General features: G+C 41.8%; 1 protein-coding gene, 2 non-coding genes and 1 pseudogene across 3 annotated transcripts; all 4 read right to left on the bottom strand.

Annotated features, from left to right (window-relative positions):
- Positions 1 to 24,251: 24,251 nt before the first annotated feature.
- LOC122644878 lies at positions 24,252 to 25,229 on the bottom strand. Its single transcript, XM_043838249.1, has one exon. It carries the CDS (start codon positions 25,227 to 25,229, stop codon positions 24,252 to 24,254), a length of 978 nt encoding a protein of 325 aa, XP_043694184.1.
- Positions 25,230 to 33,074: 7,845 nt separating this feature from the next.
- LOC122644877 lies at positions 33,075 to 57,187 on the bottom strand (annotated as a pseudogene).
- Positions 46,724 to 46,856, bottom strand: LOC122646974. Its single transcript, XR_006330770.1, has one exon. It is a non-coding gene; the product is annotated as a small nucleolar RNA snoR74 (small nucleolar RNA).
- LOC122646963 lies at positions 55,145 to 55,281 on the bottom strand. Its single transcript, XR_006330762.1, has one exon. It is a non-coding gene; the product is annotated as a small nucleolar RNA snoR86 (small nucleolar RNA).
- Positions 57,188 to 72,089: the final 14,902 nt, after the last annotated feature.

Here is a 72,089-nt window from a genome sequence, read left to right as displayed (position 1 = left end):
ACTAAGGCCAAACAAGCCCTAAGACCTAACTAAAACCCATTTAAAGACCTAAGGGCCACTAAGTGTTTGGGGGTGCCTAAATCAAACATGGCCTAAGGCCCATTTGACCCTTAAAAATGATAAGAGAATCCTTATTCTCTTTTCTCTTCCCCTCCCAAGTAAACCGTGGGGGAGAAGAGACAAGAGAAGAAGGAGAAGGAGGAAGGAAGAAGAAGAAGTAGAAGTAGGAGAGGAATAGGAGGGGAAGGAAAGAAGATGGGAGCCATGCCAAAATGGCTAGCAGCCCTACACCTCCTCCCCAAGCTGATCGGACCCAAGGGAGAAGAGAAAGAGGAGGAGGAGAGATGGAGAGGATGGTTGGAAGGAGAATCTCACCAAGGTAAGACTCTAAGCTTGGAATCTCTCTCCATTTCCATTTTTTATTTTGATGAGTTCTTGAGCTTGGGCTAACCTAATGTTCCATTTGGGACTCAAGGTGATGCTTGGCCCTAATTAGGAGCTCTAATGGAGCTAGTCTAGACCTCTAAGTGTTGCATTTGCAACCATTGTGGTGAACCCCTCATCTTAAACCATGAAACCCAACCCTTGGACTAATTTGAGACCAAACCTTGTTGGATCTTGGATCCATGAGGTGAGTCTAGGATCTAGTGACCCTAGGAAGGCTTAGACACCCCTCCCTTGTCCCTGAGAGCTTGGGGCACTCCAAGCTTCAAGCTAGAGCAAAAGCCCTCTAAAATCTCAGAGGAGACTGTCGGCGGATAAACGACCAGATCCACCAATCGTGGTACCACCCGTCAGTCCGTCCAGTATAACCCATGTGTATTGGACTGCCCGGATGAAGGAAAGGACTCAAGCCTGTTGCATCCGCCCGAGGCTAGTTGCTCTCGGCTATGTCTCAGGGATTGAACAGATGCAGGGGCAGACCCAAGAAGCACATCTGCCCGTTAATCCGCTCCCTTTTAGGTGTTTCTCAGGTGTCGAACGGATGCACAATCGGATCCAAGTATGATGTTTTGTCCGTGGGTTTGCTTGCTCTGTTTGTACCTTTTGGCCTGAACAGAGTCAGGGACGGACTCACCTCTGCTGAAATCGTCCGTGAGTCCGCTCGTGCTGTCTTGGTTGAAACCTGATTTTAACCTTGAGGGCCTAGCATGGGACCCTTCTATACATGCTTTAATGATTGTTTTTATATTCTTAGGCTACCCAACTCGATGGATAGCAGGGAGCCCAAGTGAGATTTATGTCAGCCACACACGGAGACACCCGTGTTAGGTGAGTGGGTTTTGGGTGACTTTGTTGTTTGTTGGGTTTGAATATATATATATATATATATATTTATATATTAACAATCTTAAGCATGCTATTATATAATTCTAAGCATTGTGCGCATTGCATTATTATCCAAATGTGAACTATTATGAATGCGATAGTATGCTCACCATTGTATTCGGGCTACAGTGCCGGGTGTGCTGGTATCGGAATCCCAATTTATTTAATTATGAAAATTGTTATATGTCACTCTGATCTGTATGTGCCGTGCCATGCTGGTACCCGGGTACTAGATGGAATGGGACGCTGATCCACCCAGAATACCTCTCGGGACGATAGGATCTGCATATAGTATATCTGTGGCTAGGATGCTTGTTCCCTTATGCTACGTCCCTTGCAAACAAGGGTTTATGTGTTGGATAGTCTGAGCACCTATGGTCTGTGGAGGTGGGAGAAACTAGGACAGGGGTAGTGATGGCTATCAGGGTCTGCCATTTGGTGGTCATGATGGCTTCTACCAGCGTAGGTCCCCTCGTGATAACTGAGGTTTCACTGGGGCGATAAGATAAGTGACCCTCAGTGTCTCCCGAGTTATCACAGTAGCATATACTTGACCGATAGAATTGTGTGCTAGATGAAAAATGAATCTAACATTAGCATACGTCATTCTGTTTTATACTGATTGTATGATGTATGCGCATTCCCCTTTGCTCCCTCACTAGTTAGTGTAGTTAACTCGGTTGTGCAACCCCTTTTTAGTTAATATCCAGGAGGTACTACTCTTGATGAGCACCGTTGGATGCGAATCAAGTGGTGCTTGAGGCCGTGACTTGGATGTAGATGTACACGCAAGATTGGTGCCCTTGGGATAATTATTTATTATTTAATTTCTATCTTCAATCCACAATCATGTATAAACTATATGTTTATTTATAAGGAGAGTAATGAATGGTTACTTATATGGAAATTGTAATATATGCTATCATTAGAGAACCGATGCTCTATAATTTCACATGATTTAAGTTAATTTTGCTTCCGCTAACTCTGTAATTGGAACGATTTGTTCCATTTTGGTACTTTCCTTTCTGTCATCAATATGTGATGACAGGGTGGACTGTAGGTTGGGACACTTTATCTGTGATCCTGGTAGGTATTGGGATGACACGGGTTGTCCCAGTCACCCCCTATGTGGCAGTATACATATTACATCAGGATAGGGGCATGACAGAGTGGTATTAGAACAATGATGCTCTACACCGACCATAGTCTGGGCTTAACCTCTTGATTTACTCCCCACAATTAGGTGTAAATTAAAAATCTCAAGAACATAAATGATTGTGTGCAGACATAGGAAGAAGACTGATGGTGGTGAAATAAGAACCTAGATAATAATAGGTAACATGGAATTTAGAACTCGAAACATAGGCTGTTAAGCTACAACGAAGTGATTGCTTGGTTGAGTCCTAAGTAGAAAATAGATGGGTAGATGTATACTATAATCCCTAAACGATAATGAATTAAATATAACCAACCATAATAATCCACCATGATCTAAACAAGGTAGAATTAAGCAAACATATAGGTATATATATAGGATTAATTACAGATTCCCACTTGTTCTAGATCCTTCCATAAAGACAACTGAGTCTTTTACAAATTCAACACCCCTGATCTCATCTGTTCTAAATTCAAAATGCATACAGCCAACCACCATAATTGTTCCAAACTCTCTGTTTGGCATTAACGGTGTCCATTCCAACCTTAGGCATAAGGTTTCAAAAGATCCAACTCAAAACATCTGACTGTTCTACCCAAACCAAGGGTACATTCATCCACCACAATTATAATGTTCTAAAAAATTCACAAAACCAATGGACTAGAAGAAAGAAAAGAAAAGTGCATGAAAACTAAAAAGGAAAAGCCAAAAGAAAATAGTTCTAACATACCAATCCATCAAAAGACAAGAAACTAAAAAAACTAATCCATTATAGCTTTACAAAACTGCTGGAGAAGGACTGAGCTAGGCATCTACACCACCACTACCACCGTGACCCAGGAAGGCATTAATATCAACCACTCCTCGCTCTATACCCTCTAGACGCTGAGCCTGATCGGAGAACTGCTTCTTGACATCATCGAAGCTGTTCGCCATCCTCAGGTTCAGTCACCAAATAGCCATCAAGATGTCACTACCTCCCCCTGGTGCACTCGAAGTACCTGCTGCAGATGGTCTTAAGCCCATGAACTCTAGGTCATCATCACTGTCATCCTCAGCCTCCTCCCTAGCCCCTCTGCCATCCCCGTACTGAACTTGCTCCCCTGCACTGTCATAATCATAGTACAGATTCATCTTCTGCAGTACATTGAACCCAATAGGTCCCTCAGTGCATGTTCCCTTGGGTTCACGGTCAAGATCAATCCCAAGGAATAAGAAAATCTTGGTGAGCAGCTAACCATAGGGTAGAGTGTTGTTTCGGGCAGGATTCATCACCGCACGGGCCATGTGGTGCATGACCACATAAGGCAGACAGATAGGTTGGCCAGCATATAGAGAATGAGCTAGAACTGCATACATCAAAGGAGGAAGAGTGTTGTGTCCCTTAGAAGGAGCCAGATTGGTCTTGGCTATAAAGATCAGAACACGCTGAGAAGGAGGGAACTTGGAAAGATCTTCGTTCTCCTCGAACCTATCATTGGAGGGAACCTTAAACAATTTTTGCTTCTCATCTGAAGGGAGGCACTTGTCCGGATGACTGCCTGGAGGATAGTATACCCTCTCACCTTCTGAGGATACACTGAGAAGAACCCCCAGTTCCACGGCATTGAAGCTAATGACCACTCCCTTTACATAGGAAGTCAATCTGGAACCGTCGTCATCCTCCTGGACCATTACCAGATTTGTGTAGAATTCCCTGACCAATGTGGGGTAGTAGAATTCTGGCTGAATAAGCTTGTCGATCCATTTCAATCTATCAAACCTGGCCCCAACCTTATAGGCCAAAAGCTCTTCCATTATTACATCTCTCTCCACAAGAATCTTCCTATTAAAGAGATGCTCCCTGTAGATTCCTTCAGTCTTTTCTAAGGTAAACCGATTTACATTGTAGGCAGTGGGGATAGCTCGCATAAGGGATAGATCTCTCTTCCTTTTGGGACCCATGATTAATTACCTACATATAAGGCACAAACCAAAGAAAGACAATAAATGTAAGCCAAATTGTAATGATGGCATATGATTGGCAAATAAATTATAGGAGTAAAATGTTTAAATGATATGGGGATGATGAAAAAAGAAAATTATGCAAGAAGAGGAACATAGTATATATAAGGTAGGACAAGGATACCATTGGAGATGTGCTTGAAAACAAGATGTATGTATGTATAAAATTCATGTGAGATCCCTAGTGTGTGGGCATGGAGAAATGGGGTTGATGTGAGCAATATGTGTTTTGATTATCCTATATTCCAATCAACACCAAATAAGTAAACAATTGAGTAGATTACCCCAATAAGAGAAGGAGATTATTTATTGAGGAAAAGAGGTAGGTGACAAGAATTATGCAAATAATCCCATAATGTGAGGAATGTGTTTGAAAATACATTAAGAGGATGAGTTGTTTGAATGTAAATGAGAATGTACTTGAGGATTTATCAATGAAAAGATGGTCTATGAGGTTCTAAGGCATATAATAAATCTAACATGCTTTAGAGAAGTTTTCCCAAGATATTGAAGGATTGAGGTTTTACCCCAATGTAAAAACCTAGAATTATTCAAGTAAATCCAACTACACTTGGAAATCTTAGCAAATAATCTTCAAAATGCTTGCAAGGACCTTGAAATTTACAAGGAATGCAATGTTCATACAATGATCCAACCATATAGTGCCATTAATTGATTAGGGGTTGATTCTAACCTAAAATCCTTAGCCTAAATAGATTTTGGCATGGACTTGGTGTACATAACCATGAAAATGCAAACAAAATCAAATCCAATCACAACCTAGGATTATCCATCTCAAACCCAAGAAGAAAAGGGAAGGAATATGAAGAGACTCAAGCCACAACTTCACCAATGAAGAGCAGAAAGGATGGAAAGAGGAAGGGGAAGAGAAACCTTACCTTGAGAGTGTGAGAGATTGAACTTTGTGGGCTTGAGATTTGCAAGGGAACCACTCAAGGAGATGCAAGAAAGCCCAAACAAAAGTCCCTATAGATCCTTTCTCCCCCATGGTCGCGTCCCCTCCTTAGAGCCAAAATGAGTTTTTAAAACTTGCAGCTCTGTTTTATTAAAATTCGACGAACGGACGAACAAACAGATCCACTTATCATGACTCTGGTCGCAAATCCGCCACGCATAAAACTTGAAATTTTAGATTGTGAGCCTGAGCGGATCCACATACATGAGCCCGCTCGTAGATCCATTCGATTCATTTCCTCTTGGAAAATTAGTCTTCTGAGATCGGACAAACGAACGAATTCACGTTCCGTATCCGCCCGTTAGTCCGCTCTTCCTAATTTGAGGAGGAGCCACGAACAGACCCAGAGTATTGATACCGCTCATGAGTTCGCCCGATTTCTTTTAGGATTTTTATCCCAGATCTTTGAGACCTTTTGACCACACCCATATGTGTTGATTGTGTGCCTATACCCTAGATTGGTTGGGTCACATCAGGACGATCCTAATTAACTAGAGTTCACGATGACTCAACCCTACTGACCACGGTCACTTTTGGGTCATACATTCTCCATGATCCTAAAAATCACACCTTCCGTATGACCTTAGGTCATACACATGTCGTCCAAAGATCTAGCCACCGAGGACGATATGAAACCAAGATTATCATCCATAAATAGGTAAAGTTGGAGTACTGTTTAGCAGCTCAAAGGTATAAATAGCCATGCCAGGCTTAGGTATGGGGACTTGACATTGGGTTGCTTAAGCTCTCTAGTTTGAGATTTATCTATTGCAAGTTCTGAGTTAGGCATTAGAGTGTACTAACCGGCTCAGGCCGGCACTTCTTTATTTGTTTTTGTGGTTTTACCTGTGCAGGCCGACCCGATCAGGTGAACCGCAGCTCAAGTCAGAATTTGTCACAATAGATTGGCGCCGTCTGTGGGAACTATTCACAAAGAAGCCGTGTGACATGGATACTGGTAGGGGAAACGGATCCCCCCAAGGAAACAGTAGGGCAATGGGGAGTCCCCGCCATGGAGCAGTTCAGACGGAGAAAGGTCCGATCATCTGACAGGCTGCTAGGGCGATGCTTTTGCCTCCATGTCCATCCCAGGTGCGGCAGACGTCTGGGCTGGTGATAGAAGGGAACCTGCCACCACCTCCGCCATTGCCAATCCCGAGCATAGAGGGAGGGGAGCCAAGACCAATGCCAGCAATTCTGAGAGTGCAATACTTCGACTCGAATGCCCCCGCCACTAATGCACACGTACACAACCTGCGTCTCCAACTCATGGAAACGAATGTAATGTTGAGAAGATTCATGGAGGGGCCCTGATCTCTGGCAAACCCCGTGTCTGCCACTGCCACGGCAAGAGGAACAAGGCGCACGCCGAATCAAGAGCAGAGCCAGCTCCGTCAGAGCTAGGGGAAGGACCCCTCCTTTGCAAAGAAGCAGGAGACGAGAAGATCAAATGCAAGGACACTAGATGGGATCATTGACCTGATCCATCAGAAGTCCGAGGAGAGTGCGAGATAGGTCACCTATCATACTACCACGGAGGGAATTAGCACGGAGGAGTCCTCTCTGCGAAGGGAGCGTGCATGGATCTTACCGTCCAGAGGATGTAGAGATCGGGCACCACCTGAAAGACCTTGACGACTGGATACGAAGCTTTAGGAAGAATGCGACGGAGGAAATGCTGACAGTATCAAATCAACACCCTTTTGTTCAGGGTATCAAGGAAGCAGAGCTACCCAAAGGGTTTAAGGTCCCGGCCTTCGTGTTATATGATGGCTCGACTGACCCAATCGACCACATTAATTATTTCAACTCAGTCATGATGGTATATGGCGGGTTAGACACCGCATCCTATAGATTCTTCATGGCGTCGTTGAAGGTCGTAGCCACCTACTATTTTTTGCACCTCAGGCCAAGGTTGATCAATGGCTTTGCAGAGTTATCTAGAGCATTTGTTACTAGATTTCATAGCAGTATCCGATAAAAGAAGACAGTGGCTAACCTATTGGCCTTCAAGCAACGGAAAGATGAGTCGATTCGAGCCTTTGTCTCCAGGTTTAACAAGGAATCACTCGATATACTCGACCTGGATGACTCAGTAGCATTCAATGCACTACAGAGCGGGATAATTGACAATGGTGTTGATAAAGTCCCTTATATTGAACAAGGCACACAACATGACGGAGCTGATTAGTCGGTGTCACCAATTCGCCAATATGGCCGAGATAATTGCTGCATGAAATGAAGTAGGTGGGATTCAGGAGAAGATAGCAGCAAAAAAAGAAGAAAAAAAAGGGGAAAAGAAGGACGATAGGAAGCCCCGAACCGATAGGGTGCCCCATCCCGAGTATACCCCTCTCAATACAAGGAGATCTGAGTTATTGATGTAGATCGAGAGTAAAGGATTGTTGAATTGGCCTGAGCCCATGTTTTCAAAACCAGAGGACAGGAATCCTCATAAGTACTGCCGATTCCACAGAGATACGGGGCACAACACAGAGGATTGTAGGCAATTAAAAAGGGAGACTGAAAATCTTATTCGGGATGGGCATTTATCGAAGTATGTAGACAAAAGAAGAGAAAGCCGACCCGAACACAGGGAGGGAGGAAGACAAGGTGTGAGAGATGATCGGAGAGATCAACAGAGAGACGATATAAGACATGAGAAGGAAAAAGAGAGAACAACCGAGAAAAGGAGTGAACCGACTAGAGAAGCTGGACAATCAAGTAGACCACTGGCGGCCTCGATCCTCACGATCCTGGGAGGATAGGGACAAGAATCAATCCGAGAAGCTAAAGCACATGCAAGGTTTGTTGGAGTAGCCGAGATAACCAGTAAGGTCGCCAAGACCGACCCGATCATATCTTTTACTAGTGAAGACATGGAAGGGATCAGCTGGCCGCACGATGATGCTATCGTGTTACAAATGATAATTCAGGATCGAATGGTCCACAGGATTTTGATTGACATTGGAGCTTCGGTGGATTTACTGTCATACCAGGCCTTTAAGCAGTTCGATTTGGGAGACGAAAGTCTCACTCCGGATGAAACCAACTTGTATGGTTTCTCAGGTGTTGCGGCAAGGATAGAAGGAAGTATAAGGATGTCAGTCACAACCAGAGAGTACCCCAACGAAGTCACCATTGAAGTCAATTTCATGGTGGTAAAATTGGTGTAAGCTTTCAACGCTATTCTAGGAAGACCCGCCTTGAATGCCCTCGGGCCAATGGTGTCAACCAAGCACCTGAAGATCAAGTTCCCAACCCCAAATGGCGTACGAGAATGCCAAACTGACCAGAAGAAATCAAGGGAGTGCTATGCCAGCTTTGTCAAGCACAGGAACGACTGTGGCGGCATGGCCCTGACCGTTGAAGTACCCGACCACAGGGATGAGCTCATTGCCCAAAGAGGGGAACCAGTATAGGAAGTAATTGTAATCCCAATCTATGAGAAAAACCTTGACCGAACACTATAGGTCGGGAGCCAACTAAAGGGAGAACAGAAGGCTCAGATGGTAGCATTCTTAAAGACGAATGTTGATGTATTCGCATGGTCAGCAGCAGACATGCCTGGAATTCCCAAAAGCATCGCAGAGCATCGTCTCAACATTAACCGGAGGTGTAGACCAATGCAACAAAAAAGGAGAAACTTTACCTCAGAAAGGCTATTGGCCACAGAAGTAGAAGTACAGAAGCTAAAGGACTCGGGTTTTATACAAGAAATAGAATTCCCAACCTGGCTCTCCAATGTAGTAATGGTCCCGAAGTCTAATGGCAAATGGAGGATGTGTGTAGACTTCACAGACTTGAGCAAAGCATGTCCAAAGGATTGTTATCCCCTGCCCCGTATAGACCGGCTCATCCACGCAACTATTGGTCATGAGATGTTGAGTTTTATGGATGTGTACTCGGGGTACAATCAAATAATGATGAGCGAGGATGATTAAGAGCACACAGCTTTCAGAACTGAGCAGGGAAACTTCTACTATAAAGTAATGCCTTTCAGATTAAAGAATGCAGGTGCGACCTATCAGAGGACGGTTAATCATATATTTAGACCTCAAATCGGGAGAAATATGGAAGTTTATATCTATGATATGCTCGTGAAAAATGTCCGAGCTGACCAGCATTTTGCCGACCTAAATGAAACTTTTCAGTGCCTGCGAGTGAACAGGATGAAGCTTAACCCTACAAAGTGTGTGTTTGGGGTCAAATCTGGGAAATTCCTCGGGTTTATAGTATCTAAGAGAGGCATAGAGGCAAATCCTGATAAGATAAAAGCCATACAGGAAATGGGACCACCCCGAACTGTGAAAGAAGTACAGAAGTTAACAGGAAGAATCGCTGCCCTCAATTGATTTATGGCCCGAGCAGGAGATAAGTGCTTACCTTTCTTTACAACTTTGAAAAATCTCTGGAACCCCAAGGACTTTCGGTGGACTCCTGAATGTCAAAAAAGCCTTTGAAGAGTTGAAAGAGTATTTACAAAGAGCACCGTTGCTATCCCGACCCGTCCAGGGTGAGGAATTACAAATTTACCTGGCAGTGTTAGTAGTCAAGGTGAGCGCCGCTCTGATCAGGACAGATGAAAATACCCGATCACAGCAACCGATCTACTATGTGAGTCACGTACGACTAGGGGCCGAGGCTAGGTATCCTCAAGTTGAAAAGATAGCTTTTGCCCTAGAAATCACCGCACGAAGGCTCCGGCCTTACATCCAAAGCTACCCGATCGCTGTACTCACCAATCAGCCCCTGAAAAAGATTTTGCACAAGCCTGACCTTGCAAGCCGCTTGGTTTGGTGGGCGATTGAGCTTAGTGAACATTGTATTGATTACAGGCCCAAAACAGTGATAAAAGGGTAAAGTCTGGCGGACTTCATAGTAGAAAGCACTCGAGGAGAGCAAGTAGACGACAATGAAGAAGAGGGCGACCCGAGCTCTTGGTTGTTATATGTGGATGGGTCAAGCAACTCCACAGGCAGCGGAGCGGGTCTAATACTGACTAGTCCCGAAGGCTTCAGAATCCAATATGCACTAAGATTTCAATTTCCAGCCTCAAATAATGAAGCAGAATATGAAGAATTGCTAGCAGGATTAAGGGTGGCTCGTTCAGTACAGATCAGGCATCTAGTAGCATACAACGATTCTCAACTGGTGGTTAACCAGATCAGAGGAAGTTATGAAGCCAGAGAAGAGAGGATGGCCAGATATTTGGAGAACGCCCGAACGCTCAGCTTGCAGTTTGAATATTTTGAAATAAACAATATCCCGAGAAGTGAGAACGGGTTGGCAGATGCACTTTCAAAGTTCTCAACCGGGGGATGGGAGAGCCTTGACCACTCGGTGTATGTGGAAGCCTTGGAACAGCCATCACACAACGAAGAACCACAGGTGAATGTAATTGAAGAAGGTCCTTGCTGGATGGACCCTATAGTGGCCTACCTAGAAAATGATGTATTGTCGGATGACCGAGCCGAAGCTCAAAAGGTGGTAAGAAGAGCAACAAGAAACACCCTGATATAAGGGGTTTTGTACAAGAGATTGGTCAGTGCACCACTCCTCAGATGTCTCGGGCCAGCTGGAGCCCGATATGCCCTAGCAGAGGAAGAGGCCGTGAATCATGTCAAGACCAATGAGCAATGCCAGCTAATTGCACCTATCCCGCACTAACCAGCCCCATCCCGTTTACTATGTGGGGCATGGATCTGCTTGGGAACTTCACCCCTACCTCGGGAAATAGGAAGTATCTTTTCGTGGCCATTGATTACTTCACCAAGTGGGTCGAGGCTGAACCACTGGTGACAATAATCGAGAAGAACATGGAAATTTTTTTTTTAGACAAGGTCATTTATCGATTCGGCCTCCCGAAGGTGCTGATCACAGACAATGGAAAATAATTCAATAACCCAACCTTCAAAGCTTTTGTGAACACTACCATATTGACTTCAAGAGAGCGGCCATTGCCAATCCACAATGCAACGGACAGGTGGAAGTCACAAACAGAACACTTCTGGACGGAATCAAGAAACGATTACTCAATACAAAAGCAAAGTGGGTTGAGGAATTGCCAAGTGTTTTGTGGGCATATAGAACAACAGTCAGAACACCAACAGGGGAAACACCTTTCAGGTTGGCCTACGGGACGGAAACTTTAACACCTATCGAGGTGCTAGCCACGTCGCATCGGGTCACGAATTTTGATGAGTTGGTTAATGAGGATGGCCTACGTGCTAATCTAGATTTCTTGGATGAGGTGAGAGAGACTATCATAATCAGGAACGCAGCCTATCAGCAACGAGCAGCTCGGTACTACAATTCTTGAGTATGACCACGAATGTTTAGGATCGGAGATTTGGTGCTTCGTAAGGCCAGTGCATCTGACCCTCGCAACATCAATAAACTGTCCCCAAATTGGGAGGGCCTGTATATAATTTCCAAGGTAATCCAACTAGGAATGTATCACCTAAAAACTATTGGGGGCGAGGACATCCCAAGACCTTGGAATTCTATAAATCTAAGGAGATTCTATCAATAAAACATCAAGACCCAACCACGGGACTCTATTATAGATTACTTGTTGACTTTTGTATTATAGGCTAAGCAACATACAAGGAATATACAGTAAATTCTTCCAAATTTCATATCTCCATTGACACTTCTCAGAATAAAAATTCCCAACCTTAGGGTCAGGTACGACGCCTATAAGAGGAATCCAAGGCCTCACCCGTGAGACACAAAAGTCCTCACCCGAGAGGCACAAAAGTCCTCACCCACGAGGCACGAAAGTCCTCAATCATGAGGCACAAAAGTCCTCACCCGTGAGGCACAAAAGCAATTACCCACGAGAGTTCTCAGATAACAACCACAAAATGATAAGCATTATACAAAGTACACAACATAAAGGAAGGGCATTTCATTAACTTATCCATAAAAATTTACAAGATGAGGTCGGATGTGGCAAGATCGACCCAAACAAAAAGACTTAGAAATATTACAAAAAGAGAGAAGAAGAAAAACCGAAGCAGAAAGTTAAAAAACTGAAAAACTACAAATGGTTAAGAGGAGAAAAGGTGGACTACACCACCACTACATCAATCTAATCATTGCTAGAGGGGTCAACTGTCTCGTCTTCAGGCTTAGTGACGTTGGTCGGAGGTGCTCGGGTTGAATCACCGGCATCCTAAGTCTTCAAGTCATCCACCAACACCGTCGCCTCGGAGACTTCAGAAATGTTCTCTTCCAGAGTCGCTCTAAGCTCCTCCTCCTCGGCATCCGCCACCCTCTTCTCTATCTTCGGGTCATACTGTTCAAAGTTGGAAAAGTTATACCCCGGATCTGACTTATGAATATGGTGGCAGGTGGTATGGACCCCGAGCCCAAAAGCCTCACCGTTATATGCATAAAACAAATTTTCAAACTCCTTTGAAGCCTTAAAAACTTCTACGGCCTCTACCCTAGCCGTGGCAACTGCCACCTCCACCGTCTTCTTCAATTCTGCTTTGGAAAACCTGACCTCCTCAAGCTCCTGCTTCATCGTGGCTATGCTATCATTAAGGAGCATCTGTTCCTTTAAAAGATCGCTTTTCTGAATCTTGGAGGCAGACAGCTTGGCTTGGATTTTACTAAGATCATTCTCGGTATCTGCCTTACTCTTTGTCAGAGTCTCAACGAAGGACTGCTCATCCTTTAACTCTTGGGTGAGCTTGCAGTTGGCCTCCATCAGGTACTCGACCCGTTTCATGGCCTCAACAGAATAAAAGAGACCCTAAGAGCAAGATCAGAAAAGTTAGAACTTAGATCAAGAACAGCAGGATGGAAATGAAAGAAAGAAAGGAGTGGTACCTTAGCAATCTTCTTATAGGTCGTATCAACAAAATGACCATGTGAAAGAGCTTGCAATCGGGCCTTATGCCAAGGGAGACGACCCTTTAGTAGTAGCTCTCTAGCCACCGAATTGTCGTCGATAGCCAAATCACTGGCCGTTATGACCCAATAAGGTTAAAAAATGTTGGGCCGGTTGGCTGCCCCACGCTCAGACAAAGGAATGTGGTCCGAGCTGTTTGGAAGGGACTAGCTCCACTCCAAGGGCTTCTTAGTCTTCCCATGCTCATTGAGAAGACCAGTCTCATCGGTTTTTCTTTTGTTCTTATTTCCTTTGGGAGGAGTACGACCCGTCCTCCCAACGTTAATAGGGCTTTTGCCCTTATCCTTCTGCCTCTCATTTTCTTTCTCCTTCCCCTTTTGCTTTTGGATGCCTGAGGCGAAAGTCTGCTCGGGACGGTTCTTGACAATATCGCCTGCCGCCTTATCACTCTCCTTGGCGGCCCTCTGCTTCCTGGGGGTAGTAGCGAGATGGGCCGGGTCTAGCTCCACTGATATACAAAACAAAAAAAGAAGAAGAATGGTTAGAGAAGAATAGAATGTCTAAGAAAAAATGAAGATAGATGGGTTGGACTGACCCGAACTACGACCCCATTTGACGAGGAAGACCTCTGACTTTAGGTTTCAGACATCGAACTTGGGGCCCTAAAGAGTGGCTTTCACCGACTCTTGCTCTTCTTGGGTCAAACCAACCATACAATTCCCGACCCAGAGATTGATCTTCGGCCACCCCGATCTGAAAGGATTACTCGGGATGACCGCGAAGACGAATTTCCCCTTCCAAAACTTATTGGACGTCGGGACATCGTTATAAAATTTGAACTGCTTCCATGTCTCGCCCAGATCCTGACAGGTAAAGTAATACCAACCGTCATTATACTTCTTCAAAGAGTAGAAATTAGCAAAGAGGGGAATGGTCAGCTCGCGACCACGAATTGACAGATAAATATAAAAACTAAATATGGCCTTCCACGAATTAGGCATAACCTGACCTGGGGCTAGACCCAGTGGTCGAGAACATCAACGACAAAAGGGCGAACAGGAAATCTAAGGCCAGCCTGTAGGGCATCCATATGGATACAAACCTTCGGAGCACGAGGGGGGGGGGGCAGGCTCTCTCATGTCGGTTCGGCCGACGGGTGACCATGTTAGGAGGAATATAGTATTTCTTCCTAAGAGCGGCTATAGCAGCATCGGTGTAAGTACATGCATAATCTTCAACTTTCTATAAAACCCGCTTACGGGGTTCCACAAACATCGCTACTTCCTCCACCTCCGGATCATCAGGACTGGCAACACCATCGTCATCATGGTCTACCGATCCCTGCCCCTCTTCCTGGTCAAGACCACCAGAAGGGATGGCAGCACCTCTTTCATAGGCACAATCAAAAGTTTCTGCCCCGGTCACATCGGGACAAACAGACTATTGGCCGATTATAGCCTCCTTAACGGACCAGGATGTTACTTCCCCACTCTCACTTGAGTCATAAATAGACTCCGAGGATGGGCTTTCCGGATCGCTATCTTCGCTGAAGCCTTTGACATCTCCCTTGCCAGGAATGGGTTTGAAATTGCTATTGGAAGACATACTTACTTTTAAGAAGGACGAAAAAATAAACCGACCTGCGCAACGAAAAAGGAACTGAACACTAAAGGCTAGGAAAACTTGAAGACTCTAGCACCGAGAATAAAGTTGATGAGAAATGAGCAGTACAAGAAAAAGACGAAAGCCTATTTATAGGAAAAAAGGGCAGGAAATTCATGAGGATCCAACGGCCCGGATCAATTCAATCGAATGGTGGAGAGTACGCAATGATTCAAATACCTAAGACTAATGATGACGAACGCCACGCATCAGATCGAGAAGTGACACATCATCTGTCAGACAACTACCTTCTGACGCAGTACGAAAAACATTTAATGCACTAGCTCGACAACAGTAAGACCTCGGGTCGAGAGAACTCATGACATGGCCGACCCGACCTACTATTATCAAAAAAATATGCTTGATAAGAGTAGGGGGCCTATGATAGGTCATGATCTACCAGGGCCAATCCCCTTCTGACACATGGACAAAGAACCCAGTCTTGGTTTGGCCAGCAAGAGCTTGGGTTGGTTGTGTCACATCGGGACTATCCTAATTAACCAGAGTTAACGTTGACTCAACCCTACTAACCACGGTCACTTTTGGGTCATGCATTCCCATAATCCTAAAAATCACACCTTTTGCATGACCCTAGGTCATACACGTGTCATCCAAAGATCTAGCCACCGAGGAAGATATGAAACCAAGGTTATCATCCATAAACAGGTAAAGTTGGAGTACTGTTTAGCAGCTCAAAGCTAAAAATAGCCATGCCAGGCTTAGGTATGGGGACTTGACTTTAGCTTGCTTAAGCTCTCTAGTTTGAGATTTATCTGTTGTAAGTTCTAACTTAGGCATCGGAGTGTACTAACCGGCTCAGGCCGGCACTTCTTTATTTTCTCTTGTGGTTTTACCTGTATAGGCCGACCGGATCAGGTGAATCGCAGCGCGAGTTAGAATTTACCACAACAGTGGGGACCACCTAAGTCTATTTAATGCCCTAAAATTTAAAGGGATTAGAACTTGTACCCGACTGGGCCGACAATGGGAAAGGGCAGGCAATAGTATACGTAGTGACTCCCCTCCTATGTGAGAGAAGGAGAGATACCCTTGAGGATGAGAATCCTTAGACCCCCTTAGTGAGCGTACTGGGAGTGATCAATCGGGACCACGCATACTTGGAGATCATTCATGATACCTCAAGTTAGTAACAGCTCTATTTGTGCTTTATTTGGTTCACCCAAACCTTGTTTAGACTCATCGAGGGAGTCCTACACCGTGACTTGATTTTCGAAGAGACCTAGTATACCGTACCTAATAACTCCTTGTTTCTATGGATCAACCTAGGTTATAGATATGTCCATAGGAATACGAATGTAATTATTAAATTTATACCTATGATTGGTGTGAAAATGAATATGTAAGTATATCCTTTGAACCCTGATGTGAGACTTGATTAGTTCCTCTGAACCACAAGTGTGACCTTGGTTGACCTTATCATAGTAGCTAGTTTAAGCCCCAACCCTGGTCGACCAGACCTTAAGTTAATAGGAAAAATAATTTAATAACGACTGGGTAGATTAGTAATGGAACCTTCTTAAAGGAATTGACTCAGGCTAAAACTATTAGAAGGTTGTGTGGTTCTCGAAAGAGGACTGGTATGGACTTTTCCCTGTGGGATAACTGTGTAATAGGCTTAAAGGTTGTGAGAGCTGAAACTGAAGGATGTAACAAGACCTTTTCCAATGACAGATATAAAGGGAGTAATGGGTCACCAAATGCGTTCCCTCTGTACTGGGAGTAACACATATGGAGATTCCATCAATATTCCAAATCATTCTAAAGTTGGGTTAGGTAATGAGATAACCCGAAGTAAAAGCATCCAGAATGTGAACCCCATGTTGGGGACTGGACAGATTCAGTCTTGTAACCCAGGAATAACCAGAGTGGTGAAGGTCAGAGTGGTATCACCTAATCTGGAAGATCTAGGGGACTTTTTGTTGCTGGTGGCTTAGTTTAGTATTTAAAGCCCTGTGTTACCTCTGGAATGAGGTAACCATCGACCCTTAACCCAATGAAGCTTAAGGTTACTGTGAACCACACCCCTGTGGTAACACGACCCTAAAAGGAAAGAGAAGTGTAGTACTCGACTAGTTGTGTCAAGTAGGCACTATCTTATTTTGACCCGACCTCTGACTTAATCCAAGTAGTAGGCCAATGGAAATATTTTTATTCAACGAACCTTTACCCTTGAGACCCTAGCCACCTCAAATTTTGAGGATGAAATTTTTAATAAGGTTGGGGGGATGTTACACCCGCATCCCAAATATACCCCTACACCCCGGGGTAATTTAGACCTTTATCTAAGGGATAATGCCACGGTAGCACTGGCCAACACCTGTAATCTCAGACTTGAATATTGCTAAGAATATCCCCTCGAAGACCTAGAAGTGTGGGCCAAAGCCCCACAATTTTCCTTGAAGTTTGTGCCCTGACAGCAACACCGGAGTCACGAATGGACTCACTCGTACCGAATCCTCTCGAGGATCCGCCTGTGCTGTTACTTGCCCTTTTGGTAATTTTTCCTATGGGACCCATATACCCGTGTCCCAGACACTCTAATTGGACCTTTGGACCATATGGACCCCTACCCTTACCATTAGATGGTTAGTTGAACCATGATAGTGGGACAACAAAGCATAACTTAAGGGAAAAAATGGGTTTTATACCCTAACTAAAACCAAATAGACCTTAGTGGACAATTAAGTCCTATGGACTTAGGATACACCCCAAACATTACCTGATGGACCTAATGACTATAACTAAGGCCAAACAAGCCCTAAGACCTAACTAAAACCTATTTAAAGGCCTAAGGGCCACTAACTATTTAGGGGTGCCTAAACCAAACATGGCCTAAGGCCCATTTGACCCTTAAAAATGATAAGAGAATCCTTATTCTCTTATCTCTTCCCCTCCTAAGTAAACCATAAAGGAGAAGAGACAAGAGAAGAAGGAGAAGGAGGAAGGAAGAAGAAGAAGTAGAAGTAGGAGAGGAATAGGAGGGGAAGAGAAGAAGATGGGAGCTATGCCAAAATGGTTGGCTGCCCTATACCTCCTCCCCAAGCGGATCGGACCCAAGGGAGAAGAGAAAGAGGAGGAGGAGAGATGGAGAGGATGGTTGGAAGGAGAATCTCACCAAGGTAAGACTCTAAGCTTGGAATCTCTCTCCAGTTCCATTTTGTATTTTGATGAGTTCTTGAGCTTGGGCTAACCTAGGGTTCCATTTGGGACTCAAGGTGATGCTTGGCCCTAATTGGGAGCTCTAATGGAGCTAATCTAGACCTCTAAGTGCTACTGTTGCAGCCATTGTGGTGAACCCCTGGTCCTAAACCATGAAACCCAACCCTTGGACTAATTTGAGACCAGACCTTATTGGATCTTGGATCCATGAGGTGAGTCTAGGATCTAGTGACCCTAGGAAGGCTTAGACACCCCTCCCTTATCCCTGAGAGCTTGGGGCACTCCAAGCTTCAAGCTGGAGCAAAAGTCCTCTGAAATCCCAGAGGAGACTATCGGCGGACTAACGATCGGATCCACCAATCGTGGTACCATCTGTCAGTCTGTCCAATATAACCCCTGTGTATTGGACTGCCCGGATGAAGGAACGGACTCAAGTGTGTTGCATCCACCTGAGGCTAGTTGCTCTCGGTTATGTCTCAGGGATTGAACAGATGCAGGGGCAGACCCAAGAAGCACATCCGCCCGTTAATCCGCTCCCTTTTAGGTGTTTCTCAGGTGTCAAACGGGTGGACAATCGGATCCAAGTATGATGTTCTGTCTGTGGGTCCACTCGCTCTGGTTTTTACCTTTTGGCCTGAACGGAGTCAGGGATGGACTCACCTCTGCTAAAACCGTCTGTGAGTCCGCTCGTGCTGTCTTGGTTGAAATCTAATTTTAACCTTGAGGGCCTAGCATGGGACCCTTCTATGAATGCTTTAATGATTGTTTTTGTATTCCTAGGCTACCCCACTCAATGGATAGTAGGGAGCCCAGGTGAGATTCATGTCAACCACACACGGAGACACCCGTGTTAGGTGAGTGGGTTCTGGGTGACTTTGTTGGGTTTGAATATATATTGGCAATCTTAAGCATCTTATTATATAATTATAAGCACTATGTGCATTGCATTATTATCCAAATGTGAACTGTTATGAATACGATAGTATGCTCACCATTGTATTCGGGCTACGGTGCCAGGTGTGTTAGTATCGGAAGCCCAATTTATTTAATTATGAAAACTGTTATATGTCATCCTGATCTGTATGTGTCGTGCCATGCTGGTACACGGGTACTAGATGGAATGGGATGTTGATGCACCCAGAATACCTCTTGGGATGATAGGACCTGCATATAGTATATCTGTGGCTAGGATGCTTGTTCCCTTATGCTACGACCCTTGCCAACAGGGGTTTACGAGTTGGACAGTCTAAGCACCTGTGGTCTATGGAGGTGGGAGAGGCCAGGACAAGGGCAGTGATGGTTATTAGGGTCTGCCACTGGGTGGTCATGATGGCTTCTACCATCGTAGGTCACCTTATGATAACTGAGGTTTCACTAGGGCGATAGGATAAGTGACCGTCAGTGTCTCCCAAGTTATCACAGTAGAATATACTTGACCGATAGAATTGTGTGCTAGGTGAAAAATGAATCTAACATTAGCATGCATCATTCTGCTTTATATTGATTGTATGATGTATGTGCATTCTCCTTTGCTCCCTCACTAGCTGGTGTAGCTAACCCCATTGTGCAACCCCTTTTTAGTTGATATGTAGGAGGAGCTACTTTTGATGAGCACCGTTGGATGCGAATCAAGTGGTGTTGGAGGTCGTGACTTGGATGTAGATGTACACCTAAGATTGGTGCCCTTGGGGTAATTATATATTATTTAGTTTCTGTCTTCAATCTATAATCATGTATAAACTGTATGTTTATTTATAAGGAGAGTAAGAAATGGTTACTTATATGAAAATTGTAATATGTGTTATCATTAGAGAACCGATGCTCTATAATTTCACATGATTTAAGTTAATTTCACTTCCGCTAACTCTGTAATTGGAACGATTTATTCCATTTTGGTACGTTCCTTACTGTCATCAATATGTGATGACAGGGTGGACTATGGCTCGGGACACTGTATCTGTGATCCTGGTAGGTATTGGGATGACACGGGTTGTCCCAGTCACCCCCTATATGGCAATATACATATTACATCGGGATGGGGGCGTGACAGGTACTCCCCCGAAAGTCTCCAAATGGTAGGCTCCTGAAACAACCAATTTGGAGATTCTGTACTGTCCTTCCCAATTGGGTGCCAACTTTCCCATAGCTCTCGGGTCGGATGCCTCCATTTTCCTTAGCACAAAATCTCCAGGAAGATATATCCTCGATTTTACTCTGGTATTGAAATAGCGTGTTGTTCGCTGCTGGTGGGCTGCATTTCTCACTTATGCTATTTCCCTAACTTTCTCCAGCAGGTCTAAATTTTCCCTTAATTCTCCATCGTTGGTATCTAGATTATACAGTTGTACTCTGAGGGAAGTCTCCCCTATCTCCACCGGTATGACCGCCTCTGTCCCATATGCTAACATAAAGGGCGTTTCTCCCGTTGCCAACCTAGTGGTGGTCCGATAAGCCCAAAGTATATTTGGTAATTCATCTGCCCATAATCCTTTTGCTGCTTCCAACTTCTTTTTAATTCCATCCAGCAGGATCATGTTTATGGCTTCTGTGAGGCCATTGGATTATGGGTGTGCTACTGAGGTTTTACGCAATTAAATTTAAAACTGATCACTAAATTCTTTGAACTTGTGTTCAAATTGCTTCCCATTGTTTGTGATGAGAATCTTCGGTATCCCATATCTGTAGATTACTGAATGCAGGAAAAATCTCCATACATTCGTTGTTGTGATTGTAGCCAACGCCTTTGCCTCAACCCATTTGGTAAAGTAATCCACTGCCACCACTATGAATTGCCTTCCTCTTGATGCCTTTGGAAATGGCCCTAATATATCCATGCCCCATTGAACAAATTGTAAAGGACTTAAAATGTAGGTTAGTTTTGTTGCAGGTTGGCGCATAATTGGGGTAAAGGTTTGGCATCTCACGCATTTGCGTGCGAACTCCATCGCCTCCTTGTGCAAATGTGGCCGAAAGTATCCTTGTCTAATGATTTTGTGTGCTTCGCCTCCTAAATGCTGTCCACAAAATCCAGTATGAACCTCTCTGAGGACGTAGTCAGCTGTAAATGGTCGGAGGCATTTCAGATAGGCCATTGAGTATGCCTTCTTATACAACACCCCTTCAATCATGGTATATCATGCCGCTCTCATCCTGATCTTTCTGGCCTCCCCCTTATCTTCTGGTAGCATTTCTTGGAGCAAGTATGACATGATGGGGTCCATCCAGCAAGGCTCGTGATCAATGGGCATTACATCTTCATTTTCTTCTATGCTTGGTACTCAAAGAATTTGTATGTAGATCGCTCAGTTTAAGTCTTGAAAATCTGATGTGGCTAAACGCGATAGCTCGTCTGCTATGGTGTTTTATGCTTGGGGAATTTGGTGTATCTGGAAGGACATGATTCCAATGATCAACAGGCATACCTTCTCTAAATATTTTGCCATGCGTTCTTCTTTGGCTTCATACTACCCATTTACCTGATTGACGATCAGTTGTGAGTCACTATGTATGACGAGGTTCTTTACCATGAGACTCTTTGCTAAATTCACTTCTTCTATTAAGGCCTCATATTCAACTCCATTGTTGGTTGTTTGAAACTCAAACCTTAAAGTGCTTTGTATCATGAAACCCACTAGACTGAACAACATCAATCCAGGTCCACACCTAGCTTTGCTTGAAGATCCGTCCACAAATAACATCCATGGTTCTTCGGATGGTCAGTTTTTATCGCTTTTAGTGGATATGGCCTTTCCTGGCAGCGTACACTCCACTATGAAATCCACCAAGGCCTAAGCCTTTACCATCATACGAGGTTTATAATGCACATCAAATTCACCAAGTTTGGTCGACCATACAACCAGGCGACCCAAATGATCGGGTTTCGCCAAAATCTTCTTCAAGGGCTGGTTTATTAGCACCTCTATGGTGTAAACCTGGAAATAGGGTCTCAGCTTCCTTGCTGCAATTACCAATGCGAAGGCATATTTCTCAATGTTACTATACCTCGTTTTTGCCTCCACCAATAACTTGCTCACATAATACACTGGCCTCTGGACCCATCCATTGCCTTTTACTATGACTGCGCTCACTGCCATCGTGATAATTGCCAAATAAAGTTGGAGTACATCTCCCGATTCTGGCTTTGCTAGCAAGGGTGGGTTGGTCAGATACCTTTTCAGATAAAGAAAAGCCTTTTGGCATTCTTTCGTCCACTTATAAGATAACTTGACCCCTTTGGTCTATCTTTCCCTTGATCAATTTTTGAGGGTTTTGAAAAACAGCAAGCAACGATCTCTAGATGCTGAAATGAACCTTCCCAAAGCTGCCACTCTTCCCGTTAACTCTTGGACCTCTTTTATTCTTCCTGGTGGCAGCATATCCAGTATGGCTTTTATCTTGGCCGGATTTACCTCTATGCTCCTCATTGAGACCATAAAGCCCAAGAACTTTCCAACTGTTACCTAGAAAGCACATTTCGCAGGGTTGAGCATCATTTTAGCTTTTCTCAAAACGTGAAAGGCCTTGATGCTCTTTACCAGCATATTGTCCACATAAACTTCCATGTTAGGGCCAAGTTGTTCTTGAAAGATATGGTTCATGAGACGCTGATAGGTGGCCCCAACATTTTTCAACCCAAACGGAATTCTCCTATAACAGTAGTTATCTCTTCCGACCGTAAAGGATGTTTTCAAGATATCTAACTTATGCATTTTAATCTGATTATATCCCAAATAGGCATCCATAAAACTTAACATTTCATGGCAAGTCGTGGTGTCTATTAACAGATCGATGCGAGGCAAAGGATAATAGTCTTTGGGGCATGCTTTATTCAAATCCGTGAAGTCGATACACATGCACCACTTACCATTAGGTTTGGGCACCATTACAATGTTGAAGAGCCATTCTAGGTATACTGCTTCCTCAATGAATCCTGCCTCTATCAACTTATCTTCCTCTTCTATCATCTTCCTCTATCGTTCTGGGGCGAAAGTCCTCCTCTTCTGAAATACCGATTTGGCACTAGGGTAGACGTTCAGCATATGCTCTGCAAGGCCTCTGTCTATCTCAGGCATATCCATGGACGGCCACGCAAACACATCTGTAGTCACCCTCAAGAAGCTCACCATTCTCTCTCTTGACTCACCAGATAATCCCACCCCTATCTGTACGGTCATGCTCAGATCGCCTTCATGAATCTCAATCAATTCCAATTCCTCTACAGGCTTAGACCTTTCTTGGTCGGTACTCTCTCGAGCATCCTCCAACGGGATGTTGAACGTCTAGGGCTCTTTCCCTTTAACTCTCAAGTATGTCTCGTAGCATTTACGTGATGCCTTCTGGCTTCCTCTACATTCTCCTACCCTATTCTTCGTTGGAAATTTCATTACGAGATGTGGGGTGGAGACTATGGCCTGTAAGGCATTCAAACCTGGTCTGCCAAGGATTCCATTATAAGTGGAGTTAACCTTCACCACCAAAAAACTCATCATGACTGTGGATATTTGGGGTTCCGTTTCCACTGTGACCAGAAGTTCAATGGACCCTTCTACCTGCACGGGACCTCCATTGAATGTATACAGGGGTGAGTCTACCCTTTTCAGCATCTTCGAGGTCAGTTACATCTTCAGAAATGCATCAATGTATAGGATGTTTACTGAACTCCCATTATCCACCAAGATGCATGCCACTGAGCAATTAGCGATAATCATTTTTACCACCAATGTGTCATCATGCGATGATTGGATGTCCATCAGATCCTCATCTGAAAAAGTTATCTAATGCTCGGACTTTCTTTTCTTGCCCATTGCTTCTGTCAAACATACAATCCTTGCATGATTTTTCCTTGAATTTGAGGATTCTCCTTATAAATCGGGGCCTCCAAAGATTGTCGTGATCCCCCTAAGAGGCTGATTCTCTAAATGTCATGTTTGGATACCTGGACTTTCTTCCCCTCAGATAGACGACCTTCCCTTACCTTCCACCTTTTGTTCTCAGTTTTCCTGCTTGCTACTCCCTCCTTCTCTCTTCACAAATTTGTTTAACCGACCTCTTTGGATCAAAGCTTCTAACTCATCTTTCAACTATCTACACTCTTCAGTATCATGGCCATGGTCTTGATGAAACTTGCAGTACTTGTTTTTATTGTGTTCGCTAGCAGGCTTCACCATCTTGGTCGGCCAATGTATGGTCAACCGGTCTTTGACTTCATTCAATATGTATGCTCGCCTGTGCGTGAGCGGTGTGTACGCTAGTTCTGGCTTCACATCACTCCTCGAAACCCAGGCTCGATCATCTCTTCTTCTCTTTCCCTCTCTCTGCTCCCTGTTCTCTTTTGGTTTGTTTTTGCTAACTGGTGGTTCTTTCCTGTCTTGACCTTTCCTCTCGATTCTTAATTCTCTTTCTTGCTCTACAGTGAGAACCTCTGCCAAGTTGATGTGTTTCTCACAACGTGAATAGAGGTCACACATGTCTACTGGTTCTTCCATGATCAGAGATTCCTTCAGTTTCCTATCTCTGATTCCACTGCTGAGAGCTTGGAACTTCACCATTAGATCCAAATCTCGCACTTCCAAAGCCTCCTTGTTGAATCTAGTGAGGAATTCTCTGATTATCTCTCTAGCTTGTTGTCTAATGGCCAATAGATTTGCTGCAGTCGTTTTATGGATTCTGCTGCTCATAAAGTTGGTCAGGAAAGCTCTCCCTAGATCTATAAATTTAGAAAGGGACAGTGGCTTAAGGTGAGAGAACCACTGCCTCGCCGATCCTTTCAATGTTGACGGAAATGCTTTGCACATGATTGTGTCAGAGGCTCCTTGCAAGTACATCAGAGACTTGAATGTCTCTAGGTGATCTACTGGATCTGCCTTCCCGTTGTACTGCTCTATTGGAGGCATCTTGAAACCTTTTGGTAACCGCTCCAATCTGAACACATCTATAAAGGCCAGATCCGTCATGAATTGTATTTCCTGACCTGATCTAGGACCTTTCTTCAGAACTTCCTGCATTTGTTCCTGCAATTCTATTTCTCTCTCGTTCAGAGCCTGCTCTCCCTTCGTCATCAACGATCCAAACTTCTTCTAACCTTCTTGTACGTCTTTTGCTTTTCCACGTACATAATTTGCATTGCTGTTGTTCTCACTATACTTTGGAGATGCGATCCGTTCTCATCCCTGCTCCTGTTGAGGCATCTTCTGAGGGATTCCTTGTAAGATTGTGCGCTATAAATTCATCATTTCTTCCATTTGATCTTTCTATCTTACTTGCATCGCCTCGAACTGTTCCACCGTAACATAATGCAATGGATCTCTGGTGGTCCTTCTTTGTGAGTTTCCTTTCTCTGAGTTGTTTTCCTCTGAGATCACATCATCCTCTCATTCCTCACGAACTCTCTCGATCGGTGGATCTTGTGCGATTGCTGCCGTGACGGCAGCATTTGTCACCTTCGTAGCCTTCAATTGATTTCGAGTATTCGTCATTGTGGATCTTCGTAGATCGAACTTCTCTTCCCACAGACGGTGGCAAAAATGTTGTGCAAAGTAAATTGTAAGAATCCTTTGATAACACTTCAAATAAAAGATCGTAGATCCGGAGATCTCGATGGATTCAATACATATGAATCAGAGTTTGAATACACCAAGATTGGTGAAGAGAAGAGAGATCTTGACATTCTTGGAGGTGTGTGAGTGAGAAGGAGAGAGAAAATAGATCTCAGTCCTTTTTTGAGGAGCGGGAGGAAGTTTTCATTCTGGTCCTCTTGCTGTCCCCTTCCCTCCTATTTGTTGCCTTCTCCATCATTTCCGTTCTCAAAGTGTATTTCCAAGAATGCCCCTCCTCGGATCTTGATTCTCTACTCGTGGGCTCACCTAATCTTCATTGTAGTCGATCATTTACCTCTTTCTCCATTTATTATTCCTTTCTAGATTCCTTCTTTCCACGTGTCCTCACAGGATTGAATAATGAGAAATTGTTCATATCAGACCTTCACCATGGAAATTTTCCAACTGAAGACGACCATGGATACTGTTCTGTGACAATCTGCTACTTCTAGGATGGATAGCATCAAAGAAAAAATTGTTGAACGAGAATTGAATAAGAGGAAATGTTGATGAGATTTCTTGGTTAGCTTTTTTATAAGTATTGTCCAAAGTTTAGAGTATCTGAATATATTTCAACAATATATAATTTTGTAGCTATTTACTGCAACCAGAATCCTTTGGTTGATCAATCCATGAACTCAATCCTGGGACAACATATTCAAATGTTCTTTGGATTCTTCAAGAAAAAAAATACAAAGCCATAAACACCCAACAGTTCTTGTCCTTGATCCATGAACACAACGCAAAGAAAAAAGAACAATACAACACCTGCAATTGCTACACCACTTTTTCAAACATATGGGTAGCAGTTTGTTGATTAGTCAATTACGATTTTACAAAATTAATCATGAGAAAAATGCTGGGTCAAATTCATCCTCTCTCCATACAACTCTCACCACACATCCCTCTCTTACGTTCTCTCTCTATCTCACTCACACACACATTCTTGTCCACATATATATATAACCTCTCAATTAATGAATACATGGAAGATTATCAATCTCAACAGTTATGTTTTGATTGGTCTTGAGGAAACCACCATCAAACACCATGGATAGAGAGGGAGAGAGTGAATAAGAGAGGTGGAGAGAGAGAGAACTGGAATCAGCCAAACAATGGGTATGAGTGATTAGACATAGAGGTGTTAATGGATCGGGCTGGGCCGGGCTTGGCCCTAACCCTAACCCAACCCTGGCAGCCTTAACCTAAACCCAAGCCCAGCCCGACCCTACCGGGTCAAGCATACCCTCAACCCAGTCCTACCCTGACAGGGTTTTCCCAAGCTTGGCTTGGCCCTGATTGGCCTTCAATAGTGAACAACCCATAACAGCCCAGTGAGCCCACTTAACAAATAACAAAGCCCCAGCCCACTTAACATATATATATATATATACTAGTAAATATGCATGTGTAAGCATTTTTGAAGTGTAGGAGAACCTATTGTTTTGGTTTTACAAGGTAATGAGACTTTCTCAATGTGCAAAAGAGTATCACATACTTGACTTTTCCCAATAAATATTGGTGCATATCATAAAACATTATGGTATAAAAAAATAAGAGACAATATAGTAGAAACGAATACTAATAAATACGCACTGAAGGAGCAGTGGTAGATAGCTTTGTAGTTTGTAATGATTGATTTTGTAGTCTTGGGAGACAAAAATGGCGATTGAGTTGACACGTGACTAAAGCATTTAAAAGATCATCAAGATTTTTGTATCCATTAAAGATTGTTTTCTTAAAATGAGCCGAGATATTTTAGTAGAAGAGAATTAGTTAAATTAAAATTTTATAAAAAATGGAAACTATGAGTTGAAGGAGAAAGATATGATTTATATTTTAAGACTTTAATAAATGTTTTCAAATAATATAAAATCAAAACCTTCACCATTTCCTTTTTAAACTATTTATGGATTGGAATATTTATTGTTCTAATATGACATAATTCTCGGATTCTTTCTAGATATTTTAAAAATCAAAATTTCACAATATTTGACCAAATAAAGTCCAATAATGTTTGAACCAATTGGGAACTAAGTCTTAAATACTTCTAATTGGTGCCCGAGAGAGAGAGTAATTATCTATAAGGATCATTAAAAAAGAGTTTATGGGGGATAGCATAGCACCACTAGTATATATTATATAACAAAGGCATCCTGAAGAAAAATATGTAGTAAGAATTATTAAAATAACAACGAATCCATAGTCGAAATTAAATAAGTTAGATAGAGACACAATTCAGTAAGCTACTGGGTTCTCTACATCATGAATACCACTTCCTTCAAGTTAATATGCAAATATAAATAAGGGACTTGGTGGATTCGAACCACCATCCTCTTGAAGTATGAAGTCATTTGTCACACCCCAAGTACTCTGCCAATTGAGCTAAGGACCCATATTTAATACTTGTAAAATCAAGAAAAGAAGAATGCTATTAAGCAGTAAGATTAATTTGCCAACAAAAACCTACTTGCTTATTTTGCTAGTCTCTATGCTGTTATACCTAATATGAATAGAGTTCAAGAATTTTAACCTATATTTTCTGAAGTCCACATGAAGTAAAAAATTCAAGACGAAATTGAAATAAAAGCAAAAGTATCAAAAGTAAAACTGGAAACAGAGAATTTTGACCTCCAATTGGAGTAATGCAGAGACAGAATTGAGTAGAGAATGGGTTTCGATGTTAGATGTTAACAAATACTCTTAGTAAATAGTATGGCTGAAGTAGATAACCAACAACAGAGGAATATTCTACCAGGCCATGATCCTAGGGCAATGGGAATCACCAGTCTTCTTGCAAGTCGCAATAGTGAGGGTTTACAGATAAAAGGATTGAAGCACAAACACTACAAGAAAAGGCGTCTTTTACGGCGTTTTTTAAGTGTCGCAGTAGCTTAAAAAAATGCCACTATATGATTCAGCGGCGTTTATTACAAACGCCGCACATATGTCGTCAAATGTACAGTCGAAAATGTATCACGGCGTTTATGCCAGATGCCCGCGTAAGTATACTTTCGCCGGCGTTTGTTAACAAATGTCGCCATATATACTTTATAACGGCGTTTTCTGAAATGTCGCTATAAATTGGTAAACGTTGGTATAATATGATTAATTTGTGGCATGTTTACATAAACGCCGGTAAAATATCCTAGAGCAGCGTTTCTTAAACGCCGATAAAAGGTACATATAGCAGCATTTAGTAAGAAACGCCGCTACATCTAGTATTTTAAAAAAAAAATTATTTACTTAATCCTTTAACGTATTATTTTTGTGGTGCAAATCCTTTAACCTGTTTAGTTATCTTATCCTTTAACCTATTGATGTGAAGAGACATAAGACTTCCACAAAAAAAAAGAAGAGAACATCCCTAAAAACAATGAAATAATGACAAGATCCAAAATAGTTTAAGTTTACCTGTACAAATGACCGTTTGAAACTTAATTACATTTAATCTACTTTACCCCAAAGGACACTTACAACCTATAACTAATTATTAAAATTCCAAAACAAAATAAACAATGTATATACTTTGCTCTATGTCTTCAATCAATGAACACCTTAGACAAGGAGTGCTTTAAATCACCAAGCAACTCCAGTAAACACACAAAATTTACTCATTGACATTAGTATTCAAATGGACGTTACCTGCAGCAATATAACCATGTACCAATCTTTATTAGTTTGATCATGTCAAAAAAGTGTCTAGTTTGATATCAAACTCGCAATAGGCAGTACCTGTAGCAATATAACCATGTACCAATTTTATCAGCTCATATCGGCATAAAGTATCATAGAGAACAAAAAAGAAGAATTTACAATGATTGATACACCATCTCTATGTCACTGTATAGTTCAATCATATCTTTTGATAATATCCCCAAAAGAACAAACTAAAAAAGAACTACTGCAGACACACTTTTGCTAACTTTCAACTAAGAAGCATGACCAAATTTTCAGTACATCATCTATATCCAATTTCAACCAATGAATATGCCTAAACTACCATGAAAAAAATAATGCTAACAGCTATATCTTTAAGGTTGAAAATAGAGTTCCAAAAATACCCAAGTTTGAAAAGAGAACAAAGGAAATCCTAAACCAAATGGAGTAGGTTCCCTACTTGAGTTAGAAAAAGATAATAAAGTCAAAGAACTTAGAAAACTACTACTCACTTGGCTAAAAATGCTCGTTATTTTTCTATTCTTCTTCTCTAACCTTCCTCTCTCTTGTCTCATATAAATCTGCAGCAATGTACATTGACCTAACAAGGGAAACATATAGACACATTTATTCGAAAGTGAAGAAAATAAATACAAAGCAACAATTAAAAATAAATAATGTGGAGAAGGAAGTCGTGTTTTTTACAAAATTTGTTCCATGAAACAACTTCTTCACGACTGAACTGCCATGCAAAGTTCCACACCACACCACAACACCTATCTCTGCTTGTTTTCGGAGTTTCTAGAACATTAAAAGAAAAAAAAAAAAAAAAGAGCATGTATGAATCAAACAAATTTCCATGTACCCTAGAGTTGCGTTGGGGAGCCAATAGCAATGGGGAGTGCAGTATACAAAATGAGAATTAGAATGAAAGGAAGAGTAATTATTGAGAAAGAATCATGGACAACTCTATGCCATCAAGTGAAGTTTGCTACACGGACAGCTACTCATTTAAAAACATCTAGATCAATTTATAGAAGAAGAAAAGACTATCCATTACCTCGACAACATCTCCATTGTCATTATAAAAATAATAAGTTAGTAGGCCAAGAGAAAAGTATGAAGTCAAATTCAGATTACCGTAGATGTTGGAGCATAGGACATCATGTTTTCATCCCCAAGAAACTACATGGATGGTGTCCAAACATTACTCCACCACCTGAGCCATTTTAAAGACCTCGTTGATCAATTCATAAAATGAGACTTTCTCATGGCGGATGAGGAAACAAATTGCACTCTTTCATCACACTCAAACCAAATATTAGAAAAGCACCAAAGAGGGAGAGTCATGAACACACATTTTCACAAAAGCACAAATAGAACTTATGGATATTGTCTACTGAACAGAAAATATTCAAGAATCGAGAGAGAGAGAGAGAGAGAGAGGGATTGACAAAGCAACCAAAATTTCTTCTAATGTCATGTTTAGACCAATGGATTGTTGATGTGTGAGAAAACATATAAGAAGATCCAAAAAAAGGTAGGAATAAGTCACCCGGTACAACCCATAAAGTCAGAATCAAGACAAAAAATATTGGAGATCTTTCTTTAGTTGGTATTAAAACATATAAGAATCTGTGAATGGTTGGGATTTGGGAAAAAGTTCAAGAGTTGAAGGTAACAAGGAGAAGAGGGGAGGTAAATCCATTAATATCAGAAACTTAGAGAGGTGAATGAATATATGGAGAAAAGCAACAAATTTAACAACAAATCTGAGAAGTATCAAATATCAATCCCTTCCCCTGTTAAAATATTTTTTTTAGGTCAATGTCCATCTCTACAATGAGAGGGAGTTAGAGATTGAGAGTAACAAACAGGGGAAGAAGATGTATGGGGGGGTGTTGAGATTAGAGAGTTGAGAAGCTTTCATCATTTACTCCATTGCTTTCAAAATAACTGAGTCAAACAAAAGCTTCTATGAGGAAAGGAACTACTTTTGAATTTAAAGCAAACCCAGGAATCACCAGTCCCTAGTTCCCTTTCTTTCATCATAAGGTCACCTGGGTTCATTTCTAGTATTTAGGTTTATGACAAATATTTTTTCCCTTAGACCAAAAAAAAAAATTTCAAAACCACATGAAAGAAGTAGACAGATTCTTCTTTGGATCAAATCAGTAAACTCAGAAAATCTTAAGCATTTTAGTATTGAAATTAGAGTGTTTTGCTTCATGGTTTTGATAGTCTTGGAAAAGATATTCACTGGTACAAGGTAAATTGTTTTGCTACATTGAGAAATTCAAACTAGCCATCATGTATAATCTCAATAACAAGAGATCTCTTAAACCAACTTTCCTGAATTAAAAGTAGGAGTAAATAATGAGATAGCCACTTTAATCTCTGATGTTTGTGGGGGACAGAATCAATTTTCAAATAGCTTAATAATCATTAATAGATTTAGAGGATGGGAGTCATGGGACCCTCTAATGAATGGAAACTTAGAGAAATTAATACAAAAGAAGAAAGAATAGAAATTCAAGAATAGAGTTACTGCTAAAACCTAGGTATTATAGAAAGCTACAACTCAAAATTAAACAAAATTGATGAAATTTAAGGGAAGAAAATGATGTTAAAATGAATAGTAAATACCATACAATTTTAGCTTTAAATAAGCTCAACTAAATGTCTAAAACAAACCCAGAAAGAGGACTATAGAGCTATTGGTGGTTGGATCAGCAAAGGGTATCATCCACAGTGTTCATGTTGCTTTGAAATCATTCTTCTTAGATAAGACAGCTTATTGTGTGAGCCATCTTGTTGGAAAATGAGAGACCACTTCACATTGTGCTTCAAGAAGTATCAATTCAAGCACCAGAGAGGGAGGGAAATCAAGAAATGGGACAAAAGTGATTCTCCTGTTAAGAGTCAAAGGCTGTAATCTGAAAGTATTTCTAAGACATTTCAGCTAAGGCAGGTGAGAATTTAAATGAACTGCAGAAGCACAAGGACAGAATAGAGAAAAAGGGGCATGGTGGGATGTGGATGTGAATGCAGCAGCCCACAATTCATCATCATCGACTCCAAAATCAGTCAAATAGTGTTCACATTGAAGGACATGTGAACTCACTCTCCTCCCTAAATCTCAGAAAGAAACATTAAAAGGGAAAGAAGAGAACCCACCATTACCATCATAACCAAGAGCCATTAAGCACATCTCCACTCAATTTCATACATGAATCCAAAATCCTTTTCAGTCCTAACAATCCAAAAAAGAAAAAGTTTTCAACTTTTCTCTTTTCCTTCTCTCTCTCAAGGATACAACAACAAAAGGTCAGTTTAAAAGGAAAAGAAGAATTAAAACTTCTAATTCCTCTCCTATTTTACCCTTTAATTCGATCCTTTTTACACCAAAATTGAGCAAAAGTATGATCAGATAAGTTTGGATTAACTAAAGCTTATCATCTTAATATATATTGATTTTCCTACTGTACATTCTACTACCATCATAAGATCAATAACTGATAGGTCACTTGGACCAAGAACCTAGAAGGCTGGAATGTATACTAGATACCAGCTAGAGACGCTTCAGGAGAGACAACTTACTCCAGTTAAAAGAGAAAAATGTGTTACATTGGAAATTAATATAACTTTTTAATGTCTGGCTTGATCGGAATGTCTATGTTGATCTAAATGCTGAAATAGAAATAGAGGTAAAATTATTACTTGAGAATTCATATAGCTCACTCCCTGTGTGAAGGATTCTTGATGAGCAATCTGTGAAATTTATTTACCAGGCAATAAATACACCACTGTAAGCATTTACACGTAAGCTGGACGACGAAGGATTAGAAACACAAACTTAAGTGGAGAATCCATTACCTCTGTATTTGGACCAGGTTGAACTCCAACAACATCCCTTTTATCACCACTCTTTGCAGATCCCTTGGTATCACTCTATCAGAACCATAAATAGACAACAAGATGAGGAAACCATTCCAAAGAATGAAAAAAAATAAAATACAATGAACAGATGTCGGAGGACAGCAGAAAAATGAAATAGAGCAGAGCTACAACATAAAGGGGAGAAAAAACACCTCCATCTACCGCAACACGTCCATCCACGAAAATCAACCAGGGAAAAGGAAAACATCAACGAGTTAGTTTTAAACTTTCCAAACTAGTCAAAGAGCACAAGATTGGAGATCGATGAACAGAATAAGCAAACACAAGTGAACATAAAAAAGAAAATTCAACTAAACAAAAACACCATACAAGAAAGTTCACAAATTACCTCTCTGTTCCTATTCAGATACACCTTAAGGGGATCAATATAATCTTCGATACCCAACGTCACCATCGCCCAGAGCAGATCATCACCATTAATCGTCTTTCTTTTCTCTCGCTAACACTTATCACTTGCCCTAAACCACCGACGGGAGAGAAAGATAGAAAGAGATCAAAGAGGAATAAGAACAGTAAGAGCTTACTATATACCTCAGAGTAGGAGATGTTCCCCGAGCAGGGAGGCCGAGAGCAACACCACCGTCAGCTACAGTAGGCTGGAGCTCCTGGCAGTGGTAGCCGGAGCAACACCAACCCTAGAATCTGTCCCTTGATCCTCAATCGGCTGTTTTAGCCCCAAATGGTCCACATCGGCTGCAGCGGGAGCGAGGTTGAAAGAGATTTGAGAGAAATCCGACAGAAAATGTGAAGATTAGAGAGGGACAGAGGGACGGTGATCAGTGCACAGGAAGTGAATAGTTTGGGTTGTCTGCTGAACCACAAATAGTCCAGAGCTTGTAGCGGAAGCAAGAGTGAAAGAGACTATGAGAGATTGAGAGAGATTTGAGGGAGAATGCGAGAGATTGGGAGAGAAACGTGAGGGATTGGGATTTGAGGGAGAACCATCGTGATAGATTGAGAGAGAAACGCGAGGGATTGGGATTTGAGAATTTAGAGAGGGTATCTTAGCGCGCGGCAAGAGGCGGGAAATGAATAGAGCTTGGAGTTTTTGTGCGAAAAAAGGCATTATATTAAGCGGCGATTATTAATAAACATCGTGATATTGTACCCCATATAACAGCATTTTTTACTAAACGCCCGAAAATACGTATGGCAGGTGATAAATATAGTAAGATACTACGGCATTTACAAATAAATGTCGCTATATTGTTACATACCCCGGCAGTTTAGAACGATCGCCCCCAAAGATTTATGATACTATGGCGTTTATAAGTAAACACCGTTGTATTGTTACATACCCCAGCAATTCAGAACGAACGCCCCCAAAGATTTATGATACTATGGCGTTTATAAATAAACGTCGTTGTATTGTTACATACAACGGCAGTTCAAACCTAACGCCCCCAAAGATGTATGTGTAGTGGCAATTACATGTAAATGCAATGATTTCTATGTATTATACTTTATATACCGACGTTTGTTATTAAACACTGTCGAATATTCCTATATGACTGCGTTTACCAATAAACGCCGCTAAGGCCCGTCTAAAAATGCCGCGAAAGACCCTTTTTCTTGTAGTGAAAAGAGATGATTGGTGAACAATTAGTTTTCCTAATATATTTTCCAGAATCTCAAGCACACTTTAGAGCAATACAGAATACAATAGGAAATATTCGACATCTGGATTCTGGAACAGAAGGAAAGCAACATAAATGCTCCCCAGTGTAAACCTTCCATCTAAGCACTTCTGATTGCTTCTTCAAGGTTTTGCATGTAGGTTTCATCATCCCAGGGCTTTATATCTAACAAAACAAATGATTTTCTAGCCGATGACAGAAGCGTAAGAAAACCATGTTTAGGCTTTACATACAAAACAACAAACTGCCCAGTTAAAGCCAGCATCCACAGAAAAAAAGCGGGGGGGAGAACTTAAAAGATGAAATAGAAAGGAGAAATTATAACAGACTATAATATCCCCAAAGTAGAAAATAATAACTTACATTCATTCTTCGTCCCAGCTGCTTTGACAGCTGCAGCACGTTCTTCAATGGCATTCTTTTCCTCTCATGTCTATTCCCCAAAGAGATCCACATCATCATCATTGTCCTCAGCAGCAGGAGCCTAAAAACAAAATTTCCTTATATGCAGGAGTATTGTAGAACCTATTTTTGCAACTTAAGAAATGGAGTACCAAGTTAGAGAGAGACAGAGAGTTATTACAACCTAGTTTTCAAATTTGAAAGTCCCAAGGGAGAAAGGAAGCAAAGAAGCAAAAATTTATCAGCAAAAGTAATTATGATCATGCATGAATTTGTTTTCTAGACCCTATTGTTCTTTCTTTCTTTCTGTTTTTTTTTTTTTTGGGGGGGGGGGGCAGTCATGGGCTTTAGGTCAAATAGACAGGGTTCAGTATGCCTACAAGGTCATTGAGATACTCCACTACTCTAGAACATTCGGGATATATCTGCACCCTAAAACAAAGAAAACTCAGAAAATAACCAAATGAGACTGATCTCCTTGGTCCCATAATATTTCATCGTTTTCTTAATAAATATACAAAATTCCGTATGATCTTCTCCAGACGCACTGGAGGTTAACATTGTAAAAGATAATATAACATGGACCAGTCTAAACAAGTGCTAACGTAAACTGCAAACTATTTTCAATTTATCAACTGACAAACAAATGGTAGTTCAGAAGGTCACAAACTTACAAAACAAAGGCAGGGGTTTAAGTAACCAACATAATTAGAATAAGAGTACATAAGTTGTTCGACAAAATACATAGTAGCATTTGTTAGTGACCCGTTAGTCATTAATTCGGAAGCATTGTCATATATCATTAGCATTTGCCTGAAAATTATATTAACTCAAAATCCATTAATGTATCAAGACAAGAAGATTCATTGGTCTTCCTTGTGGTAGCTTTGAGACCTTGCCATAGAAGGCTACAAAGAAACATACATTGCTTAGTACAATTAGAACATATGGCCATCACATTCTACACAGGTGGTAAGTAAATTTTACAAAATGGTCTAGTTAAAAAATTTTCAGATTAGAAATTAAAACACCTACCTTCCTCTCAAAAAATAAAACAAAACATAACAAAGGGACTCCAAATCATCTTACCGGCTTTGCTCTGGACTAAACAACACAAAATTAAGAATCATATACTTAACTTGAATGAAACCAACAAACCAACCTTTTTCCCTACCAATGCCTAGATGAGACCCGCAGTTAAGTTTTTATTCTCCCTATCCAAGCATAAGAGAGGAGAAAGAGAGCTGCTGTGTCAATGAATCAAAAGAAGAATATGGCCACCCCCATTAAAATAGAATGTTAAACATCTAATCACATTAAAATAATATATGAAACGAAGAGTCTGACTAATCAAAATATTAAAAATTTTATCCCTTGTTGCTAATAAAATTGTAAGAGGAAGTGAGGAACATAACCAAGTCACTGGATATTTCCACACAAGTATCATAAAGGCACACCTTTTTCTTTTGTTTCTTGATCAAAAAATCAACTAGAAGCCAGTGGTGCAAATTTAGCTACAATGAGGCAGTGTGATCTATTAGATATAACGAAGCATCTGTTGGTCAAACAACGGTCCAGGAATCAAACCATGGTTCCCTAGGGAGACCAAGATATTTATCCTCAGGGTTTTGCACGCCCTGGGTTAGCCCATGGTGTCCCATGGGTGCCCCATTTTAATTTTTAGGGCTTCCCATCGTTGCCCATGGGAACCCTGGTGCATTCCTGTTAGGGTTTCTCCTTCCCTCATGTGTCCCATAAAATTTATTATCACAGTAGGGACGAAGAAACTCATCCCTAGTCCATCACATGGCAAGGGGGATCCATTCCTAACTCGAATGCACAGCGGAAAAGGTCGATTTGAGTTTCTTTCGCATCCCATGAACATTAAATAATTAAAACAAAAAGAAACTATTCAAGAACTGCTAACCTGGTGAGCCTCAAGTGTTGCTCCTCCAATAGATAGTGGTTCTTCCTCCAAGAAGCACTTCGAGCAGACAGATCTGAACCTCAACCGGTGCTACCAAGGTTCTCCTAGCCAATCCCAATGTATCTCGAACTGGATCTGGGTTTCTAAAACCCTAGCTCTCAAGAACTAGAGAGCAAGAAGAAGAAACACAAGAGAGAGAGAAGGGGGAGCCAAAAATGTGGAGAGGGGGTAGCTTTGAAGAACGTGGAAAACTCCTCTCCCACATTTTGGTCTCCTTTTAAATAAAAAAAATATTAAATTAAATCCTAATAGGATTTAATATAATTATAGTGAGAGTCTTTCTGTCTATCTTAAAGTCCTTTACTAGGTGAAGAAGCAGAATCTAATAGGGAATGTGTTAATTAGCTACTTTATTTAATTATTAATGGATAATTACAATTAGCACAAAAAACCATTAATTGAATAAAGAACCTATTAAATTAGCAAATTCTAAATAACTCCCTATATGATAACTATTTATCATATACAACACCCCCCCCACTAATCAACACCATCATTTTGGAATCTAGGGCATGTACACATGTACTGCCAAACCCCAATCCATAGTACGTATCCATATAAGAGCGTCTGTGCATCTGATTAGGTCCCGCAAAACTTGATAAAATACTTTGTTCAAATAATTATAAATAATGTATCATTTTATGTAAAATAGATTTTTGCAAAACCATTTCCAAAATGGCACTGGATCCAGATTCTGATCCAACCATGCACAGACAGTCTCTATCTTGGTGTTCCCCAATCGGGCAGTGGTGACCATGTTGGATAACTCCTTCACTCACAAAGTGTTCACGCATTCTCAAAACACCGACTTTGACTCGCTTGAGTCTAAGTCATTGATGAACCAAAGAATGCGATCACACTTTGCAGTGATAGGGTTCCCTCAGGTACAGGGTGTCGGTGACACATGTCTATCCCTTCCTACATCTGGCATTAATACATGAGAGAATCGACAAAGTAGATTCTTCACCAATGCACACATCAAACATGTGAGCACTCGCATTCGTACCCTGACATCACATGTCTAGGCATACCCAACGTGACGACCATATGATAAGGGTGCCCACCCCAAACCCTAGTCGTGACTACCATTTTAAGTAAAACTTAGGGACACATAATGCTCAAAAAGTTTATATCGCATGTGACAATGCCAAACTAAAATGTATAAATGTTCAATACAAAGGTGAACCGGGTTGAACCGAACAGAACTGGGTTTGATGGACACACACTTGTCCAACAATCTCCTACTTGTACATCAAAGCCAATTTCCCATACATTTTAAACCCATGCCTTCCATGTGTTTCTCAAACACATCTGGTGACAAACCCTTTGTCATGGCATCAGACACATTTTCAGTTGTGTCCACTTTGGAGATACTCATGTCACCCTACTGGATAATCTCTCTGATGAGGTGATACTTCCGCTGCACGTGCTTGTTCCTCTGATGAGCTCTAGGCTCCTTAGCTTGTGCAATGGCCCCTCTGTTGTCACATAACAGGGGAATAGGGCCCTTGACAAGATCAGGGACTACCTCTAAATCTGATAGGAATTTCCTCAGCCAAACACCTTCTTTTGCTGCATCACAAGCTGCAAGGTATTCTGCTTCGGTAGTAGAATCAACTATAGACTTTTGTTTTGTACTCTGCCACACAATGGCACCTCCACCCATTAGATATACCATCCCGGACGTGGATTTTTTGTCCTCCTTGTCAGTTTGGAAATCCGAATCTGTGTATCCCAATACTGACAACTGATCAGATCCAAAAACCAAGAAATATTCCTTAATCCTTCTCAAGTACTTGAGGATATTCTTAACAGCAATCCAATGCTCGCGTCCAGGGTTAGATTGATAACAACTTACCATGCCTACTACATAGCAAATATCCAGCGTCGTACATAACATGGCATACATAAGACTCCCTACTGCTGAGGCATATGGAATCCTCTTCATCTCTTCAATGTCTGTCTGAGACTGAGGACATTGAGATCTAGAAAGACTGACTCTATGTCTGAAGGGAACACTTCCCCTCTTGGAGTTCTCCATACTAAATTTGGCTAGGACTTTATCTATATAGGTAGCCTGTGACAAGCCTAGCATCCTTTTTTGGTGATCTCTTATGAGTTTGATCCCAAGGATATAGCTAGCTTCACCAAGGTCTTTCATAAAAAATGTTGTGGATAACCACTGTTTTACTGATGAAAGAAAACCTACATCGTTACCAATCAGCAATATGTCATCTACATATAAAACAAGAAAACATACTACCCTCCCACTGATCTTCTTGTAAACGCATGGTTCATCCATGTTTTGATCAAAACCAAACTATTTGATTGATTGATCAAACCTGATGTTCCAGCTCCTGGAAGCCTGCTTCAGTCCATAAATAGACCTCTGTAATTTGCACACCTTTCTTTCTTCCTCCAAGGAAGAGAACCCCTCTGGCTATTCCATGTAGATTTCCTCTTGTAGGAACCCGTTCAGGAATGCAGTCTGCACATCCATCTGCCAGATTTCATAATCCAAGTGTGCAGCGATAGCCAATAAAATCCTGATGGATTTCATCATCGCCACTGGTGAAAAGGTTTCCTCATAGTCTATACCCTCTTTCTGGGTATAGCCCTTTGCCACCAGTCTCGCTTTAAATCTTTCGACCTTTCCATCTGCGCCCTTCTTCCTCTTGAAGATCCATTTGCATCCAATAGGCTTGACGCCAAGCGGTGGATCGACTAGAGTCCAGACCTTGTTGGAATGCATCGAATCAATTTCAGAGCGCATTGCCTCTAGCCACCTAGTGGCATCACCATCCTTTAGAGCCTTAGAGTATGTTATCGGATCATCATCCGATTAAACCGATACCATGTGGAACCCTTCCACTGTTTGCTCTTCGATTATAAGAGTTAGCCTGGTGGGTGGTCTAATAGTCCTCCCACTGCGTCGAGGTTCCTCAGGTGCTGGTATTTCAGTGGATATGTCAGTTGGTCTCACTTCTAGAAGTGACGTTTCTGAGCCATCTGATAGCTCTTTTATGACTACTGGTTCGGACCTCTGGGTCATCATTTCTTCCTCAAAAAATGTGACATGTTTACTTACAATGACCTTTTGGTTAGCTGAGTCATAGAAATAATAGCCTATCATGCCTTTAGGGTAGCCTAAGAAATAGCATCTCGAAGTCCTAGATTCCAACTTGTCTGTCTATTGCTTTCGCACGTGTGCTATGCAACCCCATACCCTAAGATGTTGAATACTGGGCTTTTGCCCTTTCCACAACTCAAAGGGTGTCTTGGCTATAGACTTAGATGGAACCCTATTCAAGATATATATCACTGTCTCTAAAGCGTACCCCCAGAAAGAAAGAGGCAGCTCACTATAAGTGAGCATCGTCCTGACCATATTCAATAGGGTCCGATTGCGTCATTCGGATACACCATTTTGTTGTGGTGTGCCTAGTTTAGTTAGCTGACTAACTATCCCTTAGGATATGAGATGTTCTTTAAACTCATCTGATAGATACTCCCCTCCATAATCTGATCGTAAGGACTTGATGCGTTTATCGAGCTATCTTTCGACCTCGGCTTGGAATTCTTTGAACTTATCAAAGGCTCCGATTTCCTACGCATCAAGTATATGTAACCATATCTAAAGTAATCATCAATGAATGTGATAAAGTACTTATACCCATATCTTGCTTGTATGTTTATGGGTCTACACACGTCAGTGTGTATCAAGTCTAACAGATCTGTGGCTCTAGCACCTTTATTGCTAAAGGGTTTCTTGGCCATTTTGCCCTGAAGGCATGACTCATAGGTGGGGAATGGTTCCACCCTCAGATTTTCTAAGGGCCCATCCCTCACCAATCTACTGATTCGGTCCACATTAATGTGACCCAATCTTAGATGCCACAGATATGTTGAGTTCGCTGGAGCTGCTTTCCGTTTCAAATCAACATTTGAAACAACATTCGTTCTAATAGGGTAATCTAGAAAATACAAGCCACTTTGCATATATCCGGATGCCACAAAGGATTTATTAAAACGAATAATCAATTTAGAATTAAAGGAAAAACTATATCCGTCCAAAACAAGTTTTGAAACTGAAATTGTCTTCCTCTTGAAAGAGGGTACATAATAGCAATCCGTTAAAACTAAACTAGCAGAACTAAAATTTAAAATAATAGTTCCCACAGCCATTGCCATGGTCTCAGCACTAGTGCCCATCCGAAGATGTACTTCATTTCTTTTCAGGTTCCTTGTCTTCTTGAACCCCTGCAAATCATTGCAAATGTGAACAGTGGATCCACTATCCACCAACCAAGAATTGGTCGGTTCAAAAGATAAATTAGACTCATAAAGAATGTGAACATCACATGTACCTTCTTTAGCAGCCTCTGTTTCATCCGTCTTCTTATCTTTTAAAGTTGCTAGGTAAGCACGACAGTTTCTTTTCCAGTGACCCTCCTTCTTGCAATAGAAGCACTTGCCTTTGCCTTTATTGCCAGACTTCCCACCCTTAGCTTTCAGGGTCTTGCCCTTACTTCCCTTTTTCTTCTTCTTACCATTTGAAGAAGGCTTTGCCTCAATTGCATTGACCTCAGCCTTGTCCTTTTTTAAGGATGCTTTAGCCTCTACTAGTGCATTAGCACGCTCGGTGAGCTCCATCTCCTTCTCGGACATCTTGTAGGACATCCTAAAAGCTGCGTGGGCAGAAGTGAGTGACACTAAGATCACATCAGTTTTGTATTGCAGGCTGAAATCAGTCCCCATGGATTCCAATTTTTCAAACAAATTGATCATTTTCATTACATGATCCATCACTGGAGTCCCCTGGGACATCTTGGAGTTATGAATTTGACTCACCACATCAGAATGTGCGTGTGTCAACTACCTGTTGAACAATTCAGCAAGCTTATCCATTTTACCCCCAGCAATGCGTATATCCTTGACTGAGTCTACAATTGACTTTTCCAATGATCCTAGGATATAGAGTGATGCCTTGGAATCCCTCATGAGGAACTCTTGCATCTCTTCATTCGCCTCAAAATTGTTCGGGTCGGGTTGAGGAGGAACTTGTTCATCTAGAACTGTGTACAGTCCTTCAGCAGTCAAGAGCAACTTAATGCTCCGGTACCAATCGACATAGTTTGTAACATTAAGTTTGTATTCGCTAATGAGTGTTAACAGGTTGGAATTAACGGCAGCCATCGTATATTAATCTACACATGCACAAGTAAATAACCACATGTTAATTAATGATCATTGAAAATAATAAATTGAGCACACACATCAATGGTATTTCATGATTTGGGTTTCCCTCATAACCCAAAAGATGAATTGGATACCTACAACCCTTGCATGCATAACTTATCCTGTTGGGAGTTATTATACACACCGTGGTAGTATGGACTAAGCTGTCTGCCTTATGGGCTTCCAATATTTTTGGCCACCTGGGTGCCATGTCCAGATCCTGTCGGCTGACACACACCCAAGTCATATACTTACCTATCGCATTAGTTAGAATCATGGAATCATAAAAGATGGCCCACTGTCGCAGTGCCTTCTCACTATCCATACCCTAACGTATCTCAATAGAGGTAAATATAGATAAATGTGACAGTGGTCCTAGCAATGTCCTGTCGGCGTATGCGGGGCATATCACACAATCTCTATATTTATCTTCAATAGGAGGCCATGGACATATCTACCGATTAAGACTAGTCCATATCATACATGTATTATGATTAAAGAGGGATTAAGCAACTCTCACATACATATCATGGATGAAATAAAATAACATAATTAATCAACATTAATTAAAAGTGATTATGGGATGGCGGCATTTTTATCAAAAGCAATTAAAGAACCCTCCCAATAAAAATAAAACTAATAACTTTGGGTGCATTTATCATGCCATGGATGCCACGCCTCGATCATCTCCTCTGCCCGATCACGTCTTCAAAGTAGGTGACTTGCATCTCCATAAGCTTTGAGCGCCACATGTGGATCACCATCTACATGCCCTGGGAGTCCTAACTCCTCTAAAATTATAATGGAAACCTAGGAAAAATTTTATACACTTTCCTTTCCATAATAATAAAGAAATCCCGCATGGAGAAACCAACCCACCATTTGGGCTGCCCATGGGGTAGAGTACATTTGTTTATAAAAAAGAAAGGGGAAGAGAGAGAAAGAGAGAGAAGCATCACTTCCACCCATAATCACATCATAATATAATTTCATGCATGGGCATTAAAGCAAGTGAACCAAAAATTAAAACATGGATTCCTTCAATTATTGAACCACCACATCGCATGTGATAACATGTATCCAAGCCTATAAAATTAAAATCGCATTTTAATTGCAAGTGGATAAAGAGGGAATCTCTTCACCCATCATCATCTTCTAAAAAAAAAACAAAATAATAAAATTCTATTTTGAAAAATAATTCCCTTTTTTTTTTTTTTTAATTAAACTGGAGGGAAAACAAGGGGGGTGCATGCAGCCTACTTGCGCAGGCTGTAGGCCCAAGGCCCATTGGCAGCAGCCCATGGCCAAGCCCATCATCATCCTCTAAAAACAAAACAAAATAACAAAATTCTGTTTTAAAAAATAATTCCCTTTTTTTTTTTTAATTAAACTGGAGGGAAAACAAGGGGGGTGTATGCAGCCCACTTGCGCAGGCTGTAGGCACTCCCTGTGCAGGCTGTAGGCCCATGGCCAAGACCACAGGCCTGCTTCCCATAGGCTTGCTACCCACGGACAGTAGCCTGTAAGCTGCAGCTCGTAGGCTTGCTGCCAGCAGGCAGCAGCCCGCAAAGGGAATGCGCACATAGGCAGGCAATAGGGGGAGGGCGTGCGTAGAGGCTTGGTAGCATGCGCTCCCCCCCCCCCCACATATAAACATGATCAAAAAAATTTAAATTAATAAAATTAATAATCACTCTTTAATTGGATACATGCTTCAATAATTGGAATAAATAAAACAAACCAAATCCATCATCACATGGGTAGGTTGTTACACTAACAACCTTGTAACTATTCATGTGCACATGGGAAGGTTGTTACAACAACCATATTTTAACCACCCATGTGCAACTTGCATCCCACTCATGATAATCATATTAAATCATTAATTATCTAATATTCATGGGTGGGAAAGGTGGCTCTGATACCACATTGTTGGTCAAACAACGGTCCAGGAATCAAACCATGGTTCCCTAGGGAGACCAAGATATTTATCCTTAGGGTTTTGCACGCCCTGGGTTAGCCCATGGTGTCCCATGGGTGCCCCATTTTAATTTTTAGGGCTTCCCATCGTCGCCCATGGGAACCCTGGTGCATCCCTGTTAGGGTTTCTCCTTCCCTCATGTGTCCCATAAAATTTATTATCACAGTAGGGACGAAGAAACTCATCCCTAGTCCATCACATGGCAAGGGGGATCCATTCCTAACTCGAATGCGCAGCAGAAAAGGTCGATTCGAGTTTCTTTTGCATCCCTTGAACATTAAATGATTAAAACAGAAAGAAACTATTCAAGAACTGCTAACCTGGTGAGCCTCAAGTGTTGATCCTCTAATAGATAGTGGTTCTTCCTCCAAGAAGCACTTTAAGCAGACAGATCTGAACCTCAACCGGTGCTACCAAGGTTGTCCAAGCCAATCCCAACGTATCTCAAACTGGATCTGGGTTTCTAAAACCCTAGCTCTCAAGAACTAGAGAGCAAGAAGAAGAAACACAAGAGAGAGAGAAGGGGGAGCCAAAAATGTGGAGAGGGGGTAGCTTTGAAAAATGTGGAAAACTTCTCTCCCACGTTTTGGTCTCCTTTTAAATAAAAAAAATATTAAATTAAATCCTAATAGGATTTAATATAATCACAGTGAGAGTCTAACTCTCTCTCTCCTAATATATCACTTGATTGGCTCTTTCTGTCTATCTCAAAGTCCTTTACTAGGCGAAGAAGCAGAATCTAATAGGGAATGTGTTACTTAGCTACTTTATTTAATTATTGATGGATAATTACAATTAGCACAAAAAACCATTAATTAAATAAAGAGTCAATTAAATTAATAAATTCTAAATAACTCCCTATATAATAACTATTTATCATATACACCCCCCACTAATCAACACCATCATTATGGAATCTAGGGCATGTACACATGTACTGCCAAACCCCAATCCATAGTACATATTCATATAAGAGCGTTTGTGCATCTGATCAGGTCCCGCAAAACTCGATAAAATACTTTGTTCAAATAATTATAAATAATGTATCATTTTATGTAAAATAGTTTTTTGCAAAACCATTTCCAAAACGGCACTAGACCCAGATTTTGATCCGACCATGCACGGGCAGTCCCTATCTTGGTGTTCCCCAATCGGGCAGTGGTGACCATGTTGGATAACTCCTTCACTCACAAAGTGTTCACGTATTCCCAGAACACCGGCTTTGACTCGCTTGAGTTTCAGTCATTGATGAACCAAAGAATGCGATCACACTTTGTAGTGACAGTGTTCCCTCAGGCACAGGGTGTCGGTGACACATGTCTATCCCTTCCTACATCTGGCAGTAATACATGAGGGAATTGACAAAGTAGATTCTTCGCCAATGCACAGATCAAACTTGTGAGCACTCGCATTCGTACCTTGACATCACATGTCTAGGCATAGCCAATGTGACGACCATTTGATAAGGGTACCCAGCCCAAACCCTGGTCGTGACTACCATTTTAAGTAAAACTTAGGGACACATAATGCTCAAAAAGTTTATATCGCATGTGACAATATCAAACTAAAATGTATAAATGTTCAATACAAAGGTGAGTCGGGTTGAACCGGACCGAACCGGGTTTGATGGACACACACTTGTCCAACAACATCATCGTTACAGAAGTAAAAATTCCAATCAGGGATTAAATCCACTACCACACAAAACCTAAAACTCAATAAACTGGAGATGTCCAAAAACAATTGAAAGGCTTATGAGAAATTGGTGGTATCAAAACAACTTAGAAAGTTTCATTAGAAAAAGAAAAAAAAAAACAATTGAAGAAGAACTTTAATCTATCAACCACATAATAACCCATAAAATTTTCCAGCCCAATAAATTAATCAAAAGAAGCAGGAAAAGGAAGAAAGCCCATCTGAGATTAATGTGTCCTCTTACCTGTATGGAATAAACCAAACAATCTCCAATGCATGCTTATCAATCTGAGCATCTAAAGACTCAAAATACATCATTGACAGAAGGTTACTTTTGAGAAGAAGAAACCAGGAGAATTTTTTTTTTTGGGTGAATACTAAAATAGCAGAATGGTTATCATGTACCATCATTTACTGAACGTTCTGCTAGAAAAAATCACACAGAGATTCACCAAATAATGATATAAAAAAATTCCCTGAAGCTTACGGGAGGCCCGCTCACGAAAGTTGTTAGAAAAGAAAACTTATTGGGTGCATATTGGATATTCAACCCAATATTTGATTCCCCTAGCAATGTAGATCTTTCCTAGTTGAGAAAGGTTGGATGGGTAGATAATTGAGTCCCAATTGGAAACTCAATATATCACACCCATGTGAGCTACCCTTTTGGGATTGTGTGAGGTGCAATTTATATATAATTATGGAATTGCAAAATCACACACAAGAGATACACAAGGACCCAAATCGTGCAGCTCTCTCTCCCTCTCCAAAAACTATTTTCTCCCTCTTGCTCTCCTAGTGTTTGATCTTAGAGACAGTCCAAGCTCTTGTGCTCTTGGAAGTGTGGAGGAGTTAGCTTGACCATGCGGGGAACGCAAAGCTTCGTGTGGTGTATGGAACGATTGTGAAAGGGCTATCATCGACTGGAGGTCTTGTATCTGTGAGGCTCTAGGTAATGATCGATCCTTGTATTGTTCTGTTATTGAATGACATCTCCCATTGATATCCATGATCTTGTATTCGCTTCCGCGGGATCATACTTTGGATGCTAACGGTGGTATTAGAGCCTCGATATCGATGGGGTTGTTTCTTTTCTCCATTATACATGTGATGCTCTAAATTTTTATTTAGTTTTTTATTAAAAAAAAAAAATTGGGATGAGATGCATGCGAGGAAGGGGCCGCGGGCTTACTGCCCTGTGCGCACCCCAACCCCCTTACCGCGAGCCTGCCCCCCCTCTTGTCACGCGCTTGGCTGCATGCCGCATGCGCCATGGCTGGTTGCCACGTGCGTACCTTACCAGCCTACCCCGTGCACGCCTTGATAGCCTGCCCCGTGCGATGTTGCCTGCGTGCCTTTGTGCACCTTGCGTTTATGGTCTTCCCTTCTCTATGCTTTTCCTTTAGCTACTTTGTGTAGCAATTTTTCAAAAAAAAAAAAAAAAATTTAAAATTCTGGTTTACTTATTGAAGGGAGTTTCATTGGAGAAGATGGGTGGAGAGATTCCTCCATTCACCCACCTTCCTCAATAGGCATAATGGCTTATTTTAATTTTTATGGGTTATTTAATTTTATTTTAAGCATGTATGTGATCATATGATGAGGGGGCTTTATGACATAACTATTATGGCATATGTTGTCAAGGTAATGGCTATGTGATGCACATGATCATTGTGACATTGATTGTCATGGTAATGGTCATGTGATGCATATGATCATTGTGACATTGGTTGTCATGGTAATGGTTATGTAATGGGTGCATTGGATGCACATGATCATTATGACATTGGCTGTCATGGCAACGATGGTTTTATGTGTTTTTGGCAATTTTCACATAAAAATATTGGAATATTTATTTTTGAGCATCATATATGTAATGAGGACCATGGTTATGGGATTTAAAAATTGCATGCATTAGATGAATGTGTACGCTAGGTATGGCATGGATGTGTTTTGATATGTAATTTCCTTTTTGTCCTCCAGGCAGTCCAATTTTGGTGGACTGGTTTCCTGTTTTGTAATTTTATTTTGAAAGGGTTGTAATAATTTTTGAATTAGATTAAATTATTTATTGTAACCGCTTGGAGATCGTGTTGAGATCGGGATCGTATTTTTTTTTATTGTGGATCAAGGATCTTGTCGGTTCGTTGGAATAAAGATTAAAGGAGGGACTTACTCACTTGAAGTGTCCAAGTTGATTGCAGTTTTGGAATAATTTTCCTGTAATAGTTAGTTGCATATGCATTATCACATAACTATTGCCCTATGTGGGAGTAACATATGAGGCTATGATTGCTCCCATCCATCTTTTAATCAAAGTGAGTTTATCATGGATATGAACTCATGTTGATTAGAGATGCTATCCCATAACCATTGGTGTTTATATTTTTCCTTGGATGGATGTGCTATTATGCTTATACATTAGATGTATAATTGTGGTTTTTTATGCGTTCCCGCTATTCCTCATTTTAATACAAGTGTGATATGGAAAACCCTGGTTGGTAGGATTCTCATGGCCTCCTTTAGTTGGTAAGTGTAAAAATTTTATCGATCTACCCTTGTAGATGTCGATAGGATAATATTTGGATAGGTTGGTGAAATTGTCTGCACTCACCTCACATGTGATAGGTAGAGAATGTGGTCAGTGGTATATGTACTATGATAGTAAGCATTAACCCACAAACACCATAGTTCCCTCCAAAATTAAGGGTAAACACTTAACTTGAGTGTGTGTCAGCCGATAGGAATGGACATGACACTCAAGTGGCCAAATCACATTGGAAATCTAACTGACGGACAGAATAGTACACCCAACCAACATGCGAATGATGAACTCCGATAGGATAAGTCAGGAGCATAAGGGTTGATGGCTTTCCAATTCATACCCTATAAGCTGGAGGGAAGCTTGAGGCATAGATTGACCATTGATTATTCTTACCCCTGTTATTTCAATGGTTGTAGATCATGCTAATTGTTAATTTTTGTACATGATGTAGATTTAATAATTTCAACCCAAATCAACTATGCCGCCCTTATTAAAAATCATATTTTGATCGGCCCAAACTATGTTGACTGGAGGAGGAATATCAAGTTACTCTTGTCTACAGAAGGTCTAATGTCTATCCTGGATGAAGAAGAGCCTGAATTTCCCAATGAGGGAAACCCTGAATCTAAGCCAACCTATGAGTTATTTTGACAGAAAAACTCTAAGGCCAAACTCCTCGTGTTAAATTCTCTGAAAAAGATCTCGCTGATTCGGTCAAGGATCTGTACTTGACCAAGGACATGATGGAGGTGTTGAAGGAGATGTATGGGAGATAAGAAAGACATGCCCATCATCAACTGGTGACACTCATCCATAGCATGAAGATGGCTCAAAGAACTCCGATTATAGATCATGTGATGAAAATGCAGAACTTGTTCCAAAAACTTGAGAACCTTGGGACATCCTTCATGCTGAATTATAAGATGGATGTCATCTTCTACTCTTTACCTCAAGAGATCTACGGATCATTTATTGTTAATTATAACATGAATAAACTCTCCGTCGAACTCCCTGAGCTGGGCAACATGTTGCAAGAGGTAGAAGCTGCATCCAAGAAGCAGAAAGTGGAGGTCTTGACTACAGAGGACAAATCTTCTTCCTCAAAGCCCAAGGGCAAGAAGAAGAAGAAGGCTGACAAGGGAAAAAACCCTAAGGTCAATGCTAAGGGAATTTAGAAGAACAAGGATAAGGGGACTTGTTTCTATTGTAAGAAGGACGAACATTGGAAGAAGGAATGTCGTGCTTTCCTAGCTGCTCAGAAAAAGATGCAGGAGAAACTGGAAGAAGGTATTTCTGAAATCTTAGTCCTTTATGAGTCTAATTTATCAGAGGACCCTACTAACACATGGTTGTTGGACTCAGGGTCTACTGCCCATATTTGCAACTTGTTGTAGGGGTTCAAGCTGACAAGAAGGTTGAGTAAGGATAAAGTTCGTTTGAGAACGGGTACCGGTGCTGAGGCCGTTGGAGAATTTACTTCAGTTTTTAGTAATAACACTTTGATTTTGAGAGATTGTTTTTATGTTCCCCTATTTAGGAGGAACATTGTTTCTGTTAGTAGGCTAATAAAAGATAGTTATATTTTTCTTTTTGGTGATAAGTTAACTATTCGGTTTAATAACTCCTTTGTTACTACTGGCCTACTGGATAACAGATTATATCTCTTAAAACTGGTACTAGAGGTAAATGAGATCTCCAATAATTCTATAAAAAAGAAATCAGCCCAAGATAATTCAACATATCTTTAGCACTTGAGGTTAGATCATATTGGAGTAGAAAGGATAAATAGATTGGTGAAGGATGGACCTTTGGATTCATTGAAGATAGAACCTTATCCAACCTGTGAGTCATGTCTACAAGGAAAGATGACCAAGAAACCCTTCTCTAACAAGGGAAGAAGAGCCGAAGCTGTGTTGGAATTGATACACTCTGATGTGTGTGGACCCATTAACGTTCAGGCGAGGTATGATTACGAATACTTTGTAACCTTCACTGATGATTACTCTTGTTATGGTTACATATACTTGAAGCACCGCAAGTCAGAAACTTTTGAGAAATTCAAGGAATTCTGAGCGGAGGTTGAAAAACAGTTGGGTAATTACATCAAGTGCCTCCGATTTGATCGAGGAGGAGAGTATTTATCAAATGAGTTCATGGACTATCTGAAAGAAGCTGAGATTATATCTCAGTTGACTACCCCAAGAATACCTCAACAGAACGGAGTTTCAGAAAGGAGGAACAAAACCTTGTTGGCCATGATTCGGTCCATGTTGAGTTATTCAGAACTGTCATCGAGTTTTTGGGGTTTCGCACTGAAAACTGCCATCTATATACTAAACAGGGTACCAACAAAGTTTGTGACCAAAATACCTTTTGAATTGTGGTATTGGTGCAAGCCCAGTCTCCAACATCTTAAGGTGTGGGGTTACATAGCACATGTAAGGAAACAACAGACAGATAAGTCGGAATCCTGAACAGATAGATGCCATTTCTTAGGATACCCTAAGACGATAATAGGCTACTACTTCTATGACCCTGTTAATCAGAAAGTCATAATTAGTAAGTATACGACATTTCTTGAGGATGACATGATCTCACCAAGATTAGATCCAGTGGTCATTAAAGAAGTATGACCAAGTGTCCTCTATGCCGACAAAAATTTTAGTCGACGTACCCACAGTAGAGCAATAACCTCAAGAGCCTAGGAGGAGTGGGAGGTCTATTAGACCACCAACTCGTTTGAACCTTCACATTGAGGAGGATCAAAAGGTGGAAAAAGTCCACATGGTGTTTGATTGTTCAGACACAGATCCTTATACTTACGCTGAGGCTCTTAAGGATGTTGACTCAGTGAAATGGCAGGAAGCTATACGCAGTGAAATAGATTCCATGGATTCTAACCATATTTGACTATTGAAGATCTGCCACAAGGGGTAAAATGCATTGGCTATAAATGGATCTACAAGAGGAAGAGAGGTGTGGATGGAAAGGTGGAACGTTTCAAGGCAAGACTGGTGGAGAAGGGATACACTCAGAAAGAGGGTATTGACTATGATGAAACCTTCTCATCGGTAGCGATGATTAAATCCATTCGAATTCTATTGTCAATTGCTCCATACCACGATTATGAGATCTGGCAGATGGATGTATAGACCACTTTCCTTAACGGTTATCTTGATGAGGTCATATACATGAATCAGCTAGAGGGTTTTGTTTCCTTAGGGGAGGAAAATAAGGTATGCAGGTTGTTGAGGTTCAGTTATGGACTGAAGCAAGCTTTCAGAAGCTGGAACATCCATTTTGATCAAACTATTAAGGAATTTGAGTTTGAACAAAACATTGATGAACCATGTGTGTATAAGAAAATCTGTGAGGGTGCCATCTGTTTCCTTGTCCTATATGTGGATGATATACTACTCATTAGGAATGATGTGGAGTTACTTTCATCTATAAAGATGTGATTATCTAAAACATTCTCAATGAAAGATCTGGGTGAAGCCAGCTACATCCTAGGAATCAAGCTTGTGAGAGATTGCAAGAAGAGGATGTTAGAATTGTCACAATCCACCTACATTGACAAAGTGTTTGAGAGGTTCAACATGCAGGATTCTAAGAGAGGTAATGTGCCTCTCAGACATGGAATCGGTCTATCCAAGTCACAATGTCCTTAAACTCCTGAGAAAAAAGAGCTCCTTATACTTCTGCAGTAGGAAGTCTGATGTTTGCCATGTTGTGTACTAGGCCAGATATTTATCATGCTGTAGGGATTGTGAGTCGATATCAATCCAATCCAGGACAAGAACATTGGATAGCTGTCAAGGGGATCCTCAAGTACCTAAGGAGGACCAAAGATTACTTCCTTGTATATGGTTGTGATCAATTGTCAGTAGTTGGATATACAGATTTGGATTTTTAAACTGACAAGGATGACAGAAAGTCTACCTTTGGGATGGTCTTTATGATTGGTGGGGGTGCAGTGATTTGGAGTACTGCCAAACAGAAGTCAACAGCTGACTCCACGATAGAAGCTGAGTACTTGGCAGCTAGTGAAGCAGCCAAGGAAGGTGTCTGGCTCAAGAAATTCTTGACAAACCTAGGGGTAGTGCTTGAGCTAGTGGAGCGACCCATACAATTGTTATGTGACAACAGGGGAGCTATAGCACAAGTGAAGGAACAAAGAGCCCATCAGAGGAACAAGCATGGGGAGCGAAAATATCACTTGATTCATAAGATTGTTCAGCATGGTGACGTAGCCATAGCTAAGGTTGATACTGTAGATAACTTATCTAACCCCATGACGAAGGCTTTGCCTCCTAGTGTTTTTGAGAAACATGTTGGGAATATGGGGGTGAAGTTCATGGATAACTGTCACTGATGTACAAAACTCATTCTATTTGAATTATTAAATTTTAATTTTGATTAGCATAATCATTTGTTGAGCTCAGTTATTATCCATAGGTATTAATACCTAGAATTGTTCACCACTAGGGATGGGACTGGACATCCCATCCGGTATGGTGGTCACATTGTGTGTGCTTAGGAAGGTTATTTTCTAAGACATAAATGTGAGTGTACATTTGGTGTGTACATTGGACTAGATCACTTGAGAATTTCACATGTGGTGCACTATCAGTTTATAAAGAAAATGAGATTCTCTTAAGTAGTTCACGATTGGTCCCTAGACTTGAGGGGTCCTTACCGTTGCATTCATGTGTTGAGAGTTTTGGTGTACCAATGGTTGATGTCTCTCTTTGACTATATATCGATACACTGGACTCTCAATGTTTGACTGTATTCAAAAGAGATGCCCAACATGGAACCCACAACCTATACTTTGGGAGTATGTTGAGGAGAGTATTCTAAATAGGATTGGACACAAATCCGATTCCGATAGCATTTTCAAAATGTTTTTGAAATATTTTTAGATATATATACAAAACATTATCTATTTTCTTGAACATTTTGTTTGAAATGTTTTTCCTCGGTCCAATCAAGGTAATTGAATCTCTTGATCGGCGTATCGGTTCATTGAGGTTTGACAGTCTTGTACACTTGCCTTATATTGAACCATGCAACATTATTTTGTGGGGGACTGATGCGTATTTCAACTGCTTACCTTGGGTATCGATTATTAAATCTGCTTAGCATCTTTGGTGTTGAACACTTTGGAAGCTGAGTAGAATCCCATTGCGATCCTACCCCTTTTCTTTCGGTTCCACTCATTTATGTAGTACGGTTGTTCATAATTTTCTTTTCATGATCCTCTTGTAAGATCGGATCTTACAGTAGGATGGAGGAGATTGTTAGAAAAGAAAACTTATTGGGTGAATATTGGATATTCAACCCAATATTTGATTCCCCTAGCAATGTAGATCTTTCCTAGTTGAGAAAGATTGGATGGGTAGATAATTGAGTCCCAATTGGAAACTCAATATATCACACCCATGTGAGCTACCCTTTTGGGATTGTGTGAGGTACAATTTATATATAATTATGGGATTGCAAAATCACACACAAGAGATACACAAGGACCCAAATCGTGGAGCTCTCTCTCCCTCTCCAAAAACCATTTTCTACCTCTGACTCTCTTAGTGTTTGATCTTAGAGACAGTCCAAGCTCTTGTGCTCTTGGAAGTGTGGAGGAGTTACCTTGACCGTGCGGGGAACGCAAAGCTTCACGTGGTGTGTGGAACAATCGTGAAAGGGCTATCATCGACTGGAGGTCTTGCATCTGTGAGGCTCTAGGTAATGATCGATCCCTGTATTGTTCTGTTATTGAATGACATCTCCCATCGATATTCATGATCTTATATTCGCTTCCGCTGGATCGCACTTTGGATGCTAACAAAAGCAACAAGCCCCTGCTTTTTTCCATCAATTGTGTGAGAGTATTACTATATCAAGAGCATACTACTAACTAGGAACTGTGCAAAATAAAGGTTAGACATTCTATCAGAAAACCTAGATGCCAAAAACATTGATACTGATTTTTCAGAAACCATGATTCCGGTTTTGAATCCATTTTTCTGCTTCCTTAATGGGTTTCCACTTTTTTTTCTCTTCAAGCCATGGGGGGTGGAACATTTCAGATTGTACAGACGACTTTAATGAGTGAAGCATCAATTAAAGAATGGATGGTGTTCTGTATCTATCGCTCACTTCATTGAGCAAGCAACACCTTAATCATAATATTAAAAAAAAAATTGATACAAGCATTAAAACTAGATGAGGAAACACAAGGTTACCGAAGGATAAAAATGTAGGAACTAATTGAATGTAGCAATTTGTTCGAGGTCATAATCAAAACCAATAGAAATTTGAAAGGCACAGAGAATCGCTAACTTCTAATCGATATTGCCAACCTTCAATGCAAAGTTGCATTCACCTTTATAATTCCAACGCCCTTGCTCTAAAAATTGGCTTCCTTGTAATTGTATTCAAGAATCTAAAAATCTGATGTACTTTAAAACATTAAAAAAATATAATATAATAATAGAAGAAAATCGATTACAAAAGAAAAACTGAACACTCTATTTGAAAGGACAGATGATTAGAGAAGATGACCATCAGGAACAAAGAAAGGAAAAAGGTAGAAGAAACCATTCACACGATGGAGAGGCGAACACTGCTTATAATTAGCAGTGTTCTCTCTAAGCTCTAACATAAACTGAACAATCGGAAAGAAAGAAAGGAATAAAGTAGAGAATCCTTACAAAGATGTTGTGACCCGGGGAATATTTTCAAAACTCAAATTGTGAATTCTCATAAGAGATCGATATTCTGTAATAGCTGCATTTGTACTTGCTATTGAGGATTGAGATATAAATCATAAAACCCATCACAGGGATCCAACCATTCCTGCGCTTCGCATAAAGTAAAACCCAATTTCTCCGGATGCTGTTGTAGCTGAACAACCATCAGGAGAAAAAATTTTGCTAACCAAATCACCAACGGTAAATTTCTTGGCTGAGAGAGATAAGGGAGAGAAAGAGCGAGAGGGTTGTAAGTGAGAGAAAGCTTGAGATGAAGAAATTGTGGCGAGAGGGTTTTGAGAGAGAGAGAGGAGGTGAGATGGTTTTTGGAGAGGGAGAGAGAGAGGACGAGAAAGGGTTTGAGAGAGGAGATCGTATTAGGGTTTGAGAGAGAGAGAGAGAGAGAGAGAGAGAGAGGAGGCGAGAGGGTTTTGGGAGAGGAAGGGAGAGATGAGGGGAAAGGGTTTGGGAGAGGAGATTGTATTTTACAATTATTATTAAAAAAATAATTGAAGGATGAAGGGTACCAATGATATAAAAAAAAAAAAGAAGTAATGACATGAAAATAATAAGAAAAATATGATATTTAAATTAAAAAAGAAGGGTAAAGATGACAAGTGAAAAAGTAGCTACGAAGCATGAGTTCGTGCACTTATATAATAGTATGATATGATATGATAGTATCATATATTATGTATATACATAGCCCAACCTACTTAACATATATATATATACACAGCCCCAGCCCACTTAACATATATATGGAAATAGCCTCTCTAGAAACAGGGGTAAGGTTGTGAACATTTAACCTTCCCTAGAACCTGCTAAATGCGGGAGCCTTGTGCACTGGGTGCAGCCTTTTTTTTTTTTATTAGACCCAGCCCACTTAACAAAGCACATTGTACATATAATATATATGAATACATAGCCCCAACCCACTTAGTAAAGCCCAATATACAGATAATATATTGTGAATACAGGGTCGGGCTGGACTTGCCAGGGCCAAGGCCTCAACCCAGGCCCGGCCTGGCCCTGCCAAGGCTAGCAAAATACTAAACCCAACCTAGAACATAGACCCGACCCAGCCCTGTCCTGGCTTAGGGAGGGTTAGGGCCAAATCGGGATGGCCAGGTTTTTTTGACACCCCTAATTAGACAGTGTTGAATTCCCTTATCCTGAGGAGAAGTGGCAACTAGAGGGGGAGAGAGAAGGGGAGAGGAAGCTATCGTTCCCATATACTGAGGGGAAGCGGTAACTGGAGGGGGAGGGGGAGGGGGAGAGGGGGAAGGGAAGGGGAGAGGAAGCTATCGTTCCCTTATCCTGAGGGGAAGCGGTAACTGGAAGGGGAGGGGGAGTGTTATATCTGCACCCAGATTTGCTATTTATTTATGATTTCTCTCCCTTTTGACGTGTAGATACTGCTACCATGTATGCAGAAGAACTGTTCTCACTGGTGGTCAAGCCCAGATACAGGATCATTGACCAGTTCACGGGCCTGCCTGTCAAAGAGAGGTTCCTCAAACAGAAGTGGGGGAGATTTGTCGATGGTGACTTCGTCGACCATCCTTGTCAAACCCTGCTTCTGACTAGTTTGATTTTTGATTAAAGGGCAGGAACCCCTGACCAGGCAATTAGGAACACTGTGGAGCATCACTCCAATGTATGGAATTAATGAGCAAACCCTGTGCATGTCATCCTTTATGCCTGTCAGAAGATGGATAGAAGACCCCTGCAACTGTGCAGCTCATAGCCTGATGTATGGTCTGGATCCCAAGTAATCTCTCTCCTCCCTATAAAGGTGGGACCCACCTTTATAAAAATATGCAAAAACCCATAGAAGGCCTATGGGGACTATGCCATGACCAAGGGTCAAACCCCTGTGCAAGCCCCATTGAATTTCAGCTTGCTGGAATTCTCTGGGCGATGGCACGGGGCGATGCAGCAAGGCCTAGTGACATCGCCCATTGGGTGTTTCTGAATATTTTGTTGGATTTTAATTGTGGGGACCACTCAATATGGACATGGGCACCCTCCACTGATAGAGGGAAGTCTGAGGGACCACCTCATACCCTTAGTTCACTATGGACCCCACCAGTGTGCCCAGAATCAGTCTGAATCAGTTTAAAAACTGATTTTCAAAAGGGGCCTTCACAGGCAAACAAGCCTCAGTGTGGCCTGAGCCTATAAATAGGTGGCCTTGGGCTCATTTTAGAGCCCTTTGCAGTTCTGTAATCCATAGGAGAGAAGAGAGGGAAGAAAGGAGAAGAAGGAGACGAAAGAGGGAAGAAGAAGGAAGGGGAGCTGCTGTAGCCCTGCACCCAACCTAGTTCGAGCTCTCTCAAGCTTGTTTAGGTATATTTACACCTATTTAAACCTGCTGTCCCCATCTCTTCCCCATGTTTGATGTGTTTTTTCTCCCTAGGCAGCCCTGAACAGCTAGGGTTTGCCCAGAGTAGCTCCAGATCTGCCATGCTAGCCTTGTGCATGGAAGATCTGTGATCTATGAGTGATTTTAATAGGCTGTTATGCTGTTCTTTGGGCCGAAACCTGGCTATGCACAGCTGCACTGCCAGTTTGCCCTGTTGCTCTATGGTTTGGAACCCTAAGTAAAAGCCACGGCAGCAGAGACCAAATCCTAGGTGGTTGCAGCCTTGAACCACTATTTTACAACCATTTCTAGCCCTGCATATGGCTAAGCTTGAGATCTAAGCTTGAAGAAAACCCTGTGACACTATTCATTGGGTTGTCTGGGCAGCCATTGGCAGCCTGATGGTGGATCTGATGGAAGATCCAATTGGACCATTAGGTAGACCATCCTAGGGGCTACCTAACCCCCTAACATGCAAAGGATCAAGATTGAGCCTAGCCTAAAAAGCCCAGCCTTAGGAACTTAGCCCAATGTCGATTTGAGGGCACTGGGCGATGCACCCAACGCCCAGAGCCATCACCCAGTGAATAGAAATTTGCTGAAATGGTGATTTGGCTTTGGGAACTTCACCCATTGGCCCTATAACACTGTGGGAGGTTAGAAAATGACCAAAAAGCCCTTCCCTAGTGGGCCCCGCAGGTGAAGGAAACCCTGCTGTGCTTGGTCCTACAGCACCGACAAGCTGTGGACAGCATTGTAAACCTGATCTGGTCTAGGGTTAGGTACAATCATAGATAACGACCATTTTACCCCTATACCACAGACTCTGGCCCATGCACCAAGACATGACCTAAGGCCCAGGGCAAGGCCCAGAGATTCCAAGTGTGAACCAACTGAACATTGGGTCAACCCAGTAAGTTTAGGTTAACCCTAGGACTACCAGTGATAGACTGAAAACTTAATAAGACATTATCTGATTTATATTTAGGACTTGATCCCACACTCGAGGACAACCACCAAACTACTTTCGAAACAGAGTTTACAACTAAGGTCTTAGAACCCAACTCAGGTGAGTGAATAATATTATCATTCGTGTATGTGTAATTATGATATGATGCCGGCGAATATGAATTGAAATTATAAATGCTATGTTACTTACTTCTATTTCAAGTTACTCAAATCACTGCATAATGACTGTCTGTTGATCAACACTGTGAAATCTTATATGCTGATTGTGAATGTTAGACTAGATGTCGTAGTCGGCTTGGAAATGAGGCCTGTGGTAGCCCGTAGTATGGGATGTGGTTGACACCAACTAACTCATACGATGCCATATAGATATGGGGCTAGAGTTTCATCACCTGTGCTACGCACCCTTGCCAATAGTGGTTTTGGTATTGGATGCCTGTGAGGGCGACCATCAGAAAATGAGAAAAGAGAAAAAGGAATGAATAAAACACCAGAGTGGTGCATGAAATAAAAAGAACACCGGAATGGTGAATATGGGCTGTAAGCCAAAGAAAAGAAAAGAAAAGAGAAAAGAAATGGATTGTCCCATGGGTTAATCACAGAGGGCTGGTCGGGCTGGCCTTGGTGATTGATGCGGGAGCTGACAGGTTCTCTCTGACAACTCAATGGGTGTATCGTGGGAAGGAGTTAAAAGCCCGCACCAGAGATACACGTATTGGGAATTGTAGTAGCACAGACCTTAGTTGTATTGTTAGGTGGCTAATAAATAATCTGGACCTGCATATCATGTAAGATCATATGAACTGTGAATTGGGATTGCATGTGCATGCATGATGATGTTATTTGCTCACGAGCTCAGTGGGGGCTCACACTCTGTTATACAATGTTTTCTTAGATGATTTTGCAGATCGATGCCACTATGGCATAGAGGGTCATCTCGAGGAGGAGAGTCCTGGTTGTTACGATGATGTTGGTGTGGACCCCGATGGAGGTCATACCGATCCTGCGTACTTTCTCAGTGGTCGTTGATGAAGACCATTGAGGAGTGCTTCTGATGCTTTTTGGCTTGGGGACTCCTTTTTGAGTTGTCAGGAGTTTATCCCCGTTCTGACTAGGTTTTATAGTAGATTTTACTTCTTTTTCTTTTTGGGGTTGAGTATGCTCACCTTGTATATATTTTATGTATGTAGTTCTATTCTTATCAGCTTTGTACTTATGCTTGTGGGTTGGTGGAAAATGTACAAACTTTCTTATGTATATATTATCATCATTTCCCATACCGCTATGCTTCCTTTTATTATTGAAATTGTAGGTTATCTGCAGCACTCTGATCTTGCCTTTGGTAAAGTGATGGTTGTGGTTCCATGATCGTAAGCATAGCTTCTAGATCCATGGGATTTGATAGATTATCGTTATGCAATTCGGGTCACCTACCCAATCCTCCTAGGGGGTGGTTTGGGGTGTGACAGAGCTTGGTATCAGAGTGTGAGGCTCTTCTTATGATCATGGAGTGCAGACTAGGGCTAATAAGCTACAAACCATAAAACATATGATAATTAAAAGCTACAAGGGAGGTAGATGTAAATAAACAGAAGGTGCATAAATCCACTAATATAAAGACAAATGTGGCTGAGCCACTACATCAGTTTGGAAAAAAAAAAAAAAAAAAAGAACACACCGAACTAAGTACATTTCTGAAGGAAAAAAAAAGTACATAAGCTGAATAAAAAAAAAATAGTCTAAACCACGTAGTAAGAGTGTCTGGAGCTGATCAAGTACTACTCAAAAGGAGGCACGTTGCTCGGTGGAGGCTGTGACTGGCGTGAATCAACTTGATAGAATCTGTCCTAGAAATCTAACCGCTGCTCGACAGACCCCACTCTCATCTCCAAAGAAGTGAAACCCTGATCCACCCTAGTCGCCAAACTAGAAAGCTGGGAACCGAGGCTCTGGAAGTGTGTCATCATTTGTGCCCACGCTAGAGGTCCTGGAATCTGAGTGCTAGTGGCACCGGTCATCTCATATGCAAGTAGGTTAATAAACTGAGTGTCAAAACCCTCGAAATCACCTTGACCTATACCCTGCTCCTCTACATGTATGCCCTGGGTGTCTCCCCCAATGTTCCCCTACTCCTCTCCAAGCAACCCCTCATCGAGCACATCACCACCCTGCTCCTCCCCCTGTTGCTCATCTTTAGGCATCATCTACTCCTCACCCTCTGGTGGATCCTCCCTAGGCACCTTCATCTTTAGAATGGAAGTCTTGTCTATGGGCCTGGATCTGGTCCTATCAACATACTCGCCCTCCAATGGAACCCCAAAGTAATGGAAGACCAGAGTAAGGAATTTCCCATAAGGAAGGTTCCCATCAGCTGGGTTCCTAGCATGGTAAAGCATCACCTGAAGTAAAAGATATGGGAGGTTGATGACTGGACCCCCCTGACCAGCTCCTAAGAGGCAATAAGTAATGTATGCCCTCATCATGGATATGCTACCCTTGTTACCGCCTTTAGGGTAGATGTTGTAAGTCACACATCTACTAATGACATGGGCACTGGGTTTGTAAGAAATCTCATATTTGGGCGTGTTTTGTGAGCCTGTCAGTGCTCTGAAGACCATCCTCCTGCTCTCCAAAGAGAACATCTTCGAGATGTCCATCCAAGGCTGGTAGTAACACCTCTCTCCTGTGTCAGGAAAGCTCAAAATCTTTGCTAATAGGGCTGTGTTCAGCCTAATATCCACTCCCTTTACCCTACTCAACAGTGCAAATTCTTGTGCCCCAGATGGCATCAAGTTGCAGTAAAAGTACCGAACCAAGTTGGGATAACAAGGCTCGGTAGGAGACAACATCGATCCTAGGACATTGAATCTGGCATAAAGGTTGTACTGGTGGAAGTCCTCTACCCGTACCACCCGGCTGTTCACAATCTTTAGGTCTTTAAAATTTTTCCACTCCTTAACATGTTCGTACCTGGAGAAAAGAAACTGATCAAAATCGGGCTCCTCTGAAGAAGAATCGTCCCTAGGAGAGGACGGTGGCACTGAAGAAAACAAGGAAGAATCCTCAGACTCAACTCGTAGCCTCTTCTGGGCTACTAATTTCCTAGCTGTACAGTGGCTTGTAAACATTTTCTACAAAAAGAGAAGAAAATAATATAGTTAGGGCAAGAAAGTTTGGCAAAACCCTAGCCAAAACATTAGGGAAGTAAAAGGAAGAGTTAAAATAGGGAAAACATTCAGAAATCTTAACTAGGCACATGAAGGTTCGCCAAAAACATGTGGAAGCGCGAGGATTGGGTGTGGAATGAGTCCCACTATTCTCCAAAGACTTTTCCTAGGTGAAAGGGAGAGGTTAGGAGAAGTTAAAATAAAAATGGGCCCCTCTCGGGTATAAAAAGCCTAAGCCCCGATTCTCTGGGCGATGGCACTGGGCGATGTGGCAACGCCCAGAGACATCACCCAGTGGTTTTTAGTTTTAGCTTATGGAAACTTTGGGAATACCTAAAGTGACCTTAGACAACACTAAAATACAGATTTTTATTAATGTTTAAAAAAATAATAATAATATTCAAATGACCTAAGAGGGTAACCAACCTAGTCTTCTTAAGGTCAAAAGGGTAAAATTTCTACATGTGGTTTTAGTAGAACACATAGGGACTAGGAACATTTTGTGGATATAATTAAACTAAGTACTTAATATATTTATATAAATATGAATGTACGTGTATGCATAATTATAGGTTATGGTGAGTACTACCTAACTGCTACATGCTTGAATACTGTGATGTACAAACTGATTGGAGTGTTGCTATGCAAACAGAACTTAGTTATGTAGGTTTGTTGTTATAAGGGTTTAGTAAGTACGGGGAGCATAGATCTCATCCTAACCAAGGCCTAGGATAGTTGGGAATAGGACCTAATAGGGTTCCTAGTAAATCAAACACCTAGATGTTAAGGTACCTCGAGCCAACCCAAGAAGTAGTTTCATTGATCTTTAGTTATTCAATTTCAGTAGATTTGTACTTAATTCTTCTAATTAAGTATGACCTGATGATTAGAATCATTTTCCATGACAGGACCCATTACCTTGACTAGGCTGGAGACCCCAGCATCATGATCTATATTAGACATCTATGAGAGAGACTGAGACGGATACCACTAGTACTACCCCGAGTTGAGAATCAACTGGACTTTTACTTAGCCCTTGCTGCCATTAGTTGATCGAAAGAGCAAGACTATTTTATGTCCTTAGCTGAAGAGGTAAGAGCCGACATAGAATTTTTGCTTGCGATGGAGTTTGTGATAGGAACGAAGTTGGAGATGCTCACCTGCTAGATTAGGTAATTAATTAAAAGTCTTTTATATAAAAACTTGAAGCTTTTCATGTAGTGTCATTCATAGCATACCAATACATAAAATACTTAAGAAAGAGAAACAAAACACGAAGCAAATGAAACATCTCACTATAAACCAAGACCAAATATCTAATAATCTACCTTACTGGTGCGACTAAAGAAAACTCATTGGAACTGTGGACTAGGTTTGTACGTGCTCTAGCTAAGAAATAACTGTTGACCTTTATGAAGGATACTGGAATATTAAACATGCCCCTCTTTTCAGAGAAGCCACAATGGTCAACCCTAGAAGTTCACATGGAGGTCGTAAAGGTAAACAACCTCGAGTTGTACCAGAGGTTGAGTTGCCTAACAGAACTGGGTTTCAAAATTCTGAGGCATCGGCTGCTTCATCAGAAGCACCAACGGCTACACAAGCCACTGCTGCAGCACCTCAGCCAAATGTGGCAGTCGGTAACATGACTGCATTCATGACTACAATGATGCGGACCATGCAACAACAACAAGAATTGCTTGGTCAGATGTCTACACAATTTGTAACCATGATGCACGAGCGCGCTGCACCACCACCACCACCCAATCGACCTGTACTGTTTCCACCACCTGTGCCTCAACATTTAGCGGAGAACTCTACCGCTAAGGTTATGGAAAGATTCAAGAAACTCCAACCGACTGCATTTTCCAAAATAACTTCAGAGGCAATGCAGCTAAAACGATGGATCAGTGCCCTAGAAAAGGCATTTGAAGTACTTGAGTGCACGGACGCACAAAAGATTATATGTGTGGGTTATCAGTTGCAGAATGAAGCCGAAGCTTGGTGGAAGGCAACTAGGCCTAATTTGGAAGCTGCTCACCCAAATCCCACGTGGGCACAATTCAAAGAAGTCTTCTTCAAGAACTGCTTCCCTGAGAGCTTTAAGGACAGGAAAGAAGCAGAATTTATTGCACTAGTGCAAGGAACCAAGTCAGTTCTGGACTATCAACAGCGATTTGAAGATTTGTTCCATTTTGCTCCAGAGCACCTGAAAGGGGAAGTTAGTAAGGCCAAAAAGTTTGAGAAGGGACTCAAAACTGAGATTGGGTCAGTACTGTCAATCATGGATATTTGGGATTATGCTTAAATGGTCAACAAGGAGAAGACAATGGAAGATAGGTTCAAGGAAAAGGAGAAAGAAAAGACTGTGACGTCGCCTGGTTTGAACAAAAGGCCAAATAATTTTCAAACTTTTGGGTGGCCAAATAAAGTTTACCGAGGGACGAGTTCAAGCCCGAATCTGACTCCGTATCGTAGGATGAACGTGGGTCAGAATTCTTTTCGCCCCACATTTACTCAACCTGCTCAACCTGCTACGAGTCAAGCGACAACAGCAACTTCGCTAGCCCGACCAGCAACAAGTCAAGCCAACAAAGCCTCGACACCTGGCGCTCCACCCTTTAAGTGTTGCCTATGCAACAAGGAAGGGCATATGGCCAAAGATTGTAGATCACATGGGTATGGCAACAACTCGCCAAATCAGCCCTACGCTAGGTCCTTCCAGCCATAGGACAATCGGACGCGAGGAAAGGTATACGCTTTGACAAGTGAAGAAGCTGAGGCAAACCCTGACGTATTGACAGGTAAGTTTGCTGAACACTACTTAACTATAGGGAATAATTGGCTTACTTCACATAACCTAAACTACCTACAAACCCTAGGTACCCTGAATGTCTCAACCATACCCGCGCGAGTATTATTTGACTCAAGCGCAACCCAATCTTTTGTCTCCTCAACCTTTGCGAGTAAGGAGAAAGATCAACCAAGGGACATCGGGCATGGACTAGTAGTTAGCACACCGACGGGCGGTGTCGTGAGTTTGAAAGAAATATATGACCCCTGCCAGATTGATATTTGTGGGAAAAATCTAACCGCACGATTGATAGAGTTGGATATAAAGGATTTTGACGTAATACTAGGCATAGACTGGTTGTGTGCCTATGGTGCAAACGTCCTGTGTGCGGAAAAGTAGATAATGTTCAACTTGAAAGATGGGTCAACTTTCACCTATCAAAGTGAACCCAAGAGGAAATCAAGGAGAATAACCTTATTAGCCCCTCAGGCGCGAAAGTTGCTTGACGATGGATGCCAAGGCTTTTTGACCATAGTAATAGACACGGAGGCAAAGATAAAACCGTTGGAGGAATTGGAAGTCGTCAAAGAATTTCTTGATGTCTTTCCAGAAGATCTGACGCAGCTACCACCTGATCGCGATATAGAATTCGTGATTGATTTGATTCCTGGAGCAGCACCGATATCTAAGGCACCGTACAGAATGGCACCGATCGAACTGAAGGAGTTGCAGGTTTAACTTTAGGACCTGTTGAAGAAAGGATTTATACGACCCAATGTATCACCCTGGGGAACACCAGTGCTGTTTGTTAAGAAGAAGGATGGTAGTATGTGGCTGTGTATCGACTACCACGAGTTGAATAAGCTAACGATCAAGAATCGATATCCATTGCCGCGTATCGACGACCTATTTAATCAGCTACAAAGAGAAAGAGTTTTCTCCACGATTGACCTTAGGTTAGGATACCATCAATTGAAGATCAAGAGCGGTGATATCCATAAGATGGCGTTCCGAACGCGATACAGACATTATGAATTCTTAGTTTTGTCGTTCGGATTAACCAACGCCCTGGCAACATTCATGGATATGATGAATAGAGTATTCCATGATGTGCTGGATAAGTTCGTCATAGTATTTATTGACGACATCCTGGTGTACTCTAAGAATGAGAAGGAACACGTGCGACACCTTACCTTCATGTTGCAGCGGTTACGGGAACACCAGCTAATTGCCAAATTCAACAAATGTAAATTCTGGCTTCACCAAATTAGGTTCCTAGGACACATCGTCACCAAAGATGGCATCAAAGTAGACCCAGGTAAGGTGAAAGTAGTTCTCGAGTGGGAGACTCCGAAGAGTGCCACTGAGATCCAAAGTTTCTTAGGACTGGTCGGATATTATCGGCGGTTTATCAAGAATTTCTCACGGATTTTGGCGCCCATGACAAAGCTTATGAAGAAGGGTGCTAAGTATGAGTGGAATGAAGCGTGCGAGAAAAGCTTTTAGGAATTGAAGAATCGATTGGTAACAGCTCCAGTTTTGACCATTCCGGACGGCACTAGAGGAATGGTGGTATACACCGATGCATCCAGAACAGGAATAGGTGGCATCCTAATGCAGAGAGGTAAAATAGTCGCCTACGCCTCTAGACAATTAAAGGAACATGAGAAGAACTACCCCACTCATGACTTAGAGTTGGCAGCTGGAGTCTTCGCATTGAAAGTATGGCAACATTAACTATATGGTGAAAAGAGTGAAATCTTCAGCGATCATAAAACCCTGAAGTATTTCTTCACCCAAAAGGAGCTGAGCATGAGATAGAGACGTTGGTTGGAATTGGTAAAAGACTGTGATTGTGAGATCCAATACCACCCGGGTAAGGCAAACGTAGCTGCGGATGCATTAAGCAGAAAATCTCAGACTACGTCCCTCGCTTCCTTAATTATAAGTGAGCAGTTGATAGAAGAAGCTCGAAAGTTTGATCTGGAACTCGTGATCGAAGGGACGGCTATGCAATTAGCAGCCCTGGATCTGCAGCCGTCGATACGAGAGGAAATAATTACAAAATAACCATTGGACCCCGAGCTGGCCAAGATTATTTGGGAAGTGCAACAAGGAGTCCATAAGGACCCAAATTTTTCCTTGGCCCATAATGGTGCATTGAAGTTTCGAGATCGACTGTGCGTGCCTGATGATTTTGATGTTTAAGACCGAATTTTGAAGGAGACGCACGATTCACCCTATATTATCCACCCCGAAAGTACAAAGATGTACAAAGATTTGAAGAAGTATTACTAGTGGACAAGATAGATAAAAGCGGAGAGACATCGACTGTATGGCTTGCTTTAGTCACTACCCATACCTGAATGGAAGTGGGAAAGGATAACTATGGATTTTGTGATAAACTTGCCCAACACCAGGAAGGGCATGAACATAATTTGGGTGATCATAGATGGACTACCAAAGGCGGCACACTTCATACCAATCAAAATAAGTTATCCAATGGAGAAGCTTGGCTAGATATACATTGAAAATATAGTCCGCTTACATGGCATGCCAGTCAGTATTTTATTTGACAAAGATCCTCGATTCACCTCAAGGTTTTGGAGAAGTTTACAAAAGGCATTGGGATCTCAACTGAATCTTAGTACAGCTTTCCATCCGTAGACGGACAGACAGTCAGAGAGAACTATCCAAATCCTGAAAGATATGCTTCGAGCTTGTACTTTGGAAATGAACGATGGTTGGGATGCCCACATACCACTGGTGGAATTTGCATACAATAATAGTTACCACTCCACCATTGGAATGGCACCGTTCGAAGCACTCTATGACCAGAAGTGTCAAACCCCACTATATTGGGATGAGGTCGGCGAACGAAGGTATCTTGGACCAGTAATGATACAAGCAACCTGCGACAAGGTGGAGGTCATAAGAGAGAAGATCAAGGCAGCCCAGTCAAGACAGAAAAGCTATGCGGATAATCGAAGGAAGGATATTGAGTTTAAGGTCGGAGAAAAAGTATTCCTTCGAGTATCACCAACTAAAGGATTGCTATGTTTCAACAAGAAGGGCAAGCTGAGCCCACGATTCATTGGTGCTTACGAAATTCGTAATAAGGTGGGACCCGTAGTATACCGACTGGCTCTACCACCAACTTTGTCAAGCGTCCACGATGTTTTCCATGTGTCAATGCTGAGGAAGTATATTAACAACCCGACACATGTATTATCAAATGAACCTAAACAGTTGGATGTGGATATGACTTACGAAGAACAGCCTACGGAGATATTAGATAGGAAGGAGCATAACCTCCGTAACCGCACCGTCGCTTTTGTGAAGGTTCGTTGGGGAAATAATCCAGTGGAAGAAGCTTCGTGGGAGCGTGAAGAAGAAATGAAAGAGAAATATCCTCAACTTTTTGGAATATAAGGTAAGCAAATTTTGAGGATGAAATTTTTGTAAGGTGGGGAGAAATGTCAAACCCTGCTTTTGACTAGTTAGATTTTTTATTAAAGGGCAGGAACCCCTGACCAGGCAATCAGGAAAACTGTGGAGCATCACTCCAGTGTATGGAATTAATGAGCAAACCCTGTGTATGTCATCCTTTATGCCTGTCAGAAGATGGACAGCAGACCCCTACAACTGTGTAGCTCAAAGCCTGATGTATGGTCTGGATCCCAGGTAATCTCTCTCCTCCCTATAAAGGTGAGACCCACCTTTGTAAAAATGTGCAACAACCCATAGAAGGCCTATCAGAACAATGCCCTGACCAAGGGTCAAACCCCTGTGCAAGCCCCGTTGAATTTCAGCTTGCTGGAAATCTTTGAGTGATGGCACTGGGCGATGCAGCAAGGACTAATGACATCGCCCTGCGGGTGTTTCTGAATATTTTGTTGGATTTTAATTATGGGGACTGCTCAATATGGACATGGGCACCCTCCACTGATAGAGGGAAGTCTGAGGGACCACCTCATACCCTTAGTTCACTGTGGACCCCACCAGTGTGCCCAGAATCAATCTAAATCAGTTTAAAAATTGATTTTCAAAAGGGGCCTTCACAGGCCAACAAGCCTCAGTGAGGGCTGAGCTTATAAATAGGTGGCCTTGGGCTCATTTTAGAGCCCTTGACAGTTCTGAAATCCGTAGGAGAGGAGAGGGAAGAAAGGAGAAAAAGGAGAAGGAGAAGAAAGAGGGAAGAAGAAGGAAGGGGAGATTCTGCAACCCTGCACCCAACCTGGTTCGAGCTCTCTCAAGCTTGTTCAGGTATATTTACACCTATTTAAACCTGCTGTCCCCATCTCTTCCCCATGTTTGATGTGTTTTTGCTCCCTGGGCAGCCCTGAACAGCTAGGGTTTGCCTAGAGCAGCTCTAGATCTGCCTTGCTAGCCTTTTGCATAGAAGATTTATGATCTATGAGTGATTTTAATAGGCTGTTGTGCTGTTCCTTGGGCCAAAACCTGGCTGTGCACAGCTGCACTGCCAGTTTGCCCTATTACTCTATGATTTGGAGCCCTAGGTGCAAGCCAAGGTTGCAAAGACGAAACCCTAGGTGGTTGCAGCCTTGAACCACTATTTTACAACCATTTCCAACCTTGCATATGGCTGAGATTGAGATCCAAGCTTGAAGAAAACCCTGTGATACTATTCACTGGGTTGTCTGGCAGCCATTGGTAGCCTGATGGTGGATTTGATGGAAGATCCAATTGGACCATTAGGTAGACCATCCCAGGGGCTACCTAACCCCGCTAACATGCAAAGGATCAAGATTGAGCCTAGCCTAAAAAGCCCAGCCTTGGGAACTCAGCCCAATGTCGATTTGAGGACACTGGGTGATGCACCCAACGCCCAGAGCCATCGCCCAGTGAATAGAAATTTGCTGAAATGGTGATCTGGCTTTGGGAACTTCACCCATTGGCCCTATGACACTGTGGGAGATTGGGAAATGACTAAAAAGCCCTTCCCCACATCTGTCCTTGATGGGAAGGTACTTTGGAACCCAAGTGGGCCCCGGAGGTGAAGGAAACCCTGTTGTGCTTGGTCCTATAGCACCGACAAGCTGTGGACAGCATTGTAAACCTGATTTGGTCTAGGGTTAGGTACAATCACTGACAATGACCATTTTACCCCTGTGCCATAGACTATGGCCCATGCACCGGGACATGACCTAAGGCCCAGTGCATGGCCCAGAGATTCCAAGTGTAAACAACTGAACATTGGGTCAACCCAGTAAGTTTAGGTTAACCCTAGGACTACCAGTGATAGACTGAAAACTTAATAAGATATTATCTGATTTATGTCTAGGACTTGATCCCGCACTCGAGGATAACCACCAAATTGCTTTCAAAGCTGAGTTTGCAACTGAGGTCTTAGAACCCAACTCAGGTGAGTGAATAATATTATCATTCATGTATGTGTAATTATGATATGATGCCGGCTAATATGAATTGAAATTATAAATGCTGTGTTACTTACTTCTATTTCAAGTTACTCAAATCACTGCATAATGACTGTCTGTTGATCAACACTGTGAAATCTTATATGCTGATTGTGAATGTTAGACTAGATGTCATAGTCAGCTTGGAAATGAGGCCTGTGGTAGCCCGTAGTATGGGATGCAGTTGACACCACTTGACTCATACAATGTCATATAGACATGGGGCTAAATTTTCATCACCCGTGCTACGCACCCTTGCCAACAGGGGTTTAGGTGTTGGATGCCTATGGGGGCGACCATTAGAAAATGAGAAAAGAGAAAAAGGAATGAATAGAACACCGGAATGGTGTATTAAATGAAAAGAACACCGGAATGGTGAATATGGGCTGTAAGCCAAAGAAAATAAAAGAAAAGAGAAAAGAAATGGATTATCCCATGGGTTAATCACAGAGGGCTGGTCGGGCTGACCTTGGTGATTGATGCGGGAGCTGACTAGTCCTCTCCGACAACTCAATGGGTGTATCGTGGAAAGGGGCTAGAAGCCCGCACCAGGGATACATGTATTGGGGATTTTAGTAGCACAGACCTAACTTAGTTGTATTGTTTGGTGGCTAATAAATAATCTGGACCTACATATCATGTAGGATCATATGATTTGTGAATTGTGATTGCATGTGCATGCATGATGATGTTATTTGCTCACGAGCTTAGTGGGGGCCCACACTCTGATATACAATGTTTTCTTAGATGATTTTGTAGATCGATGCCACTGTGGCATGGAGGGTCATCTTGAGGAGGAGAGTCCTGGTTGTTACGATGATGTTGGTGTGGACCCTGATGAAGACCGTTGAGGAGTGCTTCTGATGCTTTTTGGCTTGGGGACTCCTTTTTGAGTTGTCAGGAGTTTATCCCCGTTCTGACTAGGTTTTATAGTAGATTTTACTTCTTTTTCTTTTTGGGGTTGAGTATGCTCACCTTGTATATATTTTATGTATGTAGTTCTGTTCTTATCAGCTTTGTACTTATGCTTGTGGGTTGGTGGAAAATGTACAAACTTTCTTATGTATATATTATCATCATTTCCCGTATCGCTATGTTTTCTTTTATTATTGAAATTGTAGGTTATCTACAGCACTTTGATCTTACCTTTGGTAAAGCGATGGTTGTAGTTCCATGATCGTAAGCACAGCTTCTAGATCCGTGGAATTTGGCGGATTACCGTTATGTAATTCGGGTCACCTACCCAATCCTCCTAGGGGGTGGTTTGGGTTGTGACAATCCTCCTAGAACGACCCCCAGAGTGAAGAGTACCGAAAGACTTTTCCTGTGTCCACACACTTAGACACCTCGCTCAGTGATGAGCTTAGCATCACGGTCGGAAAACTCTTCGGGATCACGAAGGACACGTCGTGACGGTCGAGGGGTAAGTCACTACCTTAAAGTATGTTAGTGTACCCTCCCCTTTATGGCCTTAAAGTGTGGGCCAAAGCACAACCACATTTCTTGTGTTTCTGCCCTTACAGTAGCGACGGAGTCACAAATGGACTCACAAGACTAGTTCCGTTCGTGCTGTTTCATGCTCTTAAGTGTTTTCCTTGTGTAGGGCCCACACCCGTGCCCCAAACATTATACCTGGGCCCCTAGGCATGGTGGACCTCACCCATGGTCCCCTTGAGATATGTATGTGCTATGTAGGTGGACCCACTTGTTACACCCCAAACCACCCCCTG

This window comes from Telopea speciosissima, chromosome 11 (assembly GCF_018873765.1).
Source record: "Telopea speciosissima isolate NSW1024214 ecotype Mountain lineage chromosome 11, Tspe_v1, whole genome shotgun sequence".
In the NCBI taxonomy this organism is placed as follows: domain Eukaryota; kingdom Viridiplantae; phylum Streptophyta; class Magnoliopsida; order Proteales; family Proteaceae; genus Telopea; species Telopea speciosissima.
Note: the sequence above shows the minus strand (reverse complement) of the source record. Positions and strands in the feature narration are given on the sequence as shown.

Excerpts from the sequence above, each read along its gene's own strand:
- LOC122644878 (XM_043838249.1), bottom strand. The coding sequence starts at position 25,229 with ATGACGAAGGGAGAGCAGGCTCTGAACGAGAGAGAAATAGAATTGCAG.